Source organism: Stegodyphus dumicola, chromosome X1 (genome assembly GCF_044657685.1).
Source record: "Stegodyphus dumicola isolate Sdum_Otavi_A_Nest chromosome X1, ASM4465768v1".
Lineage (NCBI taxonomy): Eukaryota > Metazoa > Arthropoda > Arachnida > Araneae > Eresidae > Stegodyphus > Stegodyphus dumicola.
The window spans coordinates 122,647,076-122,719,164 of NC_140780.1; the positions used below are offsets into that span (position 1 = coordinate 122,647,076).

Below are 72,089 nucleotides of genomic sequence, written 5' to 3' on the forward strand. Positions count from 1 at the left end.
TCTTTATTCTAACACTTTGTCGGCAATTTGCTAACATAACATTTATATCCTACGTGTTCCATTATGTACAGTTTTGTTGCATAATTGGATCATTTGCGACTATTTAGAAAAATACCATATGCTTGGAAATAATGGGTTGCTCCCGCTTTTATATTTTGGCAAATGTAATAAACGCATGATACAAAATGCCTTCAAAAATCATACGAAATGAATAAAAGTTCTGAGATCTTTCTGGAAAAAAAAAAAAGAATTGCTGAAAAATATGGCGCAATGCTGATATGCTAACAAATTTGAAATTTACGTTGGAATTAATATAAAAGCCATTTCCACCTTTCCTACAAAAAGAAAAAGAAATAAAAAATCGCATCGTTCTAGTAAAATGCGGAGTAGTTTCTGGAGCTGTCACAATGCCTGCAGAGAGTTTGAGTCGCAGGTGATCTTTTTTGTGATATATCGACGGGTGCCAGCTAATATTCTAGTACCGAAAAAGATAACAAAGAAATTTTAAAACAAATGATGTACAGTAAATGTTCCACGTTTCCTGGTCCTGAGCCTCTGTTCTCTATTAATAAAGATTTACATCTACTGCTAGGGTATGTTGCTTTTCTGGCAAGATCTGGCACATTCGTAAATGTTTTTCTGGTCTAGTATAGAGTAATGAGCATTACAAGATTACAATAGCATGATCATATATAACTGCTTATTGCATTTTCACTACATAATAAATATAGGAAAATGCTAAGAACTATGCTGTAGAACCATGCCTTCGTAGCAAGAAAACAACGTCCTAGTTTCTCTTTTATCCTATAGGTTAAGGATTTCCAGTCATATTCATTTCAACAATTCAGTCCTGTGCGAATAGATACGATAAGCAAGGTCGCTTATCTTGCTTTCTACTTACTGTGGAACCATCTATCTATTTGTAATGGTCAACGGCATTCCTTTGGTTCCTCCATGTAGGATGAATTAATTCACAAATTGATCTCTCTATTCTTGAATTAAATTTAAGTTGTTTAATAATTATAAAAAGTTTTATAGAGAAGTATTACATACTAATTATATACAGGATAAAAGTATTTTTATCGTCCAAAATTTCCTGTTCTCCCTTTCTGAGAGAAAAAATGCGGGGGCAGTGTATGTTTCCTAAGTCTTCCTTGCTGACGGAAGGGTCTGTGGTGAGGCTAGAAAATTCTGAGCTTTCTGCATTTATTTAAAGAAAATCTATTTGATTACAGCTAGCCTTTTGAGGGAAACAGCTTCTATAAACCCGAAGCACACTTAGTGCAAAATATCAAAATATACAGATCTAAACATAGATCCCGATTTTGTCGCCACGCAGCTATCCCTTGCATGCACTAAGGAATTAAATTAGATCTACGTTCTTCTTTACGCTGAGCTAATGCAAACAAATAAAGGTTCTACCATTCATTTCAATCATTGCTGAAGTCGCTTCTTTCGGAATACTGCCAAAAAAAAAAAAAAAAAAAAAAAAAATCTGAATGCTTTCAGATTTTACATTACGCTCAAAGGAGCGTTTCTTTAACGTTTTGTGTGTTACTTTTATTTATTAAATATCATGCTCTTTGCACTTAAACTATAAAATTCAATTCAATAGCAATAGCACAAAATAATTTTTAAATGAGCAAAGCTTTAGAATTTCCGATATACAATCTCGCGCGCTGGAGATAATTTCCCCCCCCCCGTACAGTGTTGCCATTGCTCTCTTTGAAATCGTTGAATTTGTTAATCAAAACTTCGTCAAAGTGTTACAAAATATGAAATTGATAATAAAACAAATTTAAATTCAAAATTCGGGTTCCCAGCTGACCATATTCTGTAGAAGATTACGTTATTCAAAATTTGATGGCTCTAGGTACCGTTGTTTTATCTCAATGCGAGAAACATGCATACATTTATGGATATTCTTAATTATTTAATTTCTTTAAATATAACACAGGGCTGTAATATTTGTGGTAAAAATTTGAAAAGTGAACCGACCGACGTTTATAAAGAACCAACGCAAAATGGCAAAACGAAATTAATAGTCCTTCAGGGCAAATTGTCCCTTTGGACTTTAAAAAAAGAAAAAAAAAAAAAAAAAAAAAGGTAAATTCTCTAGTATCTCAAGTATGCCAATGCTATTTCCATCAGTCATAAATTAAGCGCTAATTACTGTTCCATAAAGTGCAAATTCATTTCCTGAACGACCACCATCAGCAACTTTATAGAGATCTTTCCCTTACAAATTTAGCTGTTATGCATATTCATACATTAAATCTTTAACAATTCAAATTTTCGCTACAATCTTACTGCTTTTTCCCATTTTTGTAAAAAAGACTAAAGCCTTCTGATCGTTTGCTAATTCAAACTGCAATTTGCGACAATTCCGCTGTAGATAATTTCCCATTTGTGTATTTATTGCTAAATGTTTATTGTGAGGATACAATTGACGAAATCACATGCGATCGCTGGTTTCGAATATTCAGGGACGGCGATAGAAGCTGTCAAGATCATCCATGTCTGAGCGTCCATCAGAGTTTTACGAAGAGGAACTGGGCCAAGCCATAACAGTAAGTTCAAATCCAACTGTAGATGAATTGATAGAAATCTTCAAGTACAAAGTAGTGGAAGAAGGCTTGTTACACTAGGCTTCAGCTCAAAGTTCGATCTTTGGGTTCCACATCAGCCGAGTGCAATTCATCGAGAGGGGCGAGTCACGATATGCGTTTCCTTGCTTTTCTGGTACAATAATGAGATATGGATTGTCGCAAAAGTCGAGAAGGATTGGAACGTGAGGCGTCGTAGAGATGTGTGTCGCCTTTCTGAACTGCCTTCATTGATGTCCAAACTAAAATTTCATCCCAAGAAGGTCTTTGACAACACTTGGTGGCCTAGGGTACTTACATTTTTGAAGAGATCTGGTGTTCTACGTAATATTTTTCGCTTTATTAAAGATTTTTTTCTTGACAGGTCTGCCTTGCTTTCCCTTGGCCATGTCTCCTACTTCTCGCACTCTGGAAAGAGGTCGCTCTTGAACTCTTACTGTGGAATTTGATTATGAAGGATCTCACGAGACCCTCAGGTTGCCCGGGGTGTAAAACAATGCTTTTGCTGATGATCTACTGATTTGTTTTCAAGGACAGTGCTTTCTTAATACGACTCAGAAAACCCTTCATGGGTTTCAGATAGGTCTAGATACCAGAAGTTGGATTTTAATTCTAATAAATCTAAAATTATAATAATTAAAAGAAAGCATGTCTGTTATACAAACCAGAATGGTACTCCCATAATATTTTACTAGAAATGATGAATGAAATTAAATATTTAGGCTTTATTCTCGATGATAGGCTCTTCTAGAAACATCATGGTATATATTTATCCAAAAAATGTGAATCGTGTCTCTTGCAATTCTTTCGGTTTAAAATCTAATGTTATTGATATGATTTACAAACAAGGTGTAGTGCCTTTTGTTTGCTACGGTTCTAGCGTACGGGGAACAACTTCAGAAAAGAAGACTCATTCCCGTATTCTTCGCAGAATTCAAACAATAATTTTACCAAGAGTTATGCGAGACTATAGAAAAATTAACCATAAAGCGTATTTTGCATTCACCCTGATTGATCTTCATGTTTAACAAGACAAAGAATCTAAAGATAATATTAGCAAACTTATGTTGGATACCAAGGTATTGTTTGAGGATCTTCCTTAGCCTTCTGATCGTTTGCTAATTCAAACTGCAATTTGCGACAATTCCGCTGTAGATAATTTCCCATTTGTGTATTGCATAGATGGCTGTAAAATTAATAATCGAGTTGTACTAGCTTATGTGTTTTCCATCATGGTTCTGAACTGGAAAACAGACGCTTTAGATTTCCCATTAAATGCAGTGTTTATCAAGCCTTTTTTTTTTCTTTTTTTTTTTTCTGTATCTTATTGAATCAGTTAAGTGGATACTTAGTTACTCTTCTTTAAGTTGTAACTTTCTTATTTGCACTGATTATTCTTGTAGATACATAACGTTCTTTTTTGATTAATGAAAAAAAGTGTTAAAGAAAATTCGGGCACCATCTTCTTTTGCACGTCAAATCTTCAAAGCAAATCTTAAAGAAAAAAAAAAAAAAAAAAAAAAAACACCACTTAGCAATAGTTTGAAAACCTTCTGCATAATCCTTTCCAGCCAGCGACTTGAAACTCTGAAAGAGGCCTTTACTCTTCGCTTGCACTGTGAGAAAACTCATGACTGTATTTTTTATTATATCTTCCTTCCATATAAGCAACTATTTCTCCATCTAATGGATGGGTTCCTGACACTGTTTGGTTGTAATTGTAGCTTTCATTAGGTGCAGAACCCTTAATTGTTTCCCGAATTCTTTCCTTGTCTGTAAGAAGCGTTAATACCGTATAATATGATAACTTCAAATCCCGCGCTATGGTATTCATCTCCTTTTCCCTTCATATTGCTGAATAACTTTCATTTTACACTCTAAATTAATCTTTTCTGAGTTCTTAGCTGCCGTATTAGTAGATGAAGGTATTTAATCTTTTAGTAGAAATTTTATGAGCATTCGGTAGAATTTAATTAATGCACCATACGCAATAGCACGAGAGTTAAAACTTTAATAGAGGCAACTATTTATTTAAAACTGGCAGAAAAGGCAACAACTGTATTTCCTTTTGAAATCTAGGAAGCGTTTATTGAATGCTATTCTGAAATGTTAAATAATTTCAACGTATTGTTTGCCGTTGTAAGGAGGCGTTGAAAACCCTTGCTTGTCAATGGTTTGTTTCAAACAGGCAAGGTGTTTGCATTCAATTCACCTTGGATGATATTTTTCCCCACAGTTCCAGCTTTTTTTTTTTTTTTTTCATTTTCCTTTCTTTTCTTTCTTTCTCTCTCTCTTTTTTTTTTTTTTTTTTTTTTTTTTGAGAATGAAGCAACATGTGAAATTGTTCCAAAAATATCTTTATCCCTACCTTGAAGCTGTAAGTTAAGAATAATATTTAACTTTTTGGTGACGTCTGCGAGAAAAGCAAAATCCTGCGGCCAAATCGGATCTTCTGTTTGACGGAAGGATTGGTCTCGTTCTTTAACAAATTCTACTAGGCAGGAAGCAACTTTTGAAAACTTTGTAAAACTTTGCCTCTACTCAACCAACGAACCTCCATATGAAATACTCAATCACCAACCATACTGGTAATATAGTCCAGCAGGCAAGTGCCTTGAACAAACGTCTCTGAGTTGCCTGTGTTCTAACTTTGTTCACTGTTTTAATTATTGTTTGCATTACATTGCTCATACTTAGAAACTTCCTACACAGTCCTGGTGCATTACACCATAGTAAGACAGAAATTTCAGAAATCTGTTGACTTTACGACACAAGGTAAAATGTGCCTGTCGTTTTTCAAAATGTTCGTCAATCCCTTCTGCGACGTTACCAAGCATGTATTACTGCTGATGGTCGCAATTTGAAATTTATTGTGAATACTGTATTGCTACAAAGAAGCACTCTGCGTTGATTTTGTACATAAACACATTTTCCTCTCGTGTCGTTTTTTTTTTTTTTTTTTTTTTTTTTTTGCGTTTCTGCTTTAACCCATCACTTTAGACCCTATACTCCTATACAAAAAATGCATGTTTTAGTACGCTCCACCACCCTCCAAGTTTGTCCCATGATCTATGAAACACCCTGTATAAAAGAAGAAGTAGTTTTAGGATTTATTTTAAGCAAGCAAAAATTAAAGAAAATTCTAATGAGACAGATGTGTTCGTTTTCTGCTGCATAACAAATTAAATGTTGGTACGATATTTGACACTGGTGGACAATAAGCATCTTCAACATGTTTCAACGTCGAACGACATTTGGTCTTAATTAGCGTTAAAGCTGAAAAAGTAATTTAATAAAAATATGTGGTGCTAAATGAGAGAAGAACCTTTAATGTCATTTCAGAAATAGTGAGAAATCTAGTTCTAACTCCAGTCCAAAATTCATCAAGGGTTTTTGCGAAAACTCAAGTTTTAAGTTTGAATCGCAACAATTTCCTTTTATACTTTATATAACAGTTCAAAGCATTAATGTCAATTAATGTAATGTCTTTAAAAGTGCAATCTCATTAATGTCAATTAATGTAATTTCTTTAAAAGTCTTATGAATGCAGTTTCTTTAAATTCAGCCATCGAATTGAATTTTCGCGATCCCGAAATTTTGATTTGCGACCCCATTTGGGATCGCGATCCATAGTTTAAGAAATTTTGATTTACGACCCCATTTGGGATCGCGATCCATAGTTTAAGAAACTTTGATTTGTTATAATTTAGGAAGTAATCAATGTCTTAAGTCATCAAATACAGTTTTACAACTTGTTTACTAAACATACTGACATAGTTTTATGACTGGAGTTTTGAACTTAATCTAGCTCCGGCTAAGCCAAAATTAAAGACCTTTTTATATTTTTTTCGGTAAATAATGTACCTTTGAACTATCATTCCGTTGAGCTTATTTTCAAAAAAGCAACTTATGCTTCCGGCAAAATATGTGAAGAGATAATGACGCCTTATCTCGCAGGATGAATGCACGTTTGGAATGCATTAAATGTAGTTTAATCGACTGCTACTAAATATACGTCCTTTTTAAGAAAATTCCCCTCAGCCCAACCGGGAGCATAAGGCTTGGAGATATAGAGTTTTAGGTTATCAAACATGTCATGAGCATCGTTTGAGAATGCAACCTTAAAAATGTGCAATTACGTTCATCTGCAATTACGTTCAAAGCTTATTTCGTTGACCTATCAATAAATCAATAAAATAAACTGAGTGGGCAAGTATAATGTTGAGCCTGGAATCAAAATAACGATAATTACTCAGGAAACCAAGCGGATCACTAAATTCTTAACACACGGCTATTTCGGGAGGCGCGATCCTTAACGAAATCCGTTCATTGACTGAGAAAAGAATGGACTCCACCCTTTCACTAGAGAGGGAATTTTGAGTTTTGAATGGGAATCACTTAACGCGACAATACCTTTTAGAGAAACTAAATGAATATCTAAATAATCCTGAAGCTACGGGTGACCAGGTATGAAGGCCACTGAATACCGGCTCTTTTGTTCTTATTAACGGGCACGTAACTGGGTTAGCTACGCTTGTAACTCGGAAAAGGAGTATTTAATTTCAGCTTTCCCCTTTCAGCAGGTTTGTATGCTCGGAACTCGCGGTCTTGCGGAGTGTTCCAATAATGTGGTTCAATCTCATAGTCATCTTCTTACTCGCCGGGCAGGTCGTGTGTCAGAGCAAACCGTTTCCTTTTGGACCTAGGAGAAGAGTGCTCCCGGGTCAAAGGTCATCTGGCTGTTTTGATTGCGTCACTGAACTGAAGCAATGCATCTTGACATGCACTGAGAAGTTCGACTGCTCTGAAATGAATGTCAAAGGTAAGGGTTAATAATGAAGCAGAGTTTTACGATTATAAAGATTCATTAGTCTCATTTGAATTAGTGTAAAAAATTTTAATGCTAATATAGAAAATTCACCGCCTCAGAAATATCAATAAAATGTATGCATATAAAAGTAATATTAACAGTATTCATATCTATGAAGCATCGTATATTAAGATAATACAGATATCTTCAAAAATATATCCTTCTCAATGAGATGGGAAATAATCCTCTATATCATTAAAAAAATTGTAAATTAAGGCATTGATGTAATATGTAATTTTCTGGGCGTATCGGAAGATATTGTATGAAAAATCACTATCGTGGACAAATGACGAACATACCACGGCTAATTTAAGATGCATTTTCGTGGCCTATGCTTTAGAATCTTTTTGATTTGCTAATACTTAAGAACATGTCTTAGAATAAATGCAGATTGTATCAAGGTAATAATAATAACAGCATATATTTAAATTTACCTGTACTGAACACATATCACAGATCACAGATAGGACAAAAAAAAAGGGGGGCCGAATGTCGGTATTACGCGCATGAACATTTTAAATGCTAATTTGAATGAATTTTAATTATTTTAAAAATGGGATACAAACTAATGAGAATTCTTGAATACCTACGCATAGTAAGAAGCTTACAAAGTCTATGCTGTTACTCATATTTTCTACAAATCCTAAAGATAGCTCTAAGATGGTCAAAGTATGAAAATATATATCCATCAAGAAGTCAGCAGTCAATATTAATTATAATAATAAACATTGTTAATCTTGTAGTGGGCCTCGAAATTGGACCACAGTGATCGCATGTGGCTTGAGAGTTGACCATCTTTAGCAGCATGTTATCATATACTACGCAGAAGTTACCTGAATATAAAAAGAAAAATAATACTTCTGTTTTGATGGAGAGTGGCTTTCAAATTAAAAAAAATCAGCGCTTCTTGCGTTATTCGTCTATTGCGAAATTATGTGAAATACAAATTAGTGAAATAAATTAAAATTATTAGAAAAAATATTAACTTAATTAAGTTGTTTTTAACTTGCGACAGCCGGTATTACTCTTTCTTCAACTACATTTCCACTCTCCTTAGTTTAAATAGAAAAAATTTTAAATTATATAAAATTGATAAATATTGCTGAAATCTTAAGCAATATTCATTCATATTTAATTATTTTTAAAGGAAGAAAGCTGTATTATTATTAGAACGAAAAGAATATACTGTATATGATTCCAAAATTCGGTATGATTTTATTTTATCAAGCATAATATTAAAATAAAATTACAGGCTTTATCACACTTGCGTGTAGTGAAAGCGTTCTTGATATCTGAAGGTATTTTTAAAGAGTTTACATGAGCGTAATCATTCCCATTTATTCTTATTTACCCTATCATAAATATATGTGATACTTTCTACATCATAAGTATATTAATATGTTATCATTATAATCACATAAAATCATATTAATTGAATTAATATGATTTTAAAATATTTCAGAAACCTCAGTATTTCAGTGCGTAAATTTGTGATACATTTTAGCCGGTGTCAGGCCAGAATAAAATGAAAAATAGAAAGACTTTCCTTTAGCAGCTTTTTTTAATACTCGATGTTACTTCTTTTCATTTTCTTAGGCTTATTTCAAATAAGGGAAAGCTTTTAGAATTTTATATAAAATATTTTAATAGCGGTTGAATTTATGTAATTTAGAAACCTGAGAAATATCACGTATTTAAAATAAGAAATATTTTTTCCCGCTCAAGAAATTAAAAAACAGAAATGCAAAACTTGCAGGATGAAATTGAATTATTTTTTCTTATTTCGTTACTTTACAAAGCTAGATAATATATATTAATGTTCTCGAGTAATCCTGAGTGAGTATAAACTTCTGAATGCAAACTACTCGTATTACAGTTAATTTGCGTTTTACAAAAAATCGCTGAATTGGTTACAGTATGAATTGATTGTGATTTTCAACTACTTCCCGCAGTGCATTCGCATCGCCTTTTATTTTTTCTCAGAGGGATCAGAGTCAGTTCTTACTCTAACAAACGAAATGCGCGGTGGTACAGATCAATTACTTTAGTGTAGTTCTTGAAATTCAGATGCTTGTACTAACTCAAGATTGCTTTGGAGAATATGAATACCCAATGAACTTCCTGTACTCTCCTTATTCACCGATTAATTAGCAGTTAAATGTGTGCTTTAGTTTGCTTCCTTTTCTATGATGAAAATTAAGATGGATGTTCATGGAAAATAAGAATAAGTTTAAACTTTTAATCACTTTTTAAGAAAGAGAGGGTAGGAAAACCCACAAAAACTCTGATAATTGCCCGGTCACACAACTGACAACTGCACATATTTTTTATTGTCGGGCCATCCTTGCTGAATTGTTGAAAACTGGAATCATGTTTAAGAGACCAAATCTCTATGATCTCTATGACATTTTGTAAGTTGTCAGGGTTGCAGTTGTACTTATCTTCGCCCATGGCACTATTTGAATAGGCCTTTATCATAAGCAGAACCTGAAATATTTACTTTTGATTGCCATATAATTTTATGATATATTGCATTTAACAGGAATAATTAATTATTTCACTTTATATTTCGATCTAAATTAAACGAAATCATCAATGAGAAGTGAATTTTCCTTTTGCATTAGCATGCGTGAAAAGTATTTTATGCATCTGAAGCATCACTTCTTCGTTATGAATTAAATAATAAATATATGCCGTTGTAGCTGCTGAACTGTATTGCAAAATAGGTTCCAAAGAGTTTAATAAGCATATCTTATTTGACTTCAGGCCCACCAGCGGCCGAGTGGTAAAGACGCTGAACACTGGTCCGAGGTTCGAATCCCGCGAACGGGGCTGGCTGCATGGGCGTTTTCGTGGTTTTTCCCATGTGTAACGCGTATACGAGCCAGTTTCCCTAAGAAAGTCCTCCACGAAGGCATCCCTCCCTTTAGACAGATAGCCCTCGTGTGCTTTGCCATAACTGAATAATCCACTAATCTTCAAATAATCTGAAAAGTGTGTAAAACGAATACGATTTTTTGTTAATTTTATGAACTGATTAAAAGACTCTTAGTAATCAATCCTCAAGAGTTCGAAACCAATTCTGACTTCTTTTTTGGATATCTGTTTGCTTAAACATATAATCAAATTCCTTAAAATATTACGAGTAAAATACAATAACACTGTTACCATGATAAGTAAAAAAATTTAGCTCTGGACACAGTAGAGGAGAAGCAATAAAAGATAAAAATAGTAAAATGCAAAGAACTGCGCAATAATTTCATTGAAGGCCAAGGGGAGGAGTCAAAACCAGAAAGTATTTGGCTAAAATATTTGACAATGCTTTCTAGATTCCGATAACTTTTTTTAACCTCTTTTATTTTAAATTAATATTTTCTTAGTTCATGTTCTCAATTTTTAACTGTAACAAAATTTACGACCTAAAAGTTTTAGAATTTTTAACAATTAAAATTAATTTAATACGAAATTTTATATATTTCTTTTTATATAAATTTATCGTTTATAGTAATAATAATATCTATGTGATATTTATTTTCTAATTATTGAGGAATGTTAAATAATTTATACTACGTCATTGCTACTGTGATGGTTTGTTGTGTACATAGCTGGAAATTACCACACAAAAACTGGATCTTTACCGCTTATGATAAAAATTTTGCTATCAGATACGATTCTTTCCCCAAAAAACAACCTTAGCTTGAAGATAATTTTCCCTATACTTCTAAATTTACTTAAGTTGTTATCCGTGCCTTTGGAAACCGAGCGAAATAATAATTAGTTATTTTAGGAAGTAATTTTACTAAAACTAAGTAAAAATGTTTCTATATGCTTAAAAATGATATTATCTTTTATTTTCCTAATTAGTTTTGAGAGTCATTTTTGACCAAGAAAGGAAACAGTTGAGTTAGAGTTTGTTGGTTTCATAAAAAAAGCTAATTTATTTCTCATTAACAATTATTTATTTTCATAATTTTTTTTAGGAATACAACAAATGTAAGTAAGTTTTCGGAACTATAACAATATGAGTTTGAAGGTAATCTTTATCAAATTTCATTGCAAAATAAAAAATATTTTATGAGAAAACTCTTAAGGAAATTACCTGGCAATGTAATATGATAAAAATGTCATTGAAGTCACAAATTGAAATTCCTTTTCACTTCTTATAGCTAGTTAATGTAATTTTTAATTTGTATTAAAATTTATAATTAATGTTATTAATGTTTAATTAAAATATGTACGAGAAGAAATAAAAGACTTTATTAAATATAGCCAAATTGCTACAGTATGTGTAATTTTAAAGCTTAACCTTGAAGTATAAATATAAGAATCAGACCTCAAGTATTAATCTGCATTTCACTAAGCAGATTTCTTTTCTCACAAATATCTGCAGATTGCCTGTAGAGATTTATGTAATAGTTTTTAACAAGCGTTTTTCTGTACATTTAACGCTATGCTTTTTTCCCCTCTTTGAGAAAAATATTTTGAAATTTAGAATTATGATCAGTATTATGATCAGTAACTTTCTGTATATGCTGACTGAGGATTTCCGTATGTGAATTTTAACTGAGATGCTCATTCCATTTCATTTGATTTCAAAACAAACGCAACTTTTTCATTTCAATACGTTTGAAATAAGCTATATGTAAATGCACAATGTTACTTTAATACATTTAATTTTCTTAAATGGATAACTATAACAGAATAATATTATTACGCAGATGATTCTAATTCAAGCATACGTAGAGGATTGAAATGTTTCCATAGTACCGCTTTTTGGTACATCTTCAGTTACACGTAATATTTTCAGAAGGCTTAGAGCCTTTGCTTCAAGCGCATAATCTAGGTAAAACTTGTTCCATGGCAACTCTGGGAGTATATTTTTAATGCAAATTATGTATAGCAAATTACAGTTTCCCTATGAGAAAACAATCTTCGGAACTTTTGATGTGAAAACCTTTTTTTCAGAGCAAAGGGTATTTGCTACTGTTTCATTAAATTTATATATGAGCATTTTATACTCTTGGCTCGAAACTAAAAGTATTTCATCCAGAAGATTAGGATATATTGATATAAATTAGCGGCTTAGGATATCAATCACTATCAGAATAGCAGAGTGATTACTTTCATTACAATCATGTTTTTTGGTGAAGATATGCTAAATTTGTACTTCAAATGAGAATCGAGGCTTCTAGAGTTCGCATTCTCTGGCGAACAAATATTCTGGCTTATTCGTAGGATAATTAAGCATCCCGTTTTTTATTAATTTATCTGTAAACTCTTATTTCTCTTTTTCTTTATCATTTGTCTACAATTATACTAATATAGTTTGAGTAGCACTCGGTCAGATGAATAACTGTGTGACAAATACATTTGTGAACTGCCGTTAATAGCATAAAATGATTCAAGTATTGTAAATATCTTGAACAGACTGTGGGCGAGAATCAGAATCAATAATGCTTTAGAATGTCAGCCTTCTATTATCCTTCTTACATAGCTCTACCAAAGGGTAAAAATTAAATATTATAATGATTTTAAACTTTAGCAAAAGATTTTCAGTTCATTTTTATGTAAAGCTATCTACCTCATCAAAATCAGATTGAGTGCCCTGTTGCTTTGTCGTTGAACAGTATACGGTCAGAAGGATTAAAAGCAATCCTCCGGCTTTTCAGTATTGTTTCATTGAGTTAGAAAAGAAGGGAAAGAGAAAAAAAGTTCCTTTGAGGATTGTAAAACGATTGTTAATTCTCAGTATTAGTAGTTTATCTGTCAGAGACACATCAAAGTTTTTAAATAAACTCGGGTCAATAGTTATGGGTATAGTACTCCTACTGAAAGAAAAATGCATTGTTTGAACAAAACAGTTTACTAGCAGACTCCTTACACTCAATGTATGAAATATGATATGAAATTACGGGAGTGATATGATATGATAATATGAAAACTTCGTATTACGGTTAAAAAAAGAAAAGAAGAAAGAGTTAAAAATATAAAGAGGTGAAAATGCAAAAGAATTTTAAAATATGAAATAATATCTGATATTTACAAACTCCTAAACTAAATCTTTATCGTTGAATGGAATTATAACTTCAGTCGAACAGAATTTGAATTTTAAAAGCTCTGGCATTAGTTTCAGCATTTCGTTTTATCAGAACCACTATTTCTTCTAATCTGTTTGGCGAACATGTGAGTGTCCTGAGTAGAACAGTAAGTTTACTTTAAACTATGTCCTTGAAATTGTAAAAGATATGACAAAGGAGGAAGGGTTTAATTACCCTTTACAGCCGCTCCCGCACTTTGGGATACAGAGACCAGTACTCGTGGTCTGAACGTAAAAATAAGAACTACAAACTAACTAAATTTAACTATTTAGTACCTATTTCCCCATATTTGACTATTCAACATCTTTTGCCCCCATTTTATAGCGTATGACCGTTTTTATATTCCCGAAAATTCCCCGAGGTAATGCATAAAAACCTTGGAAGAAGGAAAAACAAGTTTCGCTTTCCCACTAAATCCATAGCTTTGTTACACGGTCTACCCCAAATCATCACTTTTTACTTCTTGTTCTCTGTGTGATCTGCATACTTTCGCAATATATACGAGGAGAGGCTCAGAAGGCAAAGAGATTTGCCCCCATGATTCCTATCTCCAGGATCCTATTTCAGGCCTTTTGACGTCAAACCTGCCCAAGAAGTTAGCTAGTTGAACGAAATAGCGCACTTTCTGCACGCATGAATAATAAATGCATACTGAAGTAGCGAAGGAGCATTCCCCCATCAAATTCAGTAGTCGTTAGTTGTTGCATTTGTTTGTGTTAACGAAATACACCTAACTTAGCTTGAAGACCTCATGCATTAAGCCAGTATAGTATTGCTGGCCGCCGAGACGGTATAGTGATTAGGGGAATCTGACTGCGGTACCGAAGGGCCCAGGTTCGATTCCCGGAGAAGGCATGGATGTAAAATTGTCTGTCCCTTCATAGGACGGTAACGGTGACAGCCTATTAGGTGCCTCCACAATAAAATGACCCCCACTTCTGGCCTTAGACCCCTAAGGCCAGTGCCGTTATAGGCAAGTGCCCGCCATTGGAGAGGGGGGCGTATTGCTGCGAAGAGCTTTTGGTGAGATTTAACTGATGTGTACTGTCTTCCGCTGTGGTAAGAACAGTTATTTTTATTACTGATCTTTGCCAAAAACGTAGAACTTTTCGTAGTGCGTAGCCATAATTGCTTATCTGATGTGATTCATTATGCGGAATTAAAAAAAAAAAAAACACACACACACAGAAAAACAGGAAAATGCAAAGTAGAAGGAATAATCTCGATGGATCTGCCAAATCCAAATGAGAGTTAAAGTTGAGGAACAACCCATACGTATTGAATCCTCCTTTGGAATTTTGAGTTATTTCCGTTTAAGATTTTTTACAAGATACGCTCCGTTGGTTTCAACTACAAATTCATTCTGAATATTTAATAATCTAAACGCAATAAAACAGCATAATTTTGAAGGCAGTTTTGTAAGGAATTCAAATTTTTCACAGATTTAATATATCTGCTTTCGAAGTTGTGACTAATTCTTGGAAAATAAGAGATCAGTAAAAAATAAGACTTAAATTTAACACAAACATTTTGCTTTTTTATTTCCTTGTAAAATAAAACCGGTGAATAGATACACTCAGTGAATGTTGACCAGGAATATTTCAAGGCATACAGGCAATTAGTATTGAATTGATGAGGCTTCGTTTTTACTACGGCTCTACGACTAATGCAGGTCATTTTACCAACCATAAATTCACTACTTCATCCCAATGCTAGCTCCCATTGTCATCGTGAAAGATGAAATTTCTGTCAGCAGATGAAAGAACTTTTTCTACTCTACTTAGTGAATATATTCATTCGTGACAGCATTAATTTCACCTACAAAGCTATGCATTTCAAGATTTGAGATGAACCTTTATATCACCGGCGATAGGACGCTTCATGCTTGAACGCATCAGGGTTTAAATCCCACTTTTGTCGGCGTTATTCAGGTATTTCTTCTTTTTTGAGTGTAAAAAAGATTGTTGCTTTGATCATTACAGGTAACCTTATGCCACTGATTCATAATGCATCTCCCATAATTTTGACTACCAATGGACTGTGAATCAGTGGCTGTAGCTGTTTATCCCTTTGTTTTAGGAAGACTTTCATTGCAAGGCAGAAGACTACTCAGAAGTCTGTGCAGCCTTCTGAGCTCCTAAGCCATTTACTTTCAGATTAAAATTCACTGTCCATTTTGGAAAAGTAATTGAATTCTCCAGTTTTTATATCGGTCAAATATATTTCAAGCTGAATTAGCAAGACTATAGACATTTTCTCAAGATAATTATTCAATTTTCCAGGCTGTTCGTCATAGGAAATGGCTAACACGTTTTCTAACTTGTGAGTGATGGCAACCACATTTCATGACGATTTGACAATGAAGCATACTTTCGTTGTGGGAAGAAATAATCTAAGTATTTTGCCAGCAAAATCATACTTTAACACACACACACACACACACACAAAAAAAAAAAAAAAAAAAAAAAAAAAAAAAAAAAAAAAAAGTCATCAAAAGCTTAACGTAGCCTTCGTCTCTCAAATGCGCAGTCACTATCGCACGAGACAATGTTTCATCAACTGACAATTGCTAAAGTCAAATTTCTAATATACTCAGATTGGGAAAATATTAAATCTAATTAAAAAATTTTGAAAATCTAAAAGGCGAATTAAAAGTAAACATATTTGCAAGAAAAAATATAGTTTTTGTTATTTAAATCAGTTACTTATTTTTCTAATTTTTAAAACTTATTTACTTTCCATTGATCACTTTCTAAAAAGTTTTCTGTGTAATGAATATTTATTTCAGCTCCTAGATTTTTCTTACCAAGAACTTAAAATCGCGGAAGTAGGAAAAAATTGAATAATCAAAACTGGATTTTTCTCCATTAATATCATGATTTAGAATATACCCGAAGCTATTTCTTTCATTTTGTTGACTACGAGATTTACAGCACAAAGTAAGAGATGTCAAGAATTAAGTCTGATAAGCCATAACTGTAAAAAACACATTATCGAAATTGTTATGATTACAGCTACAGCTAATCTTAATAGTTTCGAGAAATGTTCAAAACAGAAAGGCGATCGATGTTGTTTAAGAAAAAAAAAAAAAAAAAGTTCTAAACTTCTTTAACCTGTAGTGGAAGTTGCTTAGCTGGTTTCGTAGTCGTTCGATCTATAAAATCAATTTAATTCTTTCAGATGTGTCAGAGAAAGCGGGTAAGGATTCCCTTTTTAAATATACAAAAAATAGTGACCAGAATGACAGCAAGAAACGGGTTTAAGAATTTGAACTCTTACCTCTCCGCAAACAAATAAAATTTCTCTTTATTAAGTTTAAAGTTGCTCTCAGTCAAAAATATCTGAAAAATAGAATTTATTAAAATTTTTTAAAAGGTTTTGGATATATTCTCCAATAAGGAAAATAAATGACTCCGATTTGATTAATCTGTGTCAATTAGGATGCTGTTTTTCTGTAAGATACTTACTGTATATTCAAAATTTTAAGAAGCCTGAATGCAAAAGACAATATCTTAAGTGAACGTTCTAATTTACACACGTGTACTCCAATTCCCATACCCTAGACTGAATTAAAAATTTACTTTTACTGAATTACGCAAAAGTTTCGAAATCTCAAAATTCAAAATATATATCCTTTTTATTTTTCTACGATTCTGACGTTTCCTTTTTTTCATCGAATGCGTACATTCACGAACAAATACATACAAATATTAGAGATAATAATGATAAAAATCGCTATTTGCGTATGTTGTTATTATTATTACTACACACGCAAATTATTACAAACGATTCTGACGTTTCCTTTTTTTCATCGAATACGTAGATTCAAGGACAAATAAATACAAATATTAGAGATAATAATGATAAAAATCGCTATTTGCGTGTGTAGTAATAATAATAACAACATACACAAATCCACATTTAAAGAAATAATATATGACATCAATTTGAGCTGGCTTATATTAAAAAATCTTAATTAATTAGAAACTTACATAATTTAAATTTATTTAGACTTAAGTTGAAATTTAAGTTAACAATATGGGATAAAACTAGTATACAAATTAAAATATTTATTACTTTAATTAAAACGTTCTACGTACAAAATGTGGGGGAGTAAGAAATTCCAACATAATGAGACTACTGGTTGCTACAAAGGCCAGTGAACGCCCTATTTTTTGTACACACTAATGACGTGACCATTTAATTTTTTACATCGGCGAATAAGTAAATAATATTAAATAAATCCAACTAATAATAATGAATTACTAATGCTCGATAATGCAATAAAAATAATACATATTACATGAATAAATTACTAATGTACAATATATAGTAATAAATAAGTTGCTAATGTACGTATAACATTAGTCAAAAATTGTAGAAAAATATTAACATCGAGTACATGAATTCAGAAATAAAATGAAATACGGAATAAAATGAAACGATATTTAAATTTTTTCTTAAATTTTATCCCATTTAATTCTTATTTGAAAATTTCATATCAAAATCATGTTACAGACGATGAAATGGTGATTAGAAAGTAAGCTTACAATACTACAGGTAACGAAATATTGATGCATATGTCCATTAGTAATTGGATAGATAAATCAACGGAATATTAACATTTTCGTGCGGGTTTGATTCCTGAAGAGTTTAGCTAGTGAAGAATTTTCGTGGTTTCCCTTAAGTTCCCTTACCGGTGCGACCCTCTTTCGTTTAGAAAGACCAAGGATAGGTCTCATGCAAGCAACCTTCGAGTACTTTACGACTACCATTTATCTTTCAATATAATAAAAGTAAGAGTCTGTCTGTATCTGTGTGTGTGTCTTGCTTTTGTGCTGCGCGTAAGCTAATAGACCCAGGGCTACGAAATTTGGTATATAGGTGCATCTAGACAGGAGCCAGTGCATCTCCAAGCAATTTTTTCAAAATTGAATGAGATTTTTTTTAAAGTTTTGTGATGAAACCGGATCAAATTGAAAATTCTCATTATATCAGCAACAATGGCACACAGCCATTGTTGCTGATATACCACTGTTGCCATTGTTGCTGTTATTAGCACTGTTAACACTCGGAAAAATGAGGGTGATAATTCTGGCAGTTTTTTAATTTAATGTTTCTCTTGGGTATTGGACGTTTGTCAAGAGAAAAGTGATAAAATTGCATCAATTTATGTTTACGTTTTCAGAATTTTTTCCTAGAAGATTCTTGAAATTCTTGAAATAATTCTTTTCTCTAGAAGATTCTTGAAAGTAGGCTGACACATTTTCTCAGAAGATTACCTAAAGTATCGTGACATTTTAATACATCATCCTATATTGGGCGTTATTAAAACATAATGATTTTTCTGTATATTTTTTTCATAATTCTAATTTGTAAAATTCAAAATTTCAGAAAAAGAACTATTCAAACTGTCGAGTAAGAAAATATTTGAAAACATTTGACTCATCAGAAATGGCATGGACATTTATTTTATTGTAGAATTTTTATATATATTTTTATGTAGTTATGGTGGTGGTTAAGAAGAGGGATATAAACTATGTTTTTAACAAATGTTTAATACACACCTCATGCAATCAATTTGCTAAAAATCAAGATATGTACGTTTTCTGGTTTGCTTGGGAAGGGAGAAGGTTTGCTTTGCAAGGGGAAGGCGGGTTGTAATTTCAACAAAGGAAAAAAAAAGTTGGAAGAACTTACGGGGCCGTCGGTCCCAGGTGTTCCTTTTAGGCATTTTTACGGTACATTTAGAAGCCAGACGAAGGCTGGCCGCTTAGCGGGTAGTCTAACATAATATCCAATACAAAAGGTGTCCCAAAATGGCTGATACAATTTCAGAGATTAACTACAAGAAAACAATTAAAGGTATGAGTATATAACCTCTATAAACAGAAAGCAATATTGATGAATTATTGTTTGGGGAGAATAAATTAAATCATTGTCTGTTGAAATTACGAAGACATCATCTTTAAAAAGTGGCATCTTCTCTGAAAATGAGTTTTTGCATTATTCAGTACGCAAAAACAAACTTAACTGGAGTTTAACCTTCTTTTAGAACGCAGTTGCACAAGAATTTTACTTTACGAGCGTCATAATAGAGATTATATTATGCTCTTGAAGTACAAGGATGCACTAGGAAGGTAAAATACATTTGTTATTCATACGAGACGTGATATTCTTACAATCTGGTTAGTAACATAATTTACTGAGCAATCTATCATTTCACCTTTCAACAAGATAGCTCTTCTTCATTTTCATATCAGTTCTTAGTGAATTATTTAATACTATTCTACCAGAGAGTTGTGCCCGAAGTATTACAGTACAAAACTCAAATATCTGTGAAATGATCACATTGATTTACGAGACTCATTCCTTTATCTGCTTTATGTGGGACATGCGGAAAGACAGAATATTTGTTTCACCTCTTCCACTGGATACTGATGAACTGAAGTTGAGGATCACTGTAGTGATGAAAATGATTCACAAAACAATATTCGAAAAGTGTAAGATAAATTGGATTAAATACTGGATGTTTGCTCATTCTGACCACCTTTAAAGTAAATAAAACATTAAATATTTCCATTCAAAATAGTATTAAATCATTTGTATAACCATAGCACTTATCACTGTATAAAAACCTGAAAGTGTGTAGGGTTTATATTTATTTTAACTAACATTTATTTTAAGTTTAAACTATCTTTCCTGTCAAGCCTTACTTTTCCCTGGAATTGCCAATGCCAGAGTATGTAAATTTTAGTAGAACGCGCAAGGATTCAAATTATCAGCGGAAGTATTCTGAGTTAAATAGAAAGGAAACGAGTTCGAAACTGTGCTTTCTTGCTGCAAGAGTGTGGAGGTGGCTAGTTAGAAATTGAAGAACCACGCGTTTCGGCCTGTGTGCTTGCCTCGGCAAATTGTTAATCTTTCAACGTAATATTCAGAGTTTGCTGAATTATCAGCGGTATTTTAGAACGCGGTGAGGTTAGTTACGTTTAGAGAGCCTCGTAGTTAGTCACTTGTTATTATCTCTTTTTAGTTTCTTATTTTTATTTTACCGCCGGGTCGGCGTAGTTTGTGAGCGTCAAGAGCACGCATTTGTAACTTCGAAAGTTGAATAAAAGGGATTTAAACCCTTCTCAAGACTTTGGTCTATTTCCAGCTCTCAGCAGTCACCACTTTGTTGCGTGCAGGTTGGAAGCGCGCAACTTTACAAGTGTATGAGACATTTTGTATAAAAATGTTTTCATGTATCAGTCATCCCATACAAAACATCTGTATACTGCCCTACAGGGAATGCTCACTAAAGTTCGGAGTCAATCGAGGAGCTTTTGGAAGAAGTTAAAACTGTGGAAATGAGGTATGTGATTATGCATTATGAGCTAAGTATGACGACAGACCCTTAGTGTCAAAAGTTGGAGCTCAGTACTATAAAGCACTTTCTTCCTCATTCACAAATGACTTTAAAGCTTAGTAAGCATTATTTTAATATATTACTCATTAGATCCAAAAGTATGAATGTTCCTTGCATATACTCAGAGTAAATATTAAACAGCATTTGTGCTTTCTGAACTCAGAAAAGCAGCCTCTGTTAGGTTTCAAGACTTTTCTGGTTTCAAGACACATTTTCTGAATAACTTAACATAATGAGCAAAGTCTGATCTTACATAATTAATTTAATTTCTCAGGACAAAAATTCAATAAGAATTCTGTTATATTTCTTTTTTAAAACTGAGAACATTGTAAGATTTTCAACTTAGCTGTGAGCATCACTGTAGGTGGCAAAAATACTTTACCTAAAACTAGGTTATAAAATAGGAATACATTGAATTGATTATTTGATAATACCGAAATTTTTTCCTTCGGCAGATTTTTCAGATGAAGGAAGTAGAGCTCGTAGTTATATCAGGAATTTACGGAAAGTAAGCGGGAGCATATTAATATACATATCATATTAAGATAAAGTATAAGGTATGTATTATCAGAAAGCTTTCTCTTAACAGAGTGAAACAGTATATGAAAGCAGTCAAAAATGTTTAATTTGAATATTTTTATAACAGTTACACATTTATAATAATTATTTGTCAACAGTAAACAAATTTAGCTTAGTTTAAAAACGATAAAATACCTTGCGTATTTAGCATATTCAGAAGTTTAAACAAATTAGACATGGGATTATAGAGATTAATAGCACGTTTAACATCCACGTGAATTTATTTGCTTTTGTATACAATCAAACTCAACCAAAGAATAAAAGTAACTGTTAAGAATGACCACCGAATTCACAACCGGGAAAGTTCGCAGAAAATAAATAAAAGTATGAAATGCGCCTTATCAATAATTAATTCTGCCCATTACAAATGCAAACCTTTCCTGCATAACCATGACCTAATTATTGACGATTAGCATGCAATGCAACGAACCTGAAAGTGACAGATAACGCCTTATTGGATCAAATTTTAAATACGTTGAAGAGAAAATATGCTTGTTTACAAAATCAAAGTATCTTAAGATAACTATTTCACAAACTGAAGAAGAGACAAATTGTTTTTAAAAATGTATTTAGGTTAACACTTTCGATTAATTTCTCAAAATTTTATCTCTCATAGCCTGTATTTATATAACCACAACATTTTTATATACCTAACAAAACAGATATATTCACTGGTGTTAAAGTTTTTTCCGAATAAAACAACTTTAGAGTATTACTGATGTTATTGCTCATTTGTCAGCACTTCTTTGCTGTATTATAAGACATTTTATCAGTTTCTGTAGCAGTTATAATCCTATAAGAATGAAACATATTAAAGATGTACTGCTAGTGATTGAAACACAGCTATATCAGAACATCAAGTTTGCAGTATCTTACCCTAAAATATGTAAGCTGAAGCCCTGCTAAAAGCATTTATAATAAGCATCTTCCTTTATTAAAAAACTTTAAGCACAATTTAAACTTGTTCAACTATACATAAAACATATAGCAATAACCAAGTACATGGTTATGTCTTGCATAGTTTCCTATTGTGAAAATTTGTATGTAAGCCAACGTTCTCAGAGAAATCTCACGAAGACTAAAAAGTCTGTAACCTCTAAACTGTGCAGAGGATCTGGTAATATACGTATATGAGACTTTTAAGAAACCAAATTGATCAATTTCATGAGTAAAAAAAATCAATGGTAAAAATCAATGTTAATTTAAGTATCTGACGTCGAGTATTCTTAGCTATCATAAAATGTAGTCGACGTTGCAAAACTGTTTAGTGAATTATCACTATGTCTTTTAAAGTACTACAAAGCAGAAGAGTGTATAGAACCCTTTATTAACTCAAATAAAGTTTAACAGTCGACACCAGCTCGTGCTCACAGAAGCCAACATTTTTTTGTGTAAATCAAACGGTAATGATTAAACTTAAAATTGATGAAGTTAAGTATAGCCTAACGCTTCACACTTTAACTATTGCTCGAGCTGGCTGTGATTGGAAGTCAGCGTAAACAAGCCTAATGGCAACAATAACTCAACGCCGAAGAATTCTAATTGCTAGAGAATCAAAGCTAGCACCGTGCCCTTCGAGCAGCGAGAACACGCTGTAATTTCACCCTTCAAAACCTTCCTTTAATACTTCCTCCTTCCTATTAATTTGAATATCGCTTGTGCTGGAAATTTGAATTCGGGCAGGGAAAGGAAATGAGGTTTGATAGGAAAGGTACTTTAATTTAAAATAACCTGTTAGAAAATTAAATGATACTTTACAAGTATTTATTTCAATTTTTAACTACATGGAGGTAATTTCTTACAGTGTACCAATATGGGTTTTACAGTTCATTTTCACAGGACTCGGATTTAAGTTGATACGGAGAGCCTTCCCTCTGAGTTGAGAGGTTACTTTCGCTGAATACTGGTAGTTGGACCTGGTTTCGAATCCAGGTAAATGAGCTGGCTGTGTGGGTATTTTTCGCTGTTTTCTCCACGTGTAAAGGAAGTAAGAGCTGTTTTTCTAAGAAAGTCCACAACGACGGCATCCCTACCTCTAAGCAGATAGCCTTTGTATGATTTACCATATCCAAATAATTTAATCTACCTATTATGAAGTACCATTACTATTAGCACGCCTATCGTTTAGAATTCCTTAGTCGGTGCAAATAATAACGTCTAGGAAACTGCTGAACCGGTAAGTATTTAAACATAATATGTCTCCTGAAAAGCCTATAGATCTCGTTTCTAATTCGCTTAATAAATCTGAAAAAAAAAATTTAATTGAGCTATCAGTATTCAAATTTAAGCGATGTAGTTTCGGAGAAATAATGAAGCTGTAAATATAATAAATATAATTGAGAACATTGCAATAACGTTAAATATCGGAAATAATAAATATTAGGAAATGCTTATTCCTGCTTTGTGACCTCTAATTACTCGACGTTCCTATTTACCTCATTTTTAGGCAATGGCTTGAGATGTCTGTACGTAGCAAGGAATTCAACAACCGCGCTTTGCATAACTTAGCCACGCTCTCAATATTCCACTTGATATCATTTTGAGACTGATTGCTTTCAGTAACAAATATATGTAACTGTAGCCGCGATTAAAATGTATTTCTTTAAATAAGTTTTATTAAAATTACACTCAGAATACATTTAACGCTTCCCCTCGAGCATTTGAAGAATTATGTGCGTCTTATCGCTTCAAAGCTTCCATTTTTCTAAATTTCAGAGTTGTGGTCTTTGCTTGTGAATACAATTTAAACTCTCATTCTAAAGTATTTTTGAACAAATACATATATATTTAGATTTCATCCTTGATCTTTACAGAAGTTGCAATATAGGAAGCTTAAGCTTAATATGAAGTATTATATTCCATACAAACGTCTCAAGATGGCGTTAAACTAGCTTAAATACAGCATCTTATGTAAATTATATTCTCTTATGTCGATCGTTTCTGGAGTCAAAACATACCTTTGATTTTCTTTGTTACATCCGAAAATACCAGAAATAAATAGTATTTAAAAATATATTTGGGTTAAGGAAAGGTTTAATTTATTACACGAGAATATGCTTGAAGAAGTTAAACAGATTGAAGTAATGAAAAACTAAAGAACATCCCAAGTTCGTACCACAGATTTCAGATCTCTGCTCTACCATGTAAATCATGCAAAAGGTTAATTAGCAGTATAAAAAACTGCTCTAATTTAAATTTAAGCCCATTATTAACTAAGGCATATTTAATTCATAATTTAAAATGCAGAGTGTTCCTAAAGTCAAGAAATTTTAGCTTTAAATAATGAATTATTTGCATAGTATGGAAAAATCGAAAGATTTTTGTGCTTAATGCAGAGACAAAACGGCGATTGCATCATTTTGAAGGGGTGGTTGGATAACTGGTTATAGCAAAGAGCGTGTATTTGCCTAAGCAATAACTTTGAAAGCATTTTCTAAGAAAAACTAGCTCCTATTAGTGTTGCACTTGCGGCAAATCGGAAAGAACCCATGCAAGCGTGTCTTTCGAGGGGAAATGAATCCGAAACGAACTACCCGTGTTCGGCGGTCTTATCCACTTGACATTTGTTGGACTTCATTGTAGACGGTAAGTGGGTTTTTAGATTTATGGACTTCCTTCTATGCTAGGAATATACCCCCTGCGGGGCTCTTAAAAGAACAGCGCATACAATATTAAGCCGAGAATAATAAAAGACCAACCACAGCAGTCCAATATATGCATATTTACTACTGCATGCTTTATGTATGCTAGGTAGAAAGGTTTACTAAAACTTCCTAGAGAACTTCCTGTTAGGGGCACAATATTAAAGCGCATGATAGATCTACGCGATTCAGGGCAAACATGTATATTACAGCTCGTATTAGAAGCTGTCGGATGCAACACTGCATGCGAAATTTCTTAAACTGGAAGTGATTTCCTTAACTGCCGTATAATGATGAACTCTAGATCTTTCACAATCAAAAGATTATCCCTGTAAGCTTTGATTCCAATCCCCAAACCAAAAAATATTGCGTAATGGCGGTAAATATCAGGAAAAGTCGGGTGATCAGAATCATGGCGTCCCCCGAAAACATTGCGGCAATAACAACCGGATTGAAAATGTGGTGGAAAGACAACACCAGGATAAAAACATTCTGGTAGAAAAGAAAGCAAGAAAAAACATCGCAATGTAAGAAATTGCGGTAGAAAATACTCGGTACCCAGAATGAGATGGCCGCAGTTTCTAGAAAATGATACAATGCTTATTATCGAATAAACAATAAAAGCTATCCTTTCAACACGAGAAATCATTTGGCTTCTACATATTAAGCAAATATGAGTAATTCGAATTCTAAGAGTTAGAGATACTTTTGAACGCACTAGAAAATCATACTTAATAGGCTTGTAAGGTTTATCCTAAGTTTAAAACAGTTATTTTTAAGTTAATGCACCTTTCCTATCTCTCCTAGCTTCAGCTTACAATTTAGTACCAAAATGATTTTTTTGAATCGCGTTTAATGCAAATGAGAAGGCGCAGTATTTAACTCGAAGTTCCACTGACTTCAGGAGAGAGAATCAAGAATTTCCAAATAGCGCGCGTTTGCCTTTTGGCTACGTCTCTCTAAGCTGTTACTACTCTCGGCCGTATTACGAGCCCTTGATAGCTTCGCTAGATAATTCGATATTTAGGGGCCAACTAGTTTAGATTTGTGCTAGCTTCGACTAAATCTCTTTAGTTAGTCATTAGTTAGTTTTTATTTCTTACACTTTTGAGTTTAAACCCAAGTGGAGGCTTTGCTGTACTCCCTGAAAAAAGGGAGCCGACTGTACATCTTTATTTTGAGCGATAAAGGGTAATTAACCCTTCTTGAGTTTACGTTTCTATTTCTGAACTTAAACGATTATTCGCTTAGCTATTCATTAGGTTCCTCAACACTTAGTTAATAGATAAAAGGGAGGAACTTCTTATGCTTTATTAGGATATATTTAATATTATCGTGGCAAAGAGGCAAGACTGCGCCTGACGTTCGAAAGAACCTTGGGCACCATGCATGTGAAAGTACGACTTTGTTCAGTTCCGTCCCCAGTTTTGAAAGAGAGCGCCCCAGGACTAACGGGTCGGAGGGCCTACCCCCTCTTTCGCTATCAGCAACATTTCTGGAAGACTTCGGCTTGCAGCACATTTAAAGTACCCCCATGCAGTCTGAGTCACTAACTACTATTCCGGTTTTACTGAACATAATATCTGATACTGCCTTCTAAAATTCCAGACGGTCTCCTCAATATTGTATCCTTATGTTGTAGTCGGTAAATTTCATTTTATATGTTATTGCACTCTGCTGTTGATTTCTATTTATGTTATTGAATTCATTAAGTTGTAGTGATATGTGCAATATTTTTTTATCCAATGGTGGGCGCTTGCCTATTCAGCAACGGTCACTCCTAAGGCCAGAAGTGGTGGCCACTTTATAGTGGAGGCACCTAATAAGCGGCCACGGTTGCCTCCTATGAAGGGAGGGATGGACAGTTACAACCATGCTTTCTCCAGGATTCGAACCCGGGCCGTTCGGTACTGCACTAGGCTTTTCTAACCACATACCATCTGGGCGGCATGTGCAGTACTATTCTATTGATTTAGTTTTTAATTTCTTTTTTTTTTTCATTTTATTTATCTTATAATGTTATTCATTTTTAACAGAAGGCTTTTGCCCCATTGGAGACCAACGTCCAGACAACTGCTCCCTTTCAACTACCGCATTCCTAAATGTTTGTAAAACTGATTCGGATTGCCCAGGAACCAAGAAGTGCTGTCACAGTGGTTGCAGTAAAGTGTGCGTCAGCGCATTGCCAGTTCCACCTCATCAGGTGGGCAGGAGGAATCGCACTCCATTTAAGGTAGGTTGACTACAGAAAATATATTAAAAGTGATGATTGAAAATGGGCTTCCAGTTCCTGAAAGATCATAAAAATAAAAGGAAAAGGAAACAGACTTATTATGAATAAAATAGAAAAGATGTTTCAATGCCTTATATCATACGTGGACATTTGCTGAAATTTGGCAAAGCACTGCATCTTGCTATGAAAGAACGAGCAGCTATGAAAATGGGAACAGTTTTCCAAATTCCAGTCTATAGTTTCTGTTTTTAGCAACAGAATAGTCTGCTAACAGAAGAAATATTACTTGTACAAAATAATTTATGTAGCATAAAGGAATAAATATATTATGTGTTTAAGTTGTAATTAAAACCAAGTACTTTTTATAACAAAAACAGAAAATAAAAACTTATTTTGAATGTATTAGATATTCCTTTGACTAACGTAACTACTTTTTTATAATTACAGCCTGTTGATATAAAGGGAAGAAAACAGAAAAACGACATAATTCGCAAATAGTGAAATCTCTCTTTCAGCAAAAGAATGATATTCCAAGAAAGTGTGAACCTGCACATGTACTATTAGATGTTTGACTATTAAAGTAGGTAGCTACAGACTTCTGTTGAATTTTCCCCAATCCTTTTTTAACAAAAATATCATTCAATAATATTTTACAGTAGTTACTGTTATCGTCATTATGAAAAAAGTACTAAATTACTAAACGCAAGTAGCATAAGAACTTGTATGTGCTATTCGTATTTACTCCTTCAATTAGCAAGTGCTTTGTTTTGAACAATTTAGTACTAATATAATATCACTACAATTAGAATGTTAAAAGTTATTATATTCTTTTGGTTTTATACACATAAATATTAATCTCTGGTATTCGCATATATGATACGCCGCTTGAAATCTTGATAGGAAAACATAGACTTGCTATTCAGATATGTTAAGATCATGACAGAGTATACTTGCGATTCCAAAATACCTTTCAATTTATAAAACAACATATAAATAAGACTAATTTATAGATTATTTTACTTGAAAAGAGACTTCCTTTGCTAGAAGACTAAAAAAAATTGACAGTTAAGGGTATACTTGGTTTTGAAATATTAATCAGATGCTTGGCTAATAAAGACACACACAACGTAGTCCAGAAGCTGCAAAAATTTTAATAAAGAAAGAAATACAAAAATGCAAATCATCGGTATACAGCTTGTCTGAAAATGAACTGCAAAAGGAGGGATTTCTTCGGGTAACGTTGTTCAGATCAAAATTTCATCGACAGATGGTGGTGAATAACTCTCCAATAATGATCACAATAACACTGAAACGGTATTGGAACAACTCCATCTGTTTGCGAATACCATGAACAGTTACTTTAATGAGTTTCTTGCATGCCAGTAAAACATTTTACTCTGAGTGTGATCACGACTGTCGACATAATACCCTTTACCGTGGAAAGTTAAATTAAATATTCACCCCACCTTTTCATCAAAAGATCTCGCCTTGTGATTAATTTTCATGCGAACAGCACTCCTTTAGCTAATTTGTTTAATTTCTGCAGCTTTTTTAAATATTTAAAAATTTTGGACGTCCTGGACAAAATGATTAATCTCTGGCTTTTCAAGTCTTCCCTACCCTGAAGTTTTCTCATCTGAGATTATTGAGAAAGCAATAGTTTTGAATCAAATATATTTGTCTACCTCCATATCAAAGCTGACTGAAAGTAAATGATAATAAGAAATACGGTTAAATAATTAAAGCGAGCAAAAACAAGTTCAAACTTATAAGAAGTGTCAAATTTTTCAATCTGTTTTTAATGCCCATTAATATTTAGTTTTGCTTTGTAAATTTTTATTCTGAGTTTCATTGCTAACTTCATCATATATGAATTAGAGACATGATAAAAACCAACTTTTTTCAAACCAGAACATCATTTTTATAGATATGAATAGTGTTTCAGGGTTTCTGTAATAATAAGCATTTTAATAAATAATACATTAATAAAGCTCAGTAGCATTTCTGTTATGACCGGAGTTAGCAATGATTTTCATTAAGATCACGATTTCAATTTAAATTTAGATCTAGAACTAAAAATCTGAATACAAAAGGAAGAATGCTATTTTCAATCGTTTAAAAATTGTGTGAATATTTCCTGCGATATTTCCAGGATTGAAAGCAAAATTTCTTTTTTGTATAAAATGTAGCACATTCGAATCTTGATGTTATGTAAATATAATCGCTTAACTACATAAATACTGCAGCATATTAAAGTGAATGAAACCTTTCAAGTGCACTGAAAGTTAACGCTGAGTGACAAGTTATCATTCAGGTTAAAAAAAAAAAAAAATGCGAATTTGAAATCATCTGAATATTATAAGAAATTTTCTTAAATATTAGAAGTGATGGCTTTCTACAATGTAATTACCTTATTATAAAAGGAATTGTGTTCAAATTCTGTGCAGGATAATGAGACAGCATTTCAAAGAAGAAATCTTGTAAATGTAAGTTAAATAATGCCGTTGCATTTGCTGTGATAACATAGCAAGTAATAGCCACATAAACAATTCAATGGCATTCATTTAAATAGCACTGATGTGAAATATTTCACAAAATTTTATTATTAGGGTATTAATTATTTTTGCACCCCCATTTTCATTCAGAGTTCTTGAACGGTCATGTAACATATTCATTGTTCCGAGGCTATTATGTTTATGGGAATATAACTTAAAAAAGTGAGAAATGAGCTTATTATTTCTTTTACGTTTCGTGCTACAATCATAACCCTATTATTCATAACTGTAAATAACTATACAATGCAGCAAGAAAGGGTAAACTTACAGGGCAAAAGATTTAATCCCATCATCGTTAGCTCGTCGCAAATCCACAACTGTTGGATTAATTATTTACTCGATTGCATAAAAGCAAGAAATTTTCATGTAATCTACTATCATGCAATGTTATAAAGGTTCCGGCACTTTTATCCAAGTCGGCGACTGTTTCTCGCGCTTCGCATGGACGTCCTGGTAGTTTGATGACGGTTTCTTCCTTCAACTAAACTTCATAAGGGTGCCGGTTACCTTTGTGTCTCTATACTGGGCCACCCTTGTGTCTTGGCAAACAAAGCCCAGTTTGAAAAAAGGTACTGGCACTTTTATGTACGTTGGCCGAGCTGGTTAGACCATGCCCATCCATCCCTGGATACAGCAATCAACATTTGTAAATATGATTTTTGTTTGATGTTTGTTTTGTTTCCAGTAGCTTATGAGTGGAAAACAGCATTTTTACTTTCACAGCTCGCTTATACGATCAGTAGGGAGATTATTGTATATTTTCCTTTTGCTGTATTTCTCTTCTGTAGCAAAACCAAGCTCAGGTACTAAGTTGAGATATACATAGGTTTTTAAAATTATATTTACGAAATTTTAGGAGTGTTCAAAGTAGTCTCCGAAGTTATAGTCTCTCATTATTTTCATCTTCGAAATGAAAACGACGTCCGCATAAGTTCTCTTTTAGATTAAAAAACAGCCAAAAGTCACATATAGCTAGATCGGGTGAATAGAGTGGATGTTTTATCCCTTAGATGTTTTTCTGTTCAAGAAACTCAACTGCCAATCTTGCTGAATGAGAAGATGCATTGCCTGGGTGGAGCATGAGTCTCCTAACATTCAGTTATTGAAGAATTCCTGGAAGACAGTGGTGTACCAGTTAGCTGTGACTGTCTTCCGGTCTTATGGGGAACCCAATGGTAAACTATGTATTTTTTCATATGCAGTTCTTCATAAATAACTTTACGTATGGCAGAGGATCCAATGTTAAGTTCCTTCTGTATCATTAGGTGCAGCGATCACCATCGATTAACATTTTCCGTATGGCAGACATAATATCTGGGATTACAGCTGACAACGGTCTTCCTGTGTGTTATTCATCCTGAAGAGAGTTGAGACATCTATGAAATTCTGAATACAATCACGACGTGGACCTTCGTTTCCAAACGCTAATTGTAGGCGTTGAACGCATTCTTCTTAATTTAATCCCACTTTAAAATCATAGAAAATCATAGCGAGATAATATTCTCGCTTCAGTTCTATTTTCCTTCTGCCCAAAATTTATTTTAAGCTAACCTACTTGCAACTGACCAGTAAAAAAGTCGTCTGATAGGCTAAAATAGTTCATATTTTCAAATCTAACTGTTAATTTTTTTCCTACCACTTATCGTTTGAGCGTATCTAAAAAATTTCAGAGTTACCTTTAATCATCCTGTTAGTTTTTTATTATTTTTATACTTATTCATTTATACACTTATTTTTATTATTTATATACTTATTTTTATTATACTTATTTCTACTTATTTATTTATACCTTATTTTTATTACGGAATAGCTTACTAAAGAAACAGCAGTTAAATATAAGAATATCGTCTCGATTCTGCAAACGTCTGTCAGGTTACGTTACGGGAAAATTTATTTAGAACAGAGCGAATATCTGATAATCTGATAGAATATCTGATAAGATCTATGTTGACTAGAAGGCCTACTTTTTTACTAGTACGCGTTTTGAAATATAATGAATATGACTTAAAGGCATTTGGAAAGATAAAAATGATGAAATTCTTGATGGTTCTTCAAACAAATTTCAAAAAATATCCTTGCTATTTCTGGCCTTGTCGCAATGCGAACTCCATCATAGGATGAACTGATCATAACATGGTAGAGGTTAGGAATTCACAGCGAACAAATGGGAGCTCTTATTTGACGGCCAGAAGGTGCTAATGGCACTGCTAATACACCAAACAGGATTTACTGAATAATTCCTCACTGATAATCACAAAACTAAAATATTGTACTGAAATTGTCGAAAATCTAGCCAAAACCTATATCAAAACTAGGCAGCAGAATATTTCTTCATAATAACTGCTTATTATGAAGATAATAATAACTTCATAATAACTGTAATACTCATCTCTATAAATTCAAAGAAATTGTCAGTGTGTATGCAGAAGTGTAAGTGGAGAGCTTTGGCCAGAACATGCTTGCCTTTAAACTATGTTTAGGATTCAAAACGAAAATACCATAAAAAACTGCATTTGGAGGCTAATGTGTGAAAGTGATCTACAGCAAAACCTTAAATTTCGACGAATTTAAAAGGAAACTTCTCGATTCATTTCTAGAAAAAAAATTTAACACTAAAATATTTTCAAACGTCATCCTTCTGTTATTTGATTCATGCAAGTCATTACCAATATATATCCCCACTTATCAACTATTATTTTTTGTGATTTTCTTTCCATAAGTCGCTCCTTTAAAAAGAGTTGATTTTATACTTAAAAAGGTATAGACCTGTGATTATAAAAGCAAATATATGGTAAAATATAATCAACTTCTTTAAAACATTTGCTATCCAGAAGAAACATATTAGCGGCATTTGCTCAGAAATAAAGAAAAGGTTAAAATTTATCGTCCAATTTATCAATTATCTGTAAATGCAGATGCAAAAGCAATCTAAGCAAAGAATTAAAAAATATATCTATCATTTCGTTAAAAGGAAAATAAAAAAATTATCGCTATAGTAGATAACAACCAATGAATTACTGTAAAGTATTATTACTAATGAATCATTATCACGAATTCAATATTGCCACATGCACACGACAATGAAACCAAGCATGTGAAACCCATCATGCAGCTTTAACTAATCGTTATTAACAAAGGAAACTATTATAATCATTAGCCCCCTCCCTATTTTGTTAACAATGATTATAGCGATTCTAATACTGAAAGCAGGCCATAGTGAAATTAAAATACCATTTTTTTTGGAACTTTTAATTAAAATCGTGCTTAAAGCTCTAAAATAAAGGAAAAAAATCTGAAAATTGTGAAGCAAAATTTTATAGAACGTTCGCTTAGCATTCTGAATTAAGAAGCAAAATAAATATACCCTTTCTTAGATTTGTATCGGTAAAAATACACCATATTTATCCAAGGTGTTTTAACAAATATATATTTCTTTATTGCATTGATGAAGAGACACTTTTCAAAAGATTATGCATATCATAATTTCTTATTAATTCAATAAATTGCTGATACAAAAACAACAACAACCAAAAAAAATGATGCAGATTAATTTCTATGAGACACATTTACACAGCGTCTCTATAAAATCCTTGCGCGGGAACTATTTTAGCAACTATTGGCCGTACACGTATACTTCCGATAATAAATATTTATGTTTTATCATTTTTAAATTAAAAAAAAATTAGTTTTCTGAAAATTATGAAATTTAGTTTTTTTATACGGTGCCCCGGCCCAGTTAGTTACATTTAGTAAAAGCTAATACTCACTTTAAAAAATATATATAATGTTTATTCCTGTAAGACAAAAATTGACTGAGAATTTTAATTTTAAAGTTTGAGGTCATGTTTTTCTGAAAATTCACGGTTAATACACAAACTGAACAGCGAAATATGTGAATTTGTACATAACCAGATAACTAAACGTAAAACCTTACTAAAAGGAAAATATCAGTTTAGAAAAAGGTTTCTTATGTTAAGAAATTGAGTAACGAGCAGTAATGTGCAGATTGCTGCCAAAAGTTTCGAACAAAGCTTTTTTGTTTTCCCCAAAAAGGACATTTTCTCATTTCTTGTGGAATGACTTCCATTCTGAAAATTTTTGTTTTAAAATCTCCTGAATTGAATTGACGTGAATACAAAATTTAACCTCACTTTTTTGTAAGCATGGAGATAAAGTAGCATGTTATGAAGGTGTTGCTGATGTAAACTTTCCATGCCATCAAAAATGAAAAAACAGTATTCAACAGTCATACTACAGCACATAATTTACTAGACGCAATGCCGATCTTAAATCTTGAGCAAAATGTTCATCCTATTTTAATAACTTCTTTTCCCCCTTTTTAAGAAATTACATACTTTCTTAATTGGAATACAAGAATAATCACTTTGATAAGAATAATTTAACCATATGAAATCAGGATACGTGAATGCAACTGATATAGACATGGATAGAAAACCAAAACTACAGCTACTATAAAGGCTACAGCTATATTCATGTTTCCTTAATTCTTTATATTAATCAATGGTCAAATAACCTTCACCTATTTTGAAAAAAAGATTATTTGGCTACTATTTTTCTTTGTAATATGTAACTTAATTATCCCTTTAATTACGTTACGTTCTAGACACTGAAATTAACTAAGAATGTGCTTTACACTAACCGTCATAAAAATGACAAACAAGAAATAAAGAAAAGGATTTTTTCTTTGTTGTAAATTGGGTACATATTGTTATAATTAAGATGAATTTTTTTTACTGGCTTCATCAATATGAGAACTTAAAAGCTTTCACCAGTTTTTCCGAGTTTGAAAACAATATAAACATAACAGACACAAGAAAGCAGTTAAATAAATATTCATCCATCATCTGTGACCTCGATTACAATTCAACTCTTTTAATTAAAGAAATTCTATTTTCGCTTACTGATGTATGCTTTAGTTTCCAGTTACGTCTTTCAGGTTTTTCCTAGCTATAAAGAAATAAACAAATAAAAATAAAGAATAAAATAAATTTTATTCTTAGAGTTAGTTTTATTTGCGTATGGCATTGTGGCTTTGTAAGCTTGGAGATCAATAGGAGTACCAGAAAATAAAATAAAAAACTCTGCACTTTTTTTATTCATCACAATTACTTGAAGGCTGATGGAATTATTCGAACAAATTTCGAAGAAGCTTCTACAGAAACTGCTGTTGTTGAATTTGTTTCAGTACTCTCTTGCAGTGGAAGGGAAAAGAGATCATTCTGAGCGAAAGGCTTACAAAAACAAAATTAAAATTCAAAGCATGGATGTTTTTTAACTCGTTCCGTAAAGAATTCGGCTTCAGAAATGGAGGTTAATGGGAAAACGAGAAGTTATGTTTTTCAGTTTGAACAGGCCTTTTTCTCGAATATTCTGATCATTTCGAAAAAATCAGAAATCAAAAATTTGAGTGCGTTATCTGATTATATCTAAACACTTTTTGCAATTCAGAAGTAACTGTTTATCTTCGAAATCTTTCCTTCTTAAATGAAATTTTATTTGTCAGTATAATTCCATGTCCGAAAGTTACTTCTACTAAGAGATAATTTTGATTCGTAATTTAGTAGGTAAAACAAATATTTAGAAGAGAAAAGAAGTCTTAACAGCAATTCAATATATTTTAATGAAATAAATAATGTAAACAGAAATATGGGATGAACTTCGAAGATTTTGCTAACACAATGCACAAACACTATGAAATTAGACAAATGAAACAGCTCTAATTTCAGTAAGCAGAAGCAAGCTGCTTAAAACAAACAAACAAAAAAAATTCATGAAATGACTCAAAAGTCGACCCAATGCACACGTAAACAATAAGATAACGCGCAGTCATAAAATCTGGTGTGGAAAGATTTTTTTAATGAATGGTAAACATTCTGTAGGTACATAAATCAAGTGTTGCAGATGCTTCAGAAATATTCAATAGTTTAAAAGCATGGGTTTAGTTTAGAAACAACAGAAAATTCAGCAGTTTATGAAAGCATATTTATGATATGAGACAGACCAGTGATTTCAAACTGGAGACCCACGAATACATTTCAATTATGTTTTTGTTGTAAATACACCGTATTGCAAAGATTTCAAAATTTTATTTATTTAAAGTCTTATTTAAAATTCTTTTTATTACCATTAAAGACGAACATGAATATCTCACTAAAAATTTATAAATAGAACTATTTAATTTACAGTGTGATAAAAATTTTATTCAAAAGTTTGAAAGTACAAATTTTATTAACTCTTATCTAAATTAAAGACACACATTTTATTAAATTGTATTTGTAGTTGTGGAAAAGTAAGCTCAGTTATGAATTTTAGTACTAGGAATTATCAGGATTCGAACCCCGGACCAAACTACCCGTGTTCAACGACTTTACCTCTCGGCCGTTGGTGGGCCCTAAGCTGCAGCAAGAAATAAGAAATTTATAACTATTTCCATACAAACATATGTATTTTTATATATGCGTTAAAGAAAACTTTAATAAATAAGAGATAGGGTATAGGTTAACATTATTTATTCTCGAGTTTTGTCATACTTCAAAAAATTTTCATTGAAAACTTAGAAAATTTTATAATTTGTTTATTTTTAGTTTAAATTAAAGTCAGTTATTTAATTAATAAAGTCAGTTATAGAATTTGAAATAAATGCCAGTCTGAAAATTTAACATTTAACTGCAATAAGTTAACCCAGTGGTCTCAAACCCAAATTGTATGAAGGCTGCATGCACGACCTGAAAACAGCTCGCGGGCCGCATGCATCACCTAAAAGCAACTGAGAGGACTATTACTTTAACAAAATTTCAAACTAAATTTCAAACAATAAATAACTAAATTTTAACTGAATTTTAAATTTCACTTGCTAAACCTTTATTTAAGCATTCATAAACAATAATGATAGCAACGCAAAGGAAAAAATTGAAATTCATCATGCCAAGTTTCTATCTGTAACAAATTTATCTTAGTTACGTTTCGTAATTTAAATGTACTGGCAACTAAATATTAAATTTTTGGACTGTCACTTATTTCGGATAATTCTAATATATTGAATTAACCACTAAATAACTTACTTTTAACATAGACTTATTATGAAAACTTACCAAATTTTCTGATAAAACGTTCCCAATGGAACAAAACTTGAGAATAAATAAAGACGATTAACATTTTTTATGAACGCAAGCAGAAAAAAATCTATATGATCGTATGAATATAATTATGCATTTCTCTATTTTTTACTACCAGTTTGACACTTGGTAGTGCTTCGAGTTTGATAACGTTTGTAGACTTGCAGAAAAATTACTGGAAACTATTTTTATCACGGATTGCAAATGGTCATCGACCAGCCTGGCCTTTTTGTTAGACTTGGTTAATTTTCAGCTGCGAAAAAAACCTGTTCACACGTAAATGTATCCCCCCCAAAGGCGATTATTCTTACTGCAAAAATTCGCAAATGAAGGTATTTATTTTTTGACAAGCAATATGCATAACAGTTAATCAGAGACAAAATAACACGCCGAATAAATACTAATTCAGAAGTCAAACAACAAAAATCAGCGTTATATTTACAAAATTTTCACAGGACTAGTTTCGATGGTTCTACCGAACCACCATCTTCAGCTGCAAAACCGCAAATGAACAAAATAGGAAATAATGATTAGATAAGATAAGAAAGCCTGGACAAGAATAAGCAAGTGGCGCCATCTGTTGGCGAAACAAGAACTAAAACATAATTTCTCTAAAAGCCGAATGCAAATTTGGATTGGAATTAGGATCGTTAACTAGAACAAAAAGATTTTTATGAATGTGAAATGCCTCTAGAAAATCCAGTTCTCCAATGGAAGATGTTTATTGAATAATTTTGGCAGCAGAAAAATTGAAAGTGTGATTTTCGGACCAACAATTTTGAGCAACAGAAGACTTCTGTGTTTCCTTTTTTCTAACATATGCCTCATGTTCTTTGACGCGAAATTTTAATGTTTGGCCAATGTAAATTAAACCACATTGGCAAGGAATCCTATAAATACCCCAGGAATTCGTATCCGGAATGGGGTCCTTGAGTATAGAAGTCAGAATTTTATTGATGGGAGAATAAACAACCCGAAAGTTAAATTTCTGCAAAATATGTGCAACTTTATAGCTAATTGATGGAAAGAAGGGAATGACAACAGAATTTTTATAATCTCCTAAAATAAGAGTGTGGCTTTTAGTGTGTTGAGATGAAAATTTTTTAACTGCTTGATTAATAATGTTGGGTGAAAAGCCCCTGTCAATAGCTATTGCTTTTAAATAATTTAGTTCTTCATCAAGGGCTAGTTTGGAGGAGCAAACTTGAAGAGCACGGAAAACATAGGAATAAAATGAAGCTAACTTTTGTTTAGTCGGATGACATGATTTAAAGTGTGGTGGAAGGCAAACCGATGAAGGTTTACGGTAAACTGTAGTACTGAAGTTGGATGTGATAGTCGTCATGGATAAGAACACTTACATCGATGGTGTCACTAAACTCTTAAACGAAGGACCATATAATCCGATCCCTAAAGATCCTTCACCTTCGGACTTGTCCAAAATAAAAACTGCGATCAAATCTTCGCAAATCATTTCAAGCAACTTAAAACATTCGCTTATCCCATCTGTTGCGAATTGTGCCAGATTATATGCTCTTCCCAAAATTCATAAAAGTGGTATTCCTTTCCGCCCTATTGTATCAAATTTAGGTACTGCCTCGTATCCATTAGCTAAATATTTAGTTTCTAGATTTTCCACTCTATTAGACAATAACATTTACACCATAAAAAATTCAATAGAGTTTGTAAAAAAGGTTAAAAACATTTCTCCTAGTAATTTACTCATGGTTTCTTTTGATGTAAAATCATTATTCACCAATGTCCCAGTGGAGGGTGCATTAAGATGTCTAGAAACCAGACTTCGCGAATTTCATTTCTCTTGCATCGAAATTGATGAGCTAATTTCTCTCACTCAACTCTGTTTGAAACAAACACATTTTGTTTTCCAAAATAAATATTGTTGCGCCTGCGCACGCATTTCATTACTAACGTCGGTGCATGCGTCTTGAGCTCTTGGAGTTTGTGACATGAGATTGTGAGCTAAGAGCGTGTGAGAGAATTCGTGGCTTCGAGTGGCCATGAACTATGTAAATTAATGAGAATTAAAGTGAGATATAATACAGTCCATTGCTCCTGAGTTTATTGAATTATAGTGTAGTGCCTGTGCAAAACATCGTGGTCCGTCATGGGCCAGAGATCTATGGATTATGAGTTATATACAAGTAACAAGTAAGTCAGCAGTTTCGATTTAAGAATAAAGTGCCATTTTGTTATTTTGAGATACTGTGTAAGAATTTTGAGAAAATTTATATACTGTGTTACTGTGTTTAAGTAATTGAGAAGAATGACTTATTATCTTGTGTTATTTCATTAAGAGTACAATGTTGATAAAAGGTGCGCTTAAAGAGGATTTAAAGCTATTGGCTTTAGAACTGAATATAGAATTAAGCGAAAAGATAACTGTTACAGATTTAAATTTAGCGATTAAAAGTAGTGAAGCTTTTAAATCCGATCCAAATTCGGTAATAGAGTTGGGTAATTCCATAGTAGAGCATCGTAAACCTGAAGAAGCTAAAGTATTACAGTTAGAACAAATTAAATTAGAGAGATGTAAAACAGAACTGGAAATTGCTTGATTGCGAGCTGAAACCAAAAGTGTTAATAATGATCAAAACGAAACTAAAGGAGAAAGTTCCGATTCCTTAGATTCTCTTATTAAAAGTATAAGAACACTAACATTGAAGGTTCCGAGTAAACCTTAAAACTGGAGTTATTTTTTCTCGTCTTTAGAAAGAGCTTTCGCGACAAAAAATGTGCCTGAGAAATCTAAAGCGGAAATATTGTTAAACTTGTTAGGGGAACGGGCTTCGAACATTATCGTGTATATTAGAGATGAGGAGCTAAGTGACTATGAAAAAGTAAAAGCTATTATTCTAAAAGAATTCGAACCTACACCACAAATTGTTTTAGAAAATTTTAAAAAGGCTCAACGCCTAAATGAGTCCCATGTGCAGTTCGTGTCGCGATTAACCACAAATTTCGAATATTACTTAAAATTGAGGAAAGTGTCTGATTTTGAAACTCTGAAGCAGTTAATAATATCAGACAAATTGTTTGAGACATTAGATCGAGAAACGTCAGCCCATATTTCTGTAAGGCAAGCTGAAAGTTGGTTTCCGCCTCAGCAAATGGCTAAGGAAGCAGATTTATTTTTCACATCTCGCGGAAAGTCCCTTGCCGCAAGTGTGGACAGTTTTCAGAAACCTCGCAACAATTACAAAACGTCGAAAAATGTTTCAAAGGTATTCCTTGCCGATGCAAAAGGTTTAAAGTGTGTTCTTTGTGAGGAAAATCATTTTTTTGGCAAAATGCCCAAATTTCTTGAAACAACCGGTGAATGATCGGGTTGAAATCATCAAAAGTCATAAATTATGCTTTAATTGCCTAGCATTAAACCACTCCGTCAAAAACTGCAAATCAAAGTTTTCGTGTTCCGTTTGTGGGAAAAGACACCGCATGACATTGCATTTTCCAGTAGAAACTAAATCATCGAAAGAGAAGGAAAAAAAAAATAAAAACGAAACAGCGAGTAGTTCCAGTGTGCTTTCCCCCCCTAGCGCCAGACTTTCTGCCTAACAACGGTAATATTCTACTTACAGCGACTAGTGTAAACAGATCCAGAAAAAGTGTTCTTCTGAGCACGGCTATTTGCTTTATTAGTGATAGTATGGGTAAGCTACATCCAGTCAAAACATTACTTGATGGCGGCAGTACTTCATCGTTTATAAGCAGAGACTGTGCGAATAAATTCAACTTTGATTATGAGAAGGTAAACATTGCGATTTCCGGATTAAATGATTCCTTGTTTACAATTCGAAAAAGAGTTTCGGCATGCATTAGCAATAAAGATAAAAGTTACATGAGACATTTAGACTTATTAGTAGTACCAAAAATCACGCAAGGCTTTATTCCTTCAAGGAAAATTGCTATTAAAATGCAGGATTTTTGTAACATAAAATTAGCTGATGAGAATTTTAATGTTCCAGAACGTATAGAGATGCTTTTAGGAGCTGAGGGTTTCTTTGAGATATTAAAATCTGAACAAATTCGATATGAAAACTCGAGTCTTATTTTACAAAACAACGTGTTCGGGTTTATAGTGTCGGGAAGCGTTACATCAGAACAGAGCCGCGTACATTGTGGGTTAATGAAAACATCTAATGACTTAGAACAAACAATGAGAAAATTTTGGGAAATAGAGAATGTTGAAATAGCCATTCCAAAAAATAAAGAAACAGCAATATGTGAAGAACATTATGTGCAAACTCATAAGCGGGATGAAGAAGGGAGATACATTGTAACAATGCCACTAAAGGAAGATCCTATTTGCTTAGGAAATTCAAAGGATGTTGCCCTTGAGAGATTAAATTCCCTATGGAAAAGATTAGTTAAAGACCCTGAATATTTGAGTCTGTATCAGGATTTTTTAAAGGAATATGAAGAGCTAGGGCATATGACTGAGGTTGAAGAGAAAAATGAGCCTAGGGTAGTGTACTATATGCCACATCATGGGATATACCGACCTCAAAAAACAACAACTAAATTGAGAACAGTGTTTAATGCATCGTGTTTAACATCAAATGGAATTTCGCTAAATTCTTTACAACGTAATGGAGGGGTTATTCAAGATGATCTCTTGTCAATCATGCTTAGATTTAGAAAGTACCCATTCGCATTTACGGCGGATATTAGAAGAATGTATAGAATGATTAAAATTAACCCTGAACAGAGATGCTTGCAGCGAATCCTGTGGAAAAAAGAAAATGGTGCACCTGTGAAAATCTACGAGCTTAATACTGTGACTTACGGTACAGTTAGTGCGCCATACTTAGCTATGAGAACTCTTAAACAATTGTCGATTGATGAAGGTCCAAAATTTCCATTAGCTGCGCCTGTCTTACTTAAAAACTTTCATATGGATGATGTGCTTAGTGGAGCGGAATCTTTGAGTACAGCTAAGGAACTTAAATCTCAGTTAACTGCAATACTGAAGAGTGCAGGAATGACACTGCACAAGTGGTGCAGTAATCATGCTGAACTTGCGGAAGAAGATCACTCCTATTCCTTTCCTAATGAAGCAGAATCTACAACACTTGGAGTGTCTTGGAAGTCTAGAAGAGACTGTTTCTGTTTTAGAGTGAAACTCGATAATGACATAGTAGTTACCAAACGACAAATATTGTCCACAATTGTAAGATTGTTTGACCCGATTGGTTTACTAGGGCCAATCATAAGTAAAGCCAAAATATTCCTCCAACGGTTGTGGTTGTTAAAGCTGAATTGGGATGAATCACTACCAAAAAATGAAGCTGATGAATGGAAGAAGTTCTCTACTGAACTGGAAGTTTTAAGTAAAATAGAAATTGAAAGGCTTATTCTTATTGCAGAAAAAGACTGTGTGGAACTTCATGGATTTGCAGATGCCTCTGAGGTAGCATACGGAGCAACCATATATTGCAAGTGCCGTTCGAGAGATGGAGAAGTGAAGACAAGGCTAGTGACGAGTAAATCCAGAGTCTCGCCTATTAAACGAGTTACTATTCCGAGACTGGAGCTTTGTGCGGCAGTCCTACTTGCAAGGTTGATGGTTAGAGTAATATCTGCATTAGAGATTTCTGTGAACAACGTTTATCTGTGGAGTGACTCCACGATCGTGCTTTCATGGATACAAAAGGAGCCTTACCAGTTGAAGACATTTGTTGCAAATCGAGTGGCAACAATTCAAGAGTTGACTAATGGTCATCAATGGCGTCATGTGTCATCAAAGGAGAATCCGAGTGACCTTATATCCCGAGGTTTGGATCCCAGTAAACTTCTACAAAATGATATGTGGTGGAAAGGCCCTCTGTTCCTGAGATACGACGACTACCCAAATAGAGAGATTCCGGTGGAAGTCATTGTGAAGGACTTTCCAGACGAAATTAAAATCCTTAGTGACTCTAATATTTTTCTTAATGTGAAAGCTAACCCTTTCATTGAGGATTTCTTAAATTTAAGTAACAATTACACTAAAATTATTCGTGTTTTAAGTTTTATTTTTAGGTTTGTAAACAACTGCAAGGGGAAGGATAAGGTTTCAGGTCCTCTTCAGAGCTCAGAATTAAAATTAGCTGAACTTAAACTGATTAAGCTAATTCAAGATAGTGAATTTAAAAAAGAAATCTCAAGCCTTGAAAAGGAGGGTAAGGTACCTCCAGATAGCAAGGTAAGAAGTGTTTTTCCATTTTTAGATCAATATGGAATTTTAAGAGTTGGAGGCAGATTAGCTAATTGTAAGTTGAATTTTGATAGAAAATTTCCTATAATCTTACCAAAGAATCATAAGTTGACTAATCTAATTATTGTGATGTTTCATAAGAAATGCATGCATATTGGTCCACAAGGCTTACTGTCTATTGTTAGACAAGGGTTTTGGCCCTTAAACGGGCGCAACACTTGTAGAAAAATAGTACATGAGTGTGTCGTATGTTTCAAAGCAAAACCAGTGCCCTGTCAACAACTTATGGGTCAACTCCCTCAAGAAAGAGTCAGCCCGAATTTTCCATTCAATTGTGTTGGAGTTGATTTTTTTGGTCCTTATTTTATAAAATACCCACATCAGAGAAAAGGTCGCCTTAACAAGGTGTATGTATGCATTTTCGTTTGTTTTGTTACCAAAGCTTGCCATCTTGAGTTGGTAACAGACCTGTGTAGTCAAGCATTTGTTGCAACCTTAAAGCGTTTTCTCAGCAGGAAAGGCAAGTGTGCACGCATATTTTCAGATAACGCAACCAATTTTGTTGGTAGTAACGCAGAATTAAGGAAATTGAATAGGCTAGTCAGCAAACCAGATGATGAATTAGGTAATTATTTATCGAGTGAGAGTATTGATTGGTCGTTCATTCCCCCTAGAGCTCCTAATCATGGAGGTCTTTGGGAGGCAGGTGTCAAATCTGTTAAGTTTCATTTGAAACGCGTAGTAGGCAATTTGAAACTAACCTATGAGGAGTTTCTTACAGTAATTGCTCAAATTGAAGGCATTTTGAATTCTAGGCCCTTGCAACCTTTATCATGTGAACCAGAGGATTTTGATATCTTGACACCAGGCCACTTCCTGATAGGCAGACCTATCACGGCTATTACAGAACCTAATATTTTAAACGTTAAAGATAATAGATTAAAGAGCTGGCAAAAATTGACTAAAATAGTACAAACAATTTGGAAGTATTGGAGAAATAACTATTTGAGTGCAATGCAAGGAAGAACTAAATGGTTCTTTGAAAATGACAATGTCAAAGTTGGAACTATGGTAATTTTAAAGACTGATAATGTTCCTGTATGTAACTGGCCTCTTGGCAGAATCGTAGAGATATTCTTAGGTAAAGACAATAAGGTTAGAGTAGTTTCAGTGAAAACGAAAGGAGGTATTTTTAAAAGATCAATTAATAAAATTTGTCTTTTACCTATGCCAAATTAAACAAAAAGTATGTTTGTAATTAATTATTGTATTTTCTTATTATAGTAGTTTGATTTTGTTGATGTTATTATTTGATGTTTACAATTATTTACCTATATTTCGTATTGTCACTCTGTGTAATTTTTTATTGTAAGATTTAATTTTGAATGATTACATCATGTCAAGGCGGGCGGTATGTTGCGCCTGCGCGCGCATTTCATTACTAACGTCGGCGCATGCGTCTTGAGCTCTTGGAGTTTGTGACATGAGATTGTGAGCTAAGAGCGTGTGAGAGAATTCGTGGCTTCGAGTGGCCATGAACTATGTAAATTAATGAGAATTAAAGTGAGATATAATACAGTCCATTGTTCCTGAGTTTATTGAATTATAGTGTAGTGCCTGTGCAAAACAAATATTACAAGCAAACTGAGGGATTAGCCATGGGAAGCCCTCTCAGTCCCATCCTGGCTGATATCTACATGCATTATTATGAATCAAAATTGTTTGAAACTTTAAACTTCCCGGCATGGTTCCGCTACATAGACGATACTTTTACCCTGTTTGAAGGTAATAAAGATGATTTAAATAAAGTTCTTTCAACAATGAATTCTATTGATCCTGCTATTCAGTTCACTTTTGAACTTGAGACTTGCAATTCTCTTCCGTTTCTCGACATTCTGGTCACACGCAACACATCCAACTTCAGTACTACAGTTTACCGTAAACCTTCATCGGTTTGCCTTCCACCACACTTTAAATCATGTCATCCGACTAAACAAAAGTTAGCTTCATTTTATTCCTATGTTTTCCGTGCTCTTCAAGTTTGCTCCTCCAAACTAGCCCTTGATGAAGAACTAAATTATTTAAAAGCAATAGCTATTGACAGGGGCTTTTCACCCAACATTATTAATCAAGCAGTTAAAAAATTTTCATCTCAACACACTAAAAGCCACACTCTTATTTTAGGAGATTATAAAAATTCTGTTGTCATTCCCTTCTTTCCATCAATTAGCTATAAAGTTGCACATATTTTGCAGAAATTTAACTTTCGGGTTGTTTATTCTCCCATCAATAAAATTCTGACTTCTATACTCAAGGACCCCATTCCGGATACGAATTCCTGGGGTATTTATAGGATTCCTTGCCAATGTGGTTTAATTTACATTGGCCAAACATTAAAATTTCGCGTCAAAGAACATGAGGCATATGTTAGAAAAAAGGAAACACAGAAGTCTTCTGTTGCTCAACATTGTTGGTCCGAAAATCACACTTTCAATTTTTCTGCTGCCAAAATTATTCAAAAAACATCTTCCATTGGAGAACTGGATTTTCTAGAGGCATTTCACATTCATAAAAATCTTTCTGTTCTAGTTAACGATCCTAATTCCAATCCGAATTTGCCTTCGGCTTTTAGAGAAATTATGTTTTAGTTCTGGTTTCGCCAACAGATGGCGCCACTTGCTTATTCTTGTCCAGGCTTTCTTATCTTATCTAATCATTATTTCCTATCTTGTTCATTTGCGGTTTTGCAGCTGAAGATGGTCGTTCGGTAAAACCATCGAAACTAGTCTGTGAAAATTTTGTAAATATAACGCTGATTTTTGTTGTTTGACTTCTGAATTAGTTAATCAGATCTGTAACTTCAAATCTTTGAGTAAGATTTATATCACAATGTAAATTAATTAATTCCATTTGTAGATTTCCTGGTATGTTATTCACCTCCCTTTTAATGATAATATAAATGATTTAAAGTCGTACTCCAAATCATTAAATTCCTTTCATTTTCTTTCAAATTCTTGTCCTAACAATGATAATTTTCTAACGTATTCTTGACATATTTCATTTGGATTGGATTGGATTATTTAATTATGGCAAAGCACACGAGGGCTATCTGCCTAAAGGGAGGGATGCCTTCGTGAAGGATTTTCTAAGCGAAACTGGCTCGTATACACGTTACACCTGGAGAAAACCACGAAAACTCCCATGCAGCCACCCCGTTCGCGGGATTCGAACCTCGGACCGAACTACCAGTGTTCAGCGTCTTTACCGCTCGACCACTGGTGGGCGTCATATTTCATTTGGAATAATAGAGATGGATTTAAGACTTAGAAAATGGGCGAAATGTGTTTGATTTCAGTTGTGTTTTCCATATTTGCAATTTACTTTAAATGTACTTACTACTTATTACTTGTTCCACCATGGATAGCATGACCCTCGTTGACATCCTGTCGAAAACCCTTAGAAACATTTCAGAAATGTGAATTGAAACCGCGAGCATCTAAGGGAATTCACAATGACGAGGTGATTTAATGGTGATATAATAATAAAGATCTTTCATGAAGATTTTGTTGAATGAAACCCAAGTTCTCTTATTAAGCTATATGAAGTGTTTATTAATTTAAATTAACCAGTTATTTGATGTTACGCAGCTTTATTGCCACTTCTGTCTTCCTGTTTCCTGCCAGAATGCTAATTTTAGTTCGCGTGCATTTAAACGAAGTAGAAAGAGAAGCGCATCTTAGCGATTATTCTGTACACATCGCTACTTGCTAAAAAGCAAATCCAAAGACAGGTAGCTCACAATGGCTAAATGCTTGTGCAGCACCACGATCAACGATCCACGATAGTATTTGAAGGGAGGTTTTAGATTTCTTAGACAGAGCGTGTTCCGCCTGCTGAAGGCCAAGTTACTAGTTGAAATTCTACGATAGCATTCTACCTACGGCATTGCTTTTTATTCTTACCAACAATGCTTGAGACGCCGGTATAGGTTTGGAACAACTTGCGCGCTAATTATTTCATTGTAACCTTTGGCTAATTTACCATTTAGATTTAGTTAATAAATGCTGATTCAATTTCATAGACACATTCAGCATAGTATTGGATATTACATTGTTCCGGATAGAGCACGCATATTTATGCTAACAGTTGCGACTGCCATGGAAGTACAAATAATTTAAATAATTCAGAGAAATCCTGAACAGGATTTCAATGTTCAAGATAATTGCGAATAAAAATATTTAACTGATTTCCTTTTACAGCGTAGATAGATATTCCCTTACAGAGATATAGCGAATGTTCATCTTTGCATCCTTTCGCACAATTCTTTTGAGGGAAAATAAACAAGTTACTTGCGATTAAAAAGGTTTAAATAGAAACCAAACTTTTTACATAACACACAGAATGTCATATATTCTACCAGAAGTTAAAAGTTTTATTCAATGTATCTCCTTTTATGCCAGTACAATACTAGGTACACTAAATTGAATGTCTAAATAGATTGCAAATTTGTCTGTAGAGGTTGAAAACCATCGTCTAAACAATATTTTTGGTTTCAGTATCATCCCAAAGGATAATAATTCATTGCTAGTTTTATTTTAGAAAGCAGAAATAATCTCTTGGCGATACATTTGCGAATCTCCTTTGTTCGTTTTCGATCAAAATTTCATCAATTATAATCATTTTACGAAGCTAAATCTTTTCACGTAAAAAGTATCTAACTTCTGGCTCTCGATTTACGAACCTAATTTTGAAAATTCTTCATCATTTGACTCTCTTAACATCCTAATAACGTTATCCGGTTACAGTTTCAGTTTGCGAAACATATTTGGGAAGAACAATGCTTCTTGAATCACAATATAAAAAATAACATTTTATTTACTGGCTGCAACACATTTTTACGGAAGACGAATTTAGAGATTTTCCTAAATCATTCTAGAGCAGCGGTTCTCAACATTTTGACTAACACGTACCATCTAAGCAAAAAATAAAAACCTTTAGTACCGCCACTACAACGTACTACTACCACCACCTCTTTTGAACAAAGCTTAGATGGCATAAATTTACGAGTGTTACAGAAAAAACTCAATCAGGATGTTGGGGTTTTAATTTTTGAATTTAATAGTTAAGAATACTTTGCTTCTTTGTGTACCACCTATTTTTCTCTTGCGTACCACTAGTGGTAAGCGTACCACCGGTTGAGAACCCCTGCTCTAGATTTACAGAATCAAACTTGAAACACCATGTCTCACCACCAGCTGCGAAAGAATCTAAATTTTAAGACGCGCTTTTTCCCCTTTTAATAATGCCTCTACAATATTCAAAGTATCCGTTAGTTTATTGGAAGTACAAACATTCCTTTTTTAAAACTTTAAATGAAAGTAGAATTGAAACCATGGCTACATCAAGAACTTCTGCAAATGTTTGGCATGACATTTTCGGATCGGTAGCAAGTAAGTCGATACATTTCCAAGCGGTTCAGCGCTCACATTTTTCACTCTGCTTAAATTTTAATCATTATTAATGCCTTCAGCGCCGTTTTTCGAAGCTTCCAATACCAACTGAAAATTGAGTCATACACGATCGTTGCTAAAATTTGCGACGATAATGCAGATGTTTCATCGAAAGTTTCACAAAACAGAATTTGATTACATATCATATTTCTCATTTTAAATGACGCTATTAATTTTGAAGAATTTCAGAAGCTGAGTTCCTTTGTAGTCAGCCTGCGTACATTTATTGTGGGGCTCATTACCATGTTCGGGTGTATAACTGTTGGAATAGCTTCATCAATAATTTTGAATATACTCGAATGCTCCTACAGTTGGCCAGTTGTCTTGGGCAACAATGGGGACGGAACGAGAATTTATACCCATTTTCGGACCAAGTTTGACTAAGAACACCACTGCGAATAGATGCTGAGGGTCTGATAATTCTCTTTCCCTACCCCTCGACAGGACATTCGGTTCAGCAAATTTTAAGCAATTTTCTCCCTCCTTCCAGCATGCCTTCTTGGTGTAACGGTTACCGCACTCGACGCGTATTTGAAAGGTCCAGGCGAGGGCATTGCTGCTTTTTCATGTACTTTTGCTTCAAAAAACTTAATAAATCTACAGGGGTGTCCGAACTAAAAGGTGGTGGATAATGAGTCTTTACCACCAGGATTTGGCGATTTGGTCCCCTAAGCCCCAGTCGCCCTTTAAAAGGGGGAGTATATAAGGTATTTTCTCCCTCCTTCCAGCATACCTTCGTGGTATAACGGTTAGCACACTCGGCGCGTATTCGAGAGGTCCAGGTTCGAGTCCCGGCAAGGGCATTGCTCATTCTTCACCTCTCCTGTGTCAAAAATACCTAATGACTCTACAAGCTTTACGCCGCGAAATCCCTGTACAGTTACAAACATCCATGCTTTCTCAAGGATTCAGATCATTGCCTAGTTATTTGGTAACTAATTTTGCAAACCAATATACTGTCTATAGCGGTCTGTACACTTGTAACATCTGTTGCTGATGAATGTTTTATTTTTCCTTTGTCAAAATGAGTCATTCTACCAGACAGGTTCTACTTGATTCCTTGTTTTGTTCTTATTTATTTTCACTGCTTTTCAGCTACTGTTGATGAATAAGTATACTGCGGGGGGGAAGAGGGGGGACAGTTTTATATCTACCGTTCTACTTGGCCGATAGACGAAATTGAATTTGCGTTTTTCATGTCTCGAAAGGGCGAATTAGGATATGTATTAGAATTATATATAGCATTGTTCTAATACAAGTATTTCGACACAAAATCGGACTTTTTCTGAAATGACATGCCAATATTTTTCCATATTTCGATTCTACGACTTAAATTATGCCAACCTGCCAAGTTTTCTAAAATTCGTGCGAGTAGTTTTTAAATAATTAGCTCTCAAAATTTTAGCTCCTCAGTGTTAATTGAATTTGATATATATTTATTAATATCATTTTTTTATTAAACTTATTTGATTCTTCTTTTCACATTTCGAAATTTAGGTTCATTACAAATAAAATTTGTCCATTTTTTTATGATTTATTTTTAAACATTTTTTATAGCCATCATCTTAAAGTAAATGTATTTCTAATGCATTTAATGTTATACCTGCAAAAAATTAGAGTTTTTTATTCAAAATTTCCGAAGATATACGTGAATTTGCATAGTAGCGCGTTTTGAAATTTGGCATATTTGTTATAAGCGATAATAAAGCCGAATGTTGTTTACGCACTTTGATAAATCTATTGGAAATAATGAACGATGACTTTTTTCCCTCCGCTCGTTTACAATGAAAAAATAAAAAAGGAAAGGAAAAATAGGTTGCTATAAATTAAGAAGTTCGCCAAGTAAATTATTCTCGGCGCAAACTGAAAAAAAATGCGCCAAGATAAATGTTGGAATTTCTCCGTAAATTTCGCACCGTATTTTACAAAATTTAATATTTAGGCATAATTTGAGTAGTAGAATCGAAATATGGAAAAAATATTGGCAAGTCATTTCAGAAAAAGTCCGATTTTGTGTCCAAATATCTATATTAAGACAATACTGTGTATAAATCTAATACATATCATAAGTCGCACTTTCGAGATATGAAAAACGCAAGCTGAATTTCATCAATCGTCCCAGTAAAACGGAAACTATAGAACTGTCCCATTTTTATTTCATTATATATATATATATATATATCTTGCGAAGTATACAAATCAGCTCATTATTAAACTGAGGTTTGGTTTGGTTTGGTTTATTGAGATTACGGCAAAGCCCACTAGGGCTATCTGCCTAAGGGGAGGGATGCCTTCGTGGAGGACTTTCTAAGGGAAAGTGGCTCGTATACACGTTATACATGGGGAAAACCACGAAAACACCCATGCAGCCAGCCCGTTCGCGGGATTCGAATCTCTGACCGAACTACCAGTGTTCAGCGACTTTACCGCTCGGCCGCTGGTGGGCTTATTAAATTGAGGAACATTTCTTTAACCCCAACAATTTTCATTTAAAAAATTTTATTCAAATAAAAAAATCAATATGAATTCCTGACCTTTTTTCCATTCCCCCCCCCCCCGAAGTTTTCGTAAATGCCATTCTTCATAGTTATTTTTTTTTAAATAAAATTCAAAAAATTCAAAGTAATGGTGTTAAAATGTAGAAACAGTCTAACTTGCACTCACCATCGTTAGCCTTTTAAAATTACATCATTGAAAATGTAAGTTAGGAACTCAACATAGATGAAAAAGTATTTTGCTCAAAAGTGTCTTAATTTTCTTTCTCAAATTTCATTCTCATCTAAACTCTTCCACAAGAGCTTCCATTCTCGCCTCTAAAAATAATTTTCTGTGACTAAAAACTGAACATTATTAGCTGGATTTATCTCTTGCGTCAGTATTACTTGTGACATGTTAAGATTTTGTAAAATATATCCTGTCATTTTCGCCTTATTTAGATGGAATAAATTAGATGATGAAAGTGACATTAAACCCGGAAGATTAATCTATATTTAGACTTACTACATTTTGGAAGGGGAATTTTATGAAGAGAAAATGAGATTTAGAAAACTTTTAGTGCTGTTATAATTAATTTGGCATGGTAAATGTCATCTTTTACGTTACTCGTATAACTATTGCATGTTATTAAAATAATATGTTATTTTTATTCTCATTACTTGGAAGAATGAAAACACTACATCTGATGTTAAACTCACTAGAACACTAAAAATTTATGAAAGCTATTATATCTACTGACAGTGGTCACTATCAGTTCACACTCGAATTTTTAGTCAAAAGTCTGGAGTGCATGGTTATCATTAATTAAGAGTAAACAAGCTTTTTCTTGAGATGAATTAGTAAGTCCGATGGAAATATAACTCCACAGAAAGTATTTTTACAAGAATGACCAATAACATCGTAGACAACAATGTTTGCTTTATGAATTAACGCAAGTTTTACTTTAAAAATAATAATAAAGCTATCGAAGAACTACTGTTAATATTGTTGACATCTTGCTGTATTAAACGAAACTTGAGGAGTTTTCAATGCCAAAAATTTCATTTTAGTTTAGAGAATAATCATCAAGTACCTTAACAGTAAACAAATTTACCAAATACCATTTAGTATTCAATCCCACTTACATGCAAGTTGAAAAATTAATCAAAATAAGATCAACTCTGAGGGTTCGTATTTTAGGCGAACAAAATTACAAGATCACGGAATTGAACTGATTTTCTTCCTTTGAAAGGCAAGTACGAGTGTAAAGTAGATATTGGGTCAGTTGAGGAAAACTGGCATTTATCAGAGATTGCCACGCCTAAGAAATAACACCAGTATAAATTCAGCCTCTCTTAACTGTATCAGATAAATCAAAATTGTATACAAAAGAGCTTTTTTAAGATAAAAAGTAAACAGAAAGATTTTCTTAAACAAATGCGTACCAAACAATTCTAAAATACATTAAAATTGTAACTGAATATGTCCACTTGTCTCCTAAACAGCACTTCCTGGATACCAGAACTTAAAGCAATTTGAAAAGCTTAATCTCTGTGAAGCCTCATTTGGAATTGAATAATAAGCTTCATATTCCGGGTAATCATAATACTGGAGCAAATAAACATTAAAACAATTTTGATATGAAGACTTCGTTTTGATATTTCTATTTTGTGTTTTCCCTAAATTATATAATTATATGTTATAATTATATAATTTAACATGACTTTGAATGTTAGTAGTCTGCTTTAATTATTTTTTCGGGACTTTTAAATTAACTGCTGTCGAAATTTCTGCTGAAGTGAATGATTTAGATAACCGAGCTTGTTGATGTGAGTACCGGAGATTTCAATTTTCCATCTGTCTCGATAATGCTCTCTTCTCGAAGATGATTATTTCAGTCTGTGACAGTTTTATTAGCCTAATACAGTTCTTTTTGGAGAAATATGACTAGTATGCGTATGAATTTTCATACTATCTGTCTGCAGCAAGTAAGCATATAGTTAATTCAAAAGTCAAACTATAAAAATCAGCGTTATATTTTCAAATTTTCACAGGACTAGTTTCGATAGTTTTACCGAACCATCATTCTCAGCTACAAAAGCGCAAAAGTCTACAGACTTTTGCGTCTGGATACTCAACAAATTCTTTTGCGCTTTTGCAGCTGAGGATGATGGTTCGGTAAAAACCATCGAAACTAGTCCTGTGAAAATTTGAAAATATAACGCTGATTTTTTTTGTTTAACTTCTGAATTAGTATTTGTTCGGCGTGTTATTGTGTCTTAAGCATATATTTATTAAAAATTACAGCCATCATTTAGCACCCGATAACAGTTAACACACAAGTAGTATTTTTCATTCAGATTTAGATATTCTTTCAAACACGAGGCTCAAATCGTACAAATCTTGAAACCATTTTCTTTCCGATTTTTAGATACAAATAAACTCTCATCATTAAAAAAATTATTTCATAGCTTTGTTAATGGAATAAAATTATGAATATTACGGTAATGAATATAAAATATTAATGTATGATGTCTTGCACAAAATTTTCATAGCCGGTTAATTCTCGTGAATTTATTGTAATAAACATTTATTAAAATCCTAATAAATTAATTTGACGGAGTACGCACAAGAATTACAGGCAGGGGCGTAGCTAGAACTTCCAGCGCCCGGGGACAACCGAAGAATTTGCGCCCCTTTCTGTGTGCCAAGAATGGGAAACATTTCATTAAAAAAATTCATAGCATCAGTTTGGCGCTCCTTGGATGCTGCGCCCGGGGACAGATGTCCCCCCTTGCCCCACCCTAGCTACGCCACTGATTACAGGAAATACCACAGAGTAAGATTGCTTTGTTCTAACATGCTGTGTAAGAAGATAAGAGCTGACTATGCATATATCCAAACACAACATTATCATAGATACTATTTATTGTAAATTGACTCTAATAGCAATAGAATCATTTAGACTTCGGTATAAAACTATTTTTAACATTTTTTTAATATTAAAATAAGAAAAAATAAATTTTAAATGCAGTGTGATAATTATTTTTCGGCTAACTAAAATAATGTTTCAAAGATACGAGTACTATTAATATGTAAAAATCTCAAGTGACTAGAGGTGTAATTTATTCATTAAATAAGTCTTCTTTTCCTAGTGCTAATGATAACCACACATTGAATGCTTGTAAATTTGTCGCCATGAATTTCAATTCCACAAACGTGGTTGGCAATGTTAAAGTGTCAAATGCTCTGTTTTACTTTATAACTATACAAAACTTTTTCAATTCATTGCTGACACATTTAAATACAAACTTAAAGTATAAATTAAAAAAGAACCTTCGAAACTAAGTATAAGAGAAACTCATAGTAATAGAAAAATATGTTCAAAATGAAATTATGGAATGTAACTCAGATGCTGAGAATAATTAATGTATTATAGTAAAAATTATGTTATCATTGCCTTGAAACAACTCTAATGATGGCAATTCGAAACTTTATTTAACAATAAAACAACACCACAAGCAAATTACAGAAATCACCAAACTTTTAAAATACAACATTATCATGAACATTCTTTCTTGAAAACTGATTTTAACAAATCACAATAATCAGCTACAGTCAATTCAGAATAAGTGATTTTTAAAACAGTTTCGTTTTTAGTGAAATTTGTAAAAAGTATACTTCAGGTAAATTTCAGAATGTTGAAGCCTGATTTAATAATAATTCTAGATGTGAGCGAAAAAATATTGACGATCCTGAATACGATGAATTTTCATGCAAACTTCGTCAGTGTCAAATGAAAGCGATAAGCTGAGCGTCATCGCATTCGGGAACGATATCATTCTCAGAAAATCACATAAGCAGGTGATCTGTTGGATTTACAATTCATCAACAGTGGCATAAAAATTTGAAATAAGTTCAAAGCGGATAATGCTATCAAAGATTCTCCAAACTCTCAGCATTAACTGCTCGATAAAGTGATCTGGTCACGCAGTGGATGAAAAGGATGCTATTGAAGTCTCTATAAAGCTTTCTGGAATCGATAACCTGGATTCAGTGTGTGATGGGAGGGGAAAGAAAGCCTTTTTAGCCATCCTTTGTCAATTCGCTGCAGCATGATTATTTTCTTGCTATATTATTATTAAACTCAAGCTCTTAGAAATTAAAATAACATTCATATACTCAAAGTTTAGCAGATGGCTTCATAACGTATTTTACACGCATGGTAATTACTCATTAACTGCTTCACATAGACAGAATAGCCAGCTGACAGTTGACGGGAGACGGAGACACCATCATTCTACCAAGAGGTTAAGTGGTATTAATTATTTTGCGTCACCCATATATCTAGTAGTAGGAGATACATCAAATAACATTGTAAGATTTTGTGGCCGTTTTGGAGCAGGACATAATTACATAATATACATAATTATTACAGGTATTGAATGACTTTATAGCAAAACACTTAGAGACTTTTCAGAAATTTACAAACGTATATTGCGCGACATTAAAATATAGTAGTAATACACAGAGTTAAACTTTTAAAAACAAACTGAGGGAATATTAAATTCTTACTCTAGGCACTGTATTTTGTTTTGCACTCGTTAAGTCTTTATGCTCACGCAGGGCCGTTCCTAGGCTATTGGCTGTCCGCGTACTTTCCTAAGATTGATGATCCCAAATTTAAAAAATAATCCTCAATGTTTAATAAAATCTTTATTTCATACTCACTAATTACTTAAATGACAAATTGTATAAAAAGGTGCTTACTTATGACAAGTACTCACAATGAATTAAAAATATTCAGTCGTGGTATTGCGAGAGTCCGACCGCATAATTCACAAGTGCACATCAGTGTAGCCACTGAGGGAAGGGTTTCGGAAATGGACCAGTGAACTTCTATTGCTCTTGTGACGGTGAATTTTTGAAACTGGACATATGAGCGTATGTTGTTTATGTTTTAATTTGCATTTGTTTCGCAGTTATAAATGTATGGCGTAATAGTTGAAATTCTCGTAGTGCTTTCGCTTTATGAATTTCGCTCACTTTCGCGATTTTTATCACGCACCCTGATATTCGGATTGATGTTCGCGGTATATTATCGTTCTTTATATCGAGAAAATGGCTCAAGATACAATTAGCCTCAAATATTATGCATTTACTAATATCTGTGAATTAAGAGAATTCAAGTGTATAATTTTGTTTGTTGAGCTGAGAAGGACTGGAAGTGTTACAATGAATTTACTATTTTTTTAGTGCTTGCATTCTTTTGATTCTGAAAGTGTAAGATTCAATATAGATATTCCGTATGACCTGATTATATCTATTGTAACGTTAAAAGTTATATACAAATAAATAAAATATATTCTTTGTGAATAAGATAAATTCATTCTGTTTGAAGAGTATTTCTAATGCAGAAAATGCATTTAACAGTGAACAGTTACTGAATGTAAAATTTAAAATACTGTAGTTTTCAGTCTAGGCAGCATAACTTTTAAGATGCATGTATGTATATATATATATATATAATGTGTACTGCTTTGAAAGGTAGTTTAATGCTAAATTAAAATCATTAAACAGAAATTAATATAGAAAAACTTTACTTACAAACGTAAAGTTTTAAATAACAGTATGCAACTGTAGCAGCACAAATGAAATTCCTAAAAAGCACTGAGAAATAATATTTTGACCTGTGGATATATAGTACAAGTTATTTTCAATCTGACATAGTACTCACAACTTCAAACTAATTCTGAAAAACCATGAATAAGTCTAATTAAAATAAAAATTCTATTTACAAATTGTTCGTACCTTTTAGTACAGCTATAATTCTGCTTGAATATTAGTAACATTTTAAATTTGCATTCATTTTTCTTTTATTAATTGCATAGTTTTTCTCTCTGAAAAATAACAGCAGTCATGATATTTTAAATAGTATTTTCAAGCCTGAATAATTAAATGAATCTGGTTTAAATGCTATTTCTTCACGCGGATGCAAAATTTAGATATAATAATAATAATAGGCAATTGCCTAATTTTATTGAGAGTTTTTAAATTACTCTCAATAAATTTATGCAATTGTATTTAAAAATTGTAAGACAATTTTTATTCCAAATATATAGAAATATATGTTTTTTCATCTGAACAGAATTTAGTAACTGAAACACATTTTAAATAAAAATTACAGTTACCATTTTGCAGTCAGTTACCCTTAAATACAAAATGTTACATAACTGTTATAGAACTTGTAAATTTAAGTTCATATCTTTACGATATGAAGAATGCTGACAAATGTAGTTCCTTGAAAAGAGAAACCGAGATTGATCAGTCGAAGTTTTGCGGAGTAGCCAACATGTGTTTGTATTTCTTTCAAATTCTTTCAACCAGGTAGCGAGATCTTCACAATTGCTTATATTTGATCTAACTTTCGCAATGAACATTTTCAGAAGAAATCGACTATGCTTTAATTATTTTGAAAAGGAAATTGCGTCACAAAATGTTTTCAGCCATCTTGCTTAAAGAGGCCAAAGGTCATTTGACATGATAGAAATATTACTGGAAACCTATTGGTCCATCCTAGAAGCCACTCCCTCGGTAGCTACACAGATGCACACTTGTGAAATATGCAGTCCGGCCGCCGCTGATTTTCGCCACCGGCGTATTTTTACGCGCTGAACCCCCGCTGGGAACGGCCCTGTGCTCGCGAATACAGCTGAAATCTTGTAGTTAAGACAGTGATAACGAAGTCAAAGACTAAAAAATGTTGCCCAATACAAGCGAAACCAAACATTTTGCCCTGAGACGAAACTTCTGGTTCAATTAAGTCGTTAGCATAAAATTATGAAGCGATTAATGCAACAAATATTAGAAAAATAAATAAACTTTCAGTATGAGAGTAACTAATACAAGTAAAAACTGGATTTTATAACTTCATGCGTTGGCAAATATTCGAAAGTTACCACTCGATGTCTTGTCTTCGATGCACTTCTAGGATTCTTTTTTTATTTGATTATGACGACGCACACAGTAGTATCCACTAAAGGGAGGAGTGACAAACAGACAAGTGTAAGGACCTTTAACAGAAACTGGCTCTTATCCACGTTACACATGAAAGAAAAAAAAAAAATAATAAAAAAAAAACCTCTCATGCAGCCAGCCCGTTTGCCGGCATTCGAACCCTTTACCAAACTACCAATTTTCAGTGACTTTGTCAGTCGGCCGTGGATCTACTTCCACGACTCAGAACAACTTCCAATGCAGTGCAGAAACCTTTTATTCTTTATAAGCATTATATTGCCTTATAACTTTTAACAAAGCGTATTCTCTGTCACTTGTCTGTAAAGCTACATTTAATGGCCAAAGTGAGCTACCTCAAACATCATGGCGAGTTATCACTTACGCATAACTGAATATTAATAATTAAAATTTATTAATCTCACAGCTTGTGGTTCAGACTGAAATGTAATACACCAAATAAGGTTTTAAATTGCGCTCCTAAATAATTCTTAAATTTAACAATAAGTTAACTGCTTCTTTGCAAGAAATCAGTGTCTTGTTGTAGTGAATGGATACATGGATTAGTTTATACCAGTAAGTAAACGTTAATAACAATTGTCCCATGAATGGAATCGTTCAAAGGCTGAGCCAAATCCCCATCGAGATGGTTAATAATTAAGAATATCATAGATCTTTTACTACAAAACATTTTAAAAATTTTTTTCCAAGATTGTAATATTTGTACTTCGATTGGCAAATGTAAAAGAAAAAAAAAAAAAAAAAAATCATGTACTGAGTACTGGAGAAATTCTTTCAACTATCTTTAAAACGCATTAATACCTGTGCTATTATCAGCTTATTTTCAGTTTAAACAATTCGAGCACCACTTCATTCTCGATACTAATGCCGGTAATGATAAAACACAGGTTCGTTTTTTTACAAGAAATGGATGTCTTAAAATATAGGTAATATCTAATGCAAACGTATGCTACTGGCTGGTAAACCTGTACATCCACGGTACGATAGTCATAACAGATACAGAACTCATATGCTAAATAGATACTCAGATACAAGAGTTTGGTTATTTGGTACGTGTAAGTGAGTAATAACTAAAAAATTAAGACAAAGTTTTATTTCAGAAATTAAAATAAATACTAATTAATATTTTGCGGTCATCTTTGTACTAACGGTTATATATACATTCATGATAATGTGGTAATCTAGTGTTCATTTTCAAAGTCTTTCAACTATGAAGAGATATTTTGTTGGTTAACTTTTACGAACATTAACCTACACATGGTATAATTAAAACTCAATTTCCATTAATGTTTATTAAACCTGCTCAGGCTCTAATTTACCTCTTGGGCCCACCAGCGGCCGAGCGGTAAAATCGCTGAACACTGGTAGTTCGGTCCGAGGTTCGAATCCCGCGAACGGGCTGGCTGCATGGGTGTTTTCGTGGTTTTCCCCATGTGTAACGTGTATACGAGCCAGTTTCCCTTAGAAAGTCCTCCACGAAGGCATCCCTACCCTTAGGCAGATAGCCCTAGTGTGCTTTGCCATAATTAAATACACACACTAATTTACCTCTTCGCAGCGGAAACAACCAAAAATGTCCATACATTTTTATACAGTGTTTGTCGTTTGCTAAGTCAGCTTAGCACTGCAATGTTGCTACGTCATTAAATGTATTTTTATTCTTTTTTGTGCTAGCTTAATTAGCATACTTCTGGAATGCACGATGTGAATAGAAAATGCGAGCGTAAAGCATGGATCATCTAAAAACCTAAACCGATGACTAAAATTCCAAATAAAACCTTTAAGCTCAGTCAAAGGACCTGAATCTTTCACAAAAGTATTTTACCATTACTTTTGTTATAAAACACTGACTTTTCAGCGTGCTACTGATTTTTTGAATTACAATGCGTAATTTTTAACAAAAAATGAAGAATTTGGCGAATTTTCTGATGATATTTCTGCCTATTCTGGAGCTAATTCTCACTAACCGGATATAAATTACAGTGCATGCATTCTTTATAGTTTAAATAAAGGTTTTGTTATCTTTCGTTTTTATTTCAGAAGATCATAAACCAAACTCAACGCCGTATTACACTGTATTAAAAATCGATGGCTGGATATAAGGCAATATAATTTACTTAAAAATGAGCTAAGTGGACCTTTTTTTTTTTTTGAAAGGAGATTGATATTACTACTAACATCGCAGTGATCCTGTTAAAATAATTTTAGATATTCTTTGGACTTAGTTTAATAATTTCTATCAGTTTGCCACAAAAGGTTTGTTAAAAAGAGTATCAAAATTGCTCTTATTAAAGCTATTTTTATAAAACTACTTTTTGCAACTCGCACCCTAGATGGCCAAGTGGTTAGCGGAGACTGACTGGCGTATTCACAAAGCCTACAGACAATTTCGCTATGGGCTGCTCTCATTGGAGGAAACATCTGCTTGGCGGTCACATTTGGAATGGCGAGTTATCGCCCTGTAGGCGTGGTAATTAACGCCAAACAAACGGAAACAGCGTTTATTTTATTCAATATTTTTTTAGTTTATGAATGAAAGCTTAGAGGAATTGTGTGGAATATATCTTAAATAACCTACTGATGTTATTAATAGTTTATTTGTATTTGAATTTAAACTTTTAAAAGCACGTAATTGTTTTACAAGAAAAGGTGTTTATATGGAGACATCATATGCACTTTTTCGTTATTTCACTTAGAAACAGTCTGTTGTGTAAATTTTCATAGCTCATTAATTTATACAAATAAAGGAATATTAAAAAAATTAACCAAATGAAAACATTCAGTAAACATTTAAAGGTGTCGGATACTTATTCTTTTTACGAGTAAGTATAACTAAAATTATATTTTATTCCATTATGCGCTATTTCTATTGAAACGCTTTTCGGGATCTTGGATCGTAATCTTGCTTACTGGTACCTACTACAAAGAGTACAAACCAGTAAATAAAAATAAGAAAAATTAACATTAACAAAAATAGAGAAAATAAAGGTGTTTAATTTTTAACACCGTACCCGAAGGCGAAAAGACAAATAATGACAAAGTCATTCAATAAAGTTAAAATAAAAACAAATCCGTATAGAGCAGAATTTAAGAAAGCTACAAGCGGGGACAGAACCGGCGACCTAGAAGTCTGAGAATTATTCCCGCGCTCGTTACCACTGGGTTGTGGTTTCTCCGGTGGGTTATGCTCACTTTTTGGTACACGACGCTCAGATACAAATTGTAAAATCGATGAACCAAAAGTCGCCAAGCACTAGATTCTGTAACCCTACCTCTTTTAACCAATCGGAGTAAACAGCAGAAGAAACGGTCTGTAGGCTTTGTGAATAAGCGACTGGACTGCTAGTTCGAACTCCAGCCTGTGGGTTTGAATCCCGCATAAGGCTTGATTCCTTACTGTGTGCTCTTTCCTGCTCTTGCTGGTGTAACTTCGATTACCTCTTGTTGGTATACTCTGGGCAGTGCTGTCGGTACTGAGATGGATATTTAACTGATTTGTTCGGCCATCCCCAACGAATGCATTAAGCGACAAGAGTTCGGTTATTTGGTTAAAATAAAATGCAACTTTAAAAGATTAAACTAATATTTTAGTAAGTTGCATTGTGAAATATAAATAATAGTTATACATGAAAATATTGTCTTATCATGTACTGCATAAAAGTCCGGTACGGTAAAATGAATAGCATATGAAAGGGGACTTCGCATTCTTAAAGTTTAGGAGCCACTGCAGTGCTTATTTCTTATCATTCGATTAGAAGACCCGATTTTTATTGACAGTCAGTAATGAAAGAGAAAAACTTCAGCATAAAATAGTAAGTTTTTGGAACTATATTCCATCCAGTTTGTTACTTCTAATTTCATCGATTTCTGGATGAAGGTTATTGTTAGCTTTAACGCTCGCAGAAGATTTAGTTCTAAAGAGAATTCCATAAGAATACTCTTTAGAACTCAAAGCGTGCTTAAAGATAAGATAGATGATTTGATTTCTATGTTTTGAAACAGTAATGCCTCTAGTCTAAATTTCTCACGTAGATTAAAATTTCTCAATGGTACTGAGTTCAAATATATATTACTCACATGTTTATGTTATATACTGAACATTTATTAAAACTGTTTATTTTCTTGTAAATAGAAAAACAAACAATTAAAAAAATTTAAAGACTGTTTATTCATTTTCTTTGATTGGCTTGGTTTGTTTTATTTGATGACCGCAAAGCACTTGAGGGCTGTCTGCCTAAGGAAAGCGATGCATCCGTGGAGGAGTTTCTAAGGGAAATTGGATTGTATACACGTTAAACATGAGGAAAACGCCCATAGAGTCAACCCGTTCTCAGGATTTGAACCTCGAACCGAACTACATTTAGCGAGTTTACCACTTGGACGCTGGTGCCTCATTTCCTTCGAACAAATTCAATAGTGTATGGTAAACTGATGTAATATGAAATACAGCAATGATTGGGATGCATTACAGAATTGAGCATTACATATAAAAATTTAAAAAGCAGTGTGTATTATACGCTAACTTAATCATGAAAGAAAATTGAGTACGAAGTAGAGTTGCACAAAAATTAGAAAAGAGAAAATATAAATATAACATTTCTTTACTATAAATATATTACAAAGGGGCTTCTTGCTAAACAGAGACTTTGGCATTTATAAAGAGAACTCTTCTTGAAACGTGTAACAGCAGCTAAGGAAATTCGTATACTTTGAGTTGTAATACAGAATCACATTAAAGTATTACATGCAATAAATAAATAAAATAAAACATAAATGAATCCCAATGTAACATAAAATTACAGTTTAAGAGTCCTTAAAATGTTTATGATAAAATATGAAAATACGTTAATTAAAGAAGCATTTTTTTTTTTTTTAATTTTCAAAATATCATCATAAAGGTATCCTATATTTAACAATTATATTTGTACATCAGATCCCTTAAAATATAATGACTTTAAATCGAGCAGTACTGATCAAAATTGAATTAGGGTCATGAAAAAAGAAATCACAGTTGACAAAAGTACGTAATAATACACATTTTAATTATTGTTAACTTGCCTTTATCCCATAATTAGACAGAATTTGCTGATTTTTTTAAACTTATTCCGATATAACGATTAAAAATTTAAAATATGTCTTTCCAGCTATAAAATTATTGTCACAGAAAGTTTAAGAAAAATATTTGTGCATTTACAATCATCAGTACGTTTTATTTCAAAGACCTATTCAGTTAGGTTTCTAAAGCAAACAGAGTAATTCGCTCTTATTTTTGTGGAGTTGTCATAACAAAAGTAAGGTCAAAAGTAATCAATAGGCAACATAGAGGAAATCTGACTATCGTCAGTGATACTTGCATATTGCCTTATTTTTAGCAGAAAGATTTTAATAATTTTATATTAAACTGAAGTTTAAAAAATAACAGAATTTAAAAAAAAATGAATAAATATGTAAATAAATAAAAACTTTCTGGACATGTAAAGTGGAACTAATATCTAATTTTTATACCCATAAAAGAAAAGCAGCCGAATTGTAAAACATATTCCTTTTAACGTTTATTCTAACAAAAAATGTTCTCCTTTATTGCCTTTTTCAAAGGGCAGCGCTTCTGAACGGGCTTAAGACTGATGGATTTTACATTTTACTGGTATCTTATTTCCAAACTATACATTAGTTTTATCGATAAGTAGTTTTGAAATAAACATTTTGCTGCAAGAAACATTCAATTTGTATTTTGAAGCATATGAAACTACACAAAATTAGAACAGCTCCAATTAAAAAACATTTCATCAAGGCTAGCATGTACTTGTAACAACAATGAATTGGTGACATAAATACAAGCAAGTGATGATTATCATCTTAGATGAAATCTTGGACGGTTTTCTTATGTTACAGATGTATTATTGATTAGGTATTCAGAAAAGGAGAATCTACATGAGCTTAAATTAGGGCAAAATTATCATTATATTTACGAGATTAAAAAACGCGGCCAAATATTTCTATTCGCTCTCTTAGTAGGCTGATTAAGTGCTTAATAACTATGAATTGCCCCCCACCCCCACAAGTTTATATTTGCTTTTCCTTCCCCTTCCTCTACTAGTCTCCAGGCAAGAACCATATTTGGTACAAAAATTCATTTGCTCAAGTAACGGGGTAGAAATCGCTTCTTTCATTTTTCATATATTGTGAAAATTCCGCAGACAAAATGCAGAAATTAAAATTTGCTTTGAGCTAAAAAAAAATGAGTTATGTTAAATTTTATATTATAATTTTACCCCGTTTAAAAGAATTAAAAGAGTCTGAATATTAGATATTCACAACTGCACTACAAGGACATTTGCATTGCAACTTTTAGCTTCTGATTAAAAAAAAAAAAAATACCGTATGTTTACGAATACAACGCGCAACAGATTTTTTTTCGATGCACCAAAAAAAAAAAAAAAAAGAAAAATGTCCGCGAATATGGCGTGCATATTTTCATCAAGACTACTGAAAGCTTAATTTACAGGGGGGGGAATCTTTTTTCTGGATTAGGAAGCATGAAAAAATCAAAGAAATATGATACCGATCGACGGTTATCGAGAAAGAAATCTGAGTTACCACCTGCAGCTTTGAACCTCCTGCTTAAGTCAGTGTTGCCAGATAGTGCGATTTTTTGCAAATTTGCGTCTTTTGACAAACTTGTGGTACTAAAATTTTGCGAAATTTTTGCTACATCCATAATTTTTTTATGTTACTTTTTGCGACTTCAAAGATATTTTTAATACTATATCGTAAAATGCTTTTATGTTAAAATAATATATCAATTTAAAATAATTTACATAAAAATAAACAGTTTATTTAGGCTTAAATAGAAGTTGACATCTGGCAATACAGAGCCTGACGCTGGCGTAACGAGAAGTGAGTAGGAGAAAAGGAAAAAGTGGAAAAGAAAGAAAAAAAAACTACTTCAGGACCTCTCACCTCCCCCCCCCCTTCGTCCCCCGTGCGTTTAGTTTTTTCAGTCAGTCCCCCCTCCCCAGTTCTATGGTGATAACGAATCGAACAAAAGAACTTGCAGCTTGCGCGCGGTTATTAAGTACCCAAGCAGAGAAAGAAATGAAATTCATTCTCCTGATTTATAACGGCCGACCAGCGGCGGAGCGGTAAAGTCTCTGAACGCTGGTAGTTCGGTCCGAGGTTCGAATCCCGCGAACGGGCTGGCTGCATGGGCGTTTTCGTGGTTTTCCCCATGTGTAACATGTATACAAACCAATTCCCCTTAGAAAGTCCTCTACGAAGGCATCCCTCCCTTTAGGCAGATAGCCCTAGTGTGCTTTGCCGTAATTAAAATAAACCAAACCAAATCTAATTTATAACATTGCTAAGAACTAACTATGCAATGGAAATATATTAAAAATCAAAGCAACGTCATTTTTCTAAATAACGCCGCAAATAAATTTAACAGTGTGAAAGAGCAAGGCTTTCGTAAGTAATCTAATCAGAATCTGAAATAACTCGACTACGCAGGAACGTAAATCTCACTACAAAGCATTTCTCAATTAAAATGTTCACAACTAAGCAAAAAAAAAAAAAAAAAAAAAAAATGCAAACTCAAAAAATTTAGTACAAAAGCAGTCTACGTGAGGGATCTCTTAAGAATGGATATGCCCAAATTAATTTAAAAAGAAAACCTAAATTAAATAAGGATTAATTTAAAAAACAAATGGATATTGAAAATGAGCAATATAGTTTTAAAATTTTCGTTAAAGCTAGGATATATACTAATTCAGAAGGCAAACAACGTTCACTATATGTTCTTAGTAGTACCAATTGACAGTAAATTTGTGATGACTTCAGATGTCATGTTAGCACGCGTAACTATGACGTCATAAAAATCCCGTGATCTCTGACGTCAATTGCGATTTTTTGAGTCCTGTTTTGCGACTTTAGCTGAAAAATTTCTGGCAACACTGGCCTAAGTACGTAGCAACACATGCCGAGTAACATTTTAATGGGAAGGAATAAATCGGTTAGCAGAATTCAATTCTACAACAACAACAACAAAACAAAACAAAAAAAAAAAAAAACTGCTAATCTAAGTATGTTATATAAAATTTTATTCGTTAAACAATAGCGTCAGTCGGCAACGATCACTGCACTAAATATGGATTTAATAGTCCTGAGTGATTCTTTAAAATCTACCGTTAATCTAACAAAGGCAGATAACTTACCACACCATGGCACTTCTTCCCACTTTTTCAATCTGGTACACAATGTACAATGTCAATCTTCCTCGCCTTCTGCTCTGCTGTCATCACTGATACTTTCCGAACTGCCGCTGTTCTCTTCTTCCTTATCAGCTGAGCTCTAGTATGCTGCCAATGTTATGACTAAGAAGCCAAGTAAGCAAAAATCATTCAGAGAACAACAGTTGGGTATACCCTCTACAAATCCCGGGTCAGGATTTATTATTTGAGAGGGTACAGTAGCATCATATAATTTCATATTTCCTGGGGATACCGAAGCTTCAAAAAGATATAACTTATGCCGACCAACTTGCGTTTACCTGGCCTATATCGCTTTGTTTCGTGCACCTCAATTTTTCGGATTAAAATTATACAAAAAAACTTGCGCGTGGTATTCGTGAATGTACGGTAATTAGACTAGAAGAGAAACACGCTAATGTGACAATCAAAATCGTAAAAACAACCTTGTATTTAGCGTAGATATAATGAAACACTCAATCGATTTCGAGGGCAGCTAAAGTTATAACCACGTGCAGTGCTGATTAGGACCACGTGTTTCTGTGACTCCTTCTCCTTTATTTTCTTCTTTCTAAATATTTCTTTCTCCTGATGAGGAGGGACCTTTAGCTGCCCTCGAAATCGATTGAGTGTTTCATTATACCTACGCTAAATACAAGGTTGTTTTTACGATTTTGATTGTACGGTAATTAGTCTTTCAATTATTAGATTTGGAGATGGGATGTTTATATCAGTTTGTAGGGCCGTTTATGTTATTCTTTCTTTATAGATAAATGTGAGCAAATCTTCGTAATACAATAATTTTGATTTATTTAAAATTTACGACTATAAGAAAATACTTCCAAATTCCCGTTGTAATAGCTGTCTCATTAAGTTTTACTTACTTTCTATTTTTCTCTCAGTATTATTTTAAAGATATTTAATTTTGTTATGTATTCCATGTTTTTAATTTCCTGTTCTTGCAGTTCTTTTTAAAGCCTACGTTTGTTACCTGTAATGTTGTTGTTAGAAGTCTCTGCTTCTAGACCAGTGGTTCCAAAGCTGTGGTAAGTGTAACCCTAGGGGTACGCGAAAAAATCGACGATAATTGTGGGAAACAACAAAGTATTACAATGAATACTGATTAAAAAAAATCAAATGTTCTAGAAGTCTAATTTTTTCATTGACTAAAAGGAAAGAGATAGTGAAGAATTCCCATGTAACCGTTACTTACCAAAATATGTACGAAAGCAACGTAATTAGTAGTAACTTGCCCACACTAACGCCATTTATATTGCTCGATTCGTGCACGTCATAAGTACCTCCCTCTTTCCTACTTAATCACAGCGAACTGTACAAAACGATTGGCAGACAATAACATTTTTAACATTGAGTAAATCATCAAAAGCGTTATGCAACGGTTTTTCTTTACAATTATATTACAGTAAAATTTGTTTGAGTGTGGTAATTTTTTTACATTAGTTGCTGCTCTTTTAGAGTTGTTAGATGTAATGTTTTTGTTTAATAAAATTGGTAAGTTGTTAAAAAATGGATTTTCGCCCAAAACTAAAACTACCATAGATAAATAGCTCAGGTTTAGCGTCTGCGCCAAGCATTTCTACAGTTGGACCGTGATGAAATTGGTAAGAGATCGGCTGACTAACAGTTAAAAAATTCCAAACAACGGTCCGTTTTTCAAAGAAAAGAAAATATAAAAGGCCACAAACACCATCCCAGTCCCACAAATCGCACTAAGAGTTACATTGAGCTCTGTAGCCACCGGCGCTTGTGAGTGGCCTGCCTCCAATCTGCCGACATAGTCTCCACCTCATTCCCGCATCCATACGTTCCATGGAGGTAGGAAGTAAGAAGGAGTCGCCCTAAACAAGTTTCTCCGTACCCTGCTCTGAAGCACCGGCGATCCCTACGTGGTGACCAAAACATTGGGTCATTTACCATTTAGTTCTATGGGATTTGACGCGTTTGGGTGTAAATATTTTGTAATTACGTCGCAAATATACATATAAATGTATATATTTTCTTTTTCTACAACACTTCAGAGTCCTAAGTATGTGAAAACAACATATTTTTAAACAACATTTCATTCTGAACGGAATTAAATGCTATACTTTTCACAGGACAGTTTTCTCAGAATGGTTTAATTTCAATGAAATATTTTCATAAGTTTTCGCTAATTACATTAGAAAAAAAAATTAAGGTAATTCGATTTTATTCAGTTAAGGTACAAAAATTAAGATCAAAGTTTATTGCATTATTAATATTAAAATTATGCATTATTTCTTTTCTATTTATAGAGCTTCTTCCTAAAATACTTTCTTAAATATGACATGATTTTTTGGCTTCTGAGGCATCTTTTAAATCGAAAAATGTAAGTCAATTTATAATTAATGCTCTATTCGGTTCATTTTAAATTAGATAATTATTAGGAATTAGCGAAATACTTTAAATAAGTATTTCGCTAATTCCTAATAATTAAATAGGTATTAAATAGTATTTGACTTTCTCTGAACATTTCTGAAAGGGAATAAAATAATTTTTTTTTTAAGTATTATTTAAAAAAAATTATTTTATTCCTAAGTAATATTTAAAACTTGTAACTGAGTTATTATAAAATGTAAGGGGAATAATTCTTTTAATTATACTTATCAGATTTTTTTTTTTACCCTTCATTTCAACAATACATATTCCAAAACTCTTTATTACGTTCTTAAGTGCGCATCTCATAGCATTTGCTTTACAATACCTTTTAACAGATTGCTTTCTAATACGAACAATTCTTGCTTAAATAGTTTTATAACGTATTTGTCAACAGAATTTCAATTTATGTTTACAACTCAATATTAAGGTTATTATATATTTAGATAACATTTATAATCATTACAAATTAGATACATTTAATCATTAAATTTCTTCGCAGTACTTTCACAGTTGTTTATAAGTGAATAAATTCTTCATTTCAAATACATTTATAAATAATTTAATGAATATTTAAGTATTTTGTCAAAGGCAGATACATGTTTTTTGCAAGCACATGCATAAATACCCATACATATAATTTTGACGAGGATTGCAGCATTTGATGGTAATTTTATTTTTAATTAACCCAAATAAGTAAAACGTGTAAGCCCAAAGTGATTATTTTTCAGATATATAAAATTAAAACGATGGGTTTAAAATGAGCAGCAGTAAAGCCTCTTCTCTAAAAAATTTTAAAAGGTACATGTTACAATAATACATGGATGTGAAAAAAGTTTGTTTTATTTAAAACATTTTGACGTTTGGAAAATAAAATAAAAGTAGCGAATACTCTATCAAATCGGGGTATCGGGATATCAATTCAGGGTATCGAAAGACGTATACAATTTTAAATGTACCGTAAGGTATTTTTCATTCTTTAAGCATAACATTTTTCTTAAAATCTATATTTTTGTAGTGCAACAGCTTAAAATTTTATAAAACAAATTCATAATCAAAATCGCTGTTGTTAGTTATCGAAAAATAACCAAGATGTGATTTTTTCCGTAAATGTCCGTAAACTATACAAATTGCTATTATCCATCACACTATGAATGTTTCTTTCATGCGAGAGTGTCCCTTTTTCGATTTCTATGGAACTGTCGTGTGTCGAAATACTATCAGAATCTTGTCAAGCGAGCTTCTGAATGTAAACAAAGAAACACCCCGTCTGGTGACCCAAGCTTCAAAGCAGTGCTTCACTTCTAGCGCGGAATGGCCCCTCCTCCCTTTCCTACCTCCATGATACGTTCGGGGTTACTCATTTTACTTGATATCTTGTAAAATTTACACATCTCTTGTGAGAAATCCGGCGAATGTTATGAAGGAACACGAGCACACAAATCGCCGAGAACCCAATTTGCCCTTATATCCTCTTCACAATAACAGCTCTGCAGACAAGCATGTGTATACTCTTACGTATTCATTCGACTCTGAATACAGTAGAATTCCAATTATCCGAATCAATTGGACAGGACAATTAAAAATTAATAAAAAATTTGGATAATTGGATTTTTTCCGAAGAAAGGGTTTACGTGCACTTCAATTAATTAACCGTATGTACTGTATGTTGAAAATGGGAAAAAACAATTTTTAAAGAAAAAGAGGTTTTTAATTAATTAAAATGAAAAGACAAAACTTTTGCGTACATGTCATATAGCGTACTGTACAGTACTTATAAGTGCTGAAAGTCATTGCTTGCTGAATATCTTGGTTAAATTAAGCTTAAAATTTCTTAGCCAGTCGTTACTTGCTTTAAAGGATAAACAACAAAGCTTCTGAGCTAAGATCTTAGCTTTTTCACAAAGAATCAGACCCGAAATTGGATTTCCCATAGAACATTGCTGCAAAAACAGCTTGAAAACGACATCTTCTAAATTTTTGTTTGTTGCGGCCTTCATTGATTTTCTTGAAGAACTTCTATTTTCGTTTTCAAGCACTAACACGAAGTTTAAAAGTGTAGGTTTGCTCCTTTTAATGTCTGAAATCGTTGATTGTCCAACACTACGTTTCCACCTTAATTTTTTTCTTAAATTCTGAAAGCGATTCAGATGATCAGGGATTCGGAATTCGGATAATTGAAGTTGTATTGTATTTGCATAATTCTTCGGCGGCATTATTAGTACCTTTGGTTCAATACTTTTCGCAAAAGAAATCGTTTCGTTCTATTGTAGCAGTCGTTAATTACATAAATTTAATAAAACACTGACAATTTTGCACTCAGTTCGATAAGCATTAGAGAAATTAATAATCTTCTCTCCGTGTGTAAATACTACATAGTAACTCTGTTCAACAAATCATCATAAAAGATTTGTTCCTATACATATAGCTACATACATTCTCATCCATAATGAAAGTTACATTTTTGAATGTCTGTAAAATAATCAGTCTTTACTGAAAACAGCAATAACAGTATACTAGATTTTTATGTTTCTTTGGATCATTATAATTTTAATATAGGTTCTCAAAAATTTCCATTTTTCGGTTTCATTTAAGATATAGAATTAGAATACTTTAGCAGAAGTTTTTCTTTAGAAATTGACATGGTCTTGTTCAAAATAACAGTAACATTGAATTGCAATCAAATTAAAAAATCGTTGCTATTTGTAGTAAGTATAAATGCCAATGACATGACTATTTTATATAAACAGTGCCTGAACTCGAATTTGAAAGGGCAGATTTTGCCACATCACTTCATACATCATTCACAGTCAAGTGACTTTATATCTCGCTTTCGGATTTTACGTTGACCCTGAATAAAAAGATTGAAATGGGAATACTTCTTACCTACGCCATACTTGCCAACCTATGACACTCAAAAATCAGGAGATTTTTTTAAGAAATCAGGAGATTTTTCACAATGTTAAAAAGACTTTTTAAATGATAAAAATATGGTTTTTAATAATGAATTAGCTTTAAATAGTAACTTATTCTTAAATGCAAGCAACACAAAAATACCTTACACA

General features: G+C 33.1%; 1 protein-coding gene across 1 annotated transcript; it reads left to right on the top strand.

The window, feature by feature from the left end:
* The first annotated feature begins 7,174 nt into the window (after positions 1-7,174).
* LOC118198204 (uncharacterized) lies at positions 7,175-28,033 on the top strand. The gene is made up of 3 exons (XM_035369822.2): positions 7,175-7,428; positions 27,242-27,438; positions 27,886-28,033. Exons 1-3 carry the CDS (start codon positions 7,233-7,235, stop codon positions 27,934-27,936), a joined length of 444 nt encoding a protein of 147 aa, XP_035225713.1. The 5' UTR covers positions 7,175-7,232; the 3' UTR covers positions 27,937-28,033.
* The last annotated feature ends 44,056 nt before the right edge of the window (positions 28,034-72,089 follow it).

Bases quoted from the DNA above. Each gene is read 5' to 3' on its own strand.
- LOC118198204 (XM_035369822.2), top strand. From the start codon at position 7,233: ATGTGGTTCAATCTCATAGTCATCTTCTTACTCGCCGGGCAGGTCGTG. The intron at 7,429-27,241 runs GTAAGGGTTAAT...CATTTTTAACAG, and splicing joins CTCTGAAATGAATGTCAAAG to AAGGCTTTTGCCCCATTGGA. The intron at 27,439-27,885 runs GTAGGTTGACTA...TTATAATTACAG, and splicing joins GGAATCGCACTCCATTTAAG to CCTGTTGATATAAAGGGAAG.